This window comes from Nuphar pumila, chromosome 3 (genome assembly GCF_984573655.1).
Source record: "Nuphar pumila chromosome 3, dmNupPumi1.hap1.1, whole genome shotgun sequence".
NCBI classification, from domain to species: Eukaryota; Viridiplantae; Streptophyta; class Magnoliopsida; order Nymphaeales; family Nymphaeaceae; genus Nuphar; species Nuphar pumila.
This window is the reverse complement of record NC_143251.1, coordinates 9048788-9120876: the sequence shown is the minus strand read 5'-3', so window position 1 is coordinate 9120876 and position 72089 is coordinate 9048788. Positions and strand designations below refer to the sequence as shown.

Sequence of the window (72089 nt, the reverse complement as noted above, 5' to 3'; positions counted from 1 at the left end):
ATTCAGTAGGGGTAAATTCATTTTCCTGGTTTTGTATGTTGATGACATACTACTTGCCAGTAATGATATAAGCTTATTGCATGAAACAAAAAAAAATAACAAAAAATTTTGAAATGAAAGATCTTGGTGACACCTATTTTGTATTAGGAATTCAGATACATCGAGATCATTCTCGAGGTATTCTTGGATTATCGCAAAAGAGCTATATTGAAAGGATTCTTGACAGATTTGTCATGAAGGATTGCAAACCAGGTGACACCCATGTTGCTAAGGGAGATAAGTTTAGTCTTATTCAGTGTCCCAAATACCAGTTTGAAGTTAAGGATATGGAAAAGATTTTCTATGCATTTGCTATAGGGAGTCTTATGTATACTCAAGTGTGTACACGTCTGGATATAACATATATTGTTGGGATGCTAGGCAGATATCTTAGTAACCCATGCATAGATCATTAGAAAGCAGCCAAACGGGTTATGTGATACTTGCAAAGAACAAAGGATTACATACTCACACACAGGAAGTTGAATCGGTTAGAGATCATTGGGTATTCTGATTCTAACTTTGCTGGATGCCAAGACTATCACAAATTCATGTCAGGTTATGTTTATCTGTTGGTCGTGAGAGCTATCTCTTGGAGGAGTGCTAAGCAGGCACTCATTGCATCTTCCACCATGGCGGTAGAGTTTGTAGCCTGTTATGAGGCATCCAATCATGGAATATGGTTACGCAATTTTGTCATTGAGCTGCAAATTTTGAATAATATTTAAAGACCGTTAAAGTTGTTTTGTGATAATAATTCGGCAGTACTATATTCCAACAACAACAGGAGCTCCTCAAAGTCAAAGCATATAGACATCAAGTTTCTTGTTGTTAAAGAAAGAGTGCAGAATAATTTAACCAGACACTCGAAATCACTGATAATTAGGTCATGTCTTGCAATGTGGCTCTTACCTCATACTTGAATCCTATGAAAAAGATGAGGTTGATGGTGTGGGACACCACCAATGCTCAAAAAAGCACAAAACAAAAATATGAAATTAGAGACAAACAAATTATATATAATTTAAATAAAATAAATTTAAAATAAGAGGAAAGTGAACTATCCTTAGGCTTAGGTTGCCCTCCCAAAACATCGATTTCAATGAGTAACAAATTTGACAACACCTCAATAGTGCACGGGCTCAAGGAAGTTAGGATCCAGTGGAATGGATCCTAAGATAGGTGATCTAGACCTAGATTTTAGCAAGTAGATTTGATAGAGTAAAGATGTTCAAGTTGGATTAGGCTCTCAATGCGGTTGGGCTTTCTTATTCTACTTCTAAATTGATGGACTAGAGTGGTGGATCCCTATTTATATATTTTGAGATGGGTATGAATCATAATTCTATTAATTTGAGATACAAAGGTCCAGATTCAGGTATTGTGCACCAGCTTGAATATGATTGGATGAGAATGTTTGATGGCATAATCTAATTGGTTGATGTCTACAAGGCTAATTTTTATTGACTAAAGTTATTTTGCTTAAAGGCTAAGGTTTTTGCTATCAGGATGAGTTTTTGAGATTCTTGAAAGAAGTCGAGATTTATTAAATAGTTTTTAGAGGCTTCTTAGGATATAAATGACTTATCTCTATGAGAAGGAGAAACACTTCTAAGTAGTTTATACGGATTTTTAAGAAGATAAGGATCCAAGGTTGTAGATGAGGCTTCTAAAGGTTTATTGTAGATTGGATATTGGAATTTCAGATCTTGATATTTCAAATTGGGTCATACTTCGGATCTATTATGATAGGTTAAATTGTTTTGATCATAACTCTCTATTTCATTGCCAGATTGAGACACAATTTGATACGTTGGAAAGCTAACATCATTTACTTTAATTTATATTTTAAGTTCAAAATTAAATTATATAGTTTTTATGGTAAAAAGTCACTAAAAGTGGAGGCCTACCTAAACATAAATTTTTGGTCAGTCAGATCACCTTGTTTTGTCTTTAACAATTTACTCCAATATTTGATGGACCTTATTTTTGTCTCATTTGAAAGTTAAGGGCTTATTTTTTGTCAAAATCCTAAAAAATATATCTTAAAGGTCAAAAATATACTTGAACCTAATATTAACTTGAAATTGATAAAAAACTTGTTTTCAAATTTTTTTTTTCATAAAACTATTTAATCAAAATTGGGATGTCTACAACCCATACAAATCATAAGAAAGAATCACAATGTAAATTATGACTCACACAATGCAAAGTACTATTTAACTGAGTGGATGTCATGGCAAACAGCCAAGAAAATCTGAACTGAAATACTACTGAACAGGACCAAAATCTGTCAACGTAAAATCTAACATGTAATGTCTATAGCAGGACCACAAATCATAACATAATATGAAGGAGGCCTAACGAGATACCTAAGCAGGCCAGGATCAAGAGAAGGATATCAGAACTCAAGCTCTAATACCATCTCAAAATATAATATGAAAAACAACCACACAACAAGAGACAATGGTTCCGCATATGCATGCCTACATCCACGACCAAGTTACTCTCTTCCTCTCACCACACCAACACGAAGAAGAGGTGACTTTTATATTAAAGTTTTTAATTTTATTTTTACTCGAACAAACTGCCCCAGCGCGCAGAGACCGAGTCGTGCTGGCTCAGCCTGCCTTACTATGGTCTCTGTTCATGTCAGAGTAAAACTCCAAGGGCTTACCCCTGGACCCCAAGAAGTCGCCAAGCTTCGGCTTACGCAGGAGGTGACGCCCATGAGATTTGAACCTAGACTGCCCGCCCCCCATCCCACAAAGCCAAACCCCTTGGGTCGACTTTTATATTAAAGTTTATTACAAGACATTGAAACTCCTTTAGAAACCGTCCCCTTAGGAGTTTCCTTAGGATTCTTTTCAAATTTGTTAATAACCTCGCTCTCTTTAGAACCTTACTAACGTACAAGTCCTTTCTTTAGAATCCTTACAAACGTAGAACTCTTATGTTTTTTTATAGGCAAGCTGCCCCTACCAGATATCTCTTCAGCTCCATGCGGCAGAGGGACTCCAACCTAGGCCTTCAGCTTGGTACAGGATCCCGCGTACCACAGAGGATACCACCTGGTGGACTCTTTCTTAATTATATCATCTTTCCTATTTTCCAATATCTTAGATTGCTTGGACGCCAATCCATACTCTTCTAGCTGTTTGTCCTCATGTGGGTTTGGATCCACACCCTTTGAATCTGGACCACTTTCATAATCTCGTTCTCTAACATGAAAGTGGACTGGACCTAGATCCAATACCCGACTAACCAAGAACCTACTTCTCAAATTTGGTAAGCCCTTTTAGGATCCAATTACCCACCCAAGCTATAAGATGGTTTGAGTTTTCGTAATCACACCATTCTGTTTGGGAACTGCATTTGAGACAGAGATGGGGGTTCACCTGAATCCCACACCCCCCTACTGTTTGGTAGCATGGATTTGGGATATGAGAACGGAGAAGAGACTGAAGATTAGAGTGGCCTATCTTCCCATTTCGACTACATCCTCAACAGTACGTAGTTGACAAGTCCACTGCCATTACTCATTTCCTCCTCATCCCAAACAATTCCAAAAAAGCGCGGTTACCAGCAAGAATAGGAAAGTTAAAACCAACTAGCAACTAGGTTGCTCAAAGGGGGGTTGGCATAGTGGGATGGGGGCCTGCTAGACAAGCAGTCAAGGTTCGATTCTCATGAGCATTGCCCCTCTGCGCAAGTCAATGCCTAGCATAGGCTCGGAGGCAGGGTCTTAAGCCTCAGAGTTTTATGCTGCTGGCATGGCGACCGTGTAGGTATGGCAGGCTGAGCCAGCGCCATCAGGTGTAAGCACCCAGTGCGGTTTCTTCGAGTTATAAATTAAAAAAAAACTAACTAGGTTCAAGATCTGGTGAGGCCCTCCATGACGAGGGAGGGTCATGTGCAATCTTATTACACACTTCACCTGATCACCTTCCATGACCTCAATCGGAGTACTTTGTAAACAAATGTGTGCAGAGTGATAAACGAGCGTCACATAACCAAATATTGATGTTCATGCATGTGAGAGACACATGGGCCAAAAATCAGGTCGCTTTCATTGGCCAATGTCTGGCTCCACCTATGCCCGTACGTTTCAACATCAAACGCCAATGTCATTTTCAAACCTTTATTTAAAGTTATCGTTATATGCTTTCTTAGAGCAAGGACTGTACGAGCTTTAGAAATCGGTGGCTCCATAGTCATGTATAGTTAGGTCAGTACAAAAGCGTGTGAAAGTAATAAATAAATAAATGTATATATATGAAAACAAGGGCCCAACATAAGTATTCATGCACTTAGATCAAACTGGTCACAACAAATTTTCAATGTGGATGAAAATTGTGGATTCCTTGAAAAATGATTCAATCAATTAGTCTGCAAATTCAATCGACATCCCCCTCCCTCCCCTCCTTTCCCCTTTATCTTTTCTTTTTTAAAATGAGGACCATGTATTGCTAGAATCAGTGTCACAATTATTGTTTTCAGGAAAATCTTAGAGAGAAGAATCTCATGATATATAAATCAATTTTTTTTTGAAAAATTATTAAAAGAATTATTGGCTTATTTCATATATCCACCCTTGAAGTAAATCATCTTATCTACAATCCAAACCATAGATTTTTTTTAGTGCAATTTATCCTTTTCAAATGCAGCATACAACCCTCCGTGCAGCATACAACCCCCTGTGGTATTGTGCACTCCAAGTATGCTTGTTCCCCTTTTTTCCTTACCAATGAACACATGACCGTAGTTTGATTTAATCCAAGTTAGACCTACTAAAAATGATAGTATTGTCCTCCTCGGCCAATATATATATATATATATATATATATATATATATATATATATATATATATATATATATATATATATAGAGAGAGAGAGAGAGAGAGAGAGAGAGAGAGAGAAAGAGAGAGTAGTGTGCTTATTATACCCACCTTCTTTTACTGCCCCCTCAAAAATCATTATTTTTTGGCATTTTTTCTTACATCTAACACCATAGATGTGATCTATACGTTTTGTTTAGTGGGAACCAGCTTTTGGATCATCGGAATCTGACCAAATATCTTTAATTAGGGTTTTTTCTTTGATTAAGGCTTTGAATCAAATTTCTCATTTTTTTTAAATAAATATTTTTATAGTTAATTTAATTAAGGCTTTTCTTCTATTTGATTAGGGATGCTTTTCTTTGATTTTTTATTAGGGTTTCAATTAGGGCTTTTTATATTTTTATTATGGTTTATTTATGGTTTCTTTGATTTTATGACTTATTTATAGTTTATTTTTTTAGTACTTTAGGATTTTTTGGTTTATTTATGATTTTTTTTTTGTATTTTAGGGTTTTATAATTTATTTATGGTTTTTGTATTTTTATATAAAAAATTATAAATTCTCATTTTTTCTCAAATTACCTAAAATTCAAAAAAAAATCGTACGTGGATCCAATTTGAAACATTTATATATCAAAAAATATCAAATCTTATTTTTTATCAAATTATCAAAATTTTAACCATTTTTAGTTTTTAGATCCAATATGAGAACTATCGGAACTTAAAATTCATAATAAACATGTTAAAACACTCATATTGTTGGGCAGATCGTGTCATACGATCCAAAATGAAGTTATGTGATCCATTATCTATGTGTGTCCATGTTATCTGCACAACTTAAATCAAACAACGAACATAAGAAACACAACTTCCATGTATGATTGAAACAAACGTTGGATGGGGTTCAATTGTTATGTGTTTTATTTGTTTTGTTCTTCATTCCATCAAATCTATGACAAACCATCAAACATACACTATGGGTTCACTTTGTAACTGGCAGTGATCTGCCTAACCTCAACTTGTTGATAAAAAAAACCCACCAAGGTGGTACCACATATGGTAAGCAGGGTCTTGTGTCAAGCTGAATCTCTCTGCCACATGGGGGCCGTTGTTGTTCTGGAACGGGTCCGCCTCACCCCAACTTGCTTTTCAAGAAAAAAAAGTAAACAAAACTAAAGGGCTTTATAATTGTATTTGTCTTCCAATTTTGGTGGTGAAAAGCCAATTTTTTTTTTTCCTTTTCGATAAGGTGCTCTCTCTCTCTCTCTCTCTCTCTCTCTCTCTATATATATATATATATATATATAGAGAGAGAGAGAGAGAGAGAGAGAGAGAACTCAACATATTAGGTCGCATTTCCCCATAGTTTTGAAGTGTTTTATGATAGATGTGAACCATTATATGTGTTTAGCATACTCGATTTAGTAAGAATCGACTCTTGGTCGCCCCCCGGCCGCTGCCCAGGGGTGAGAGAGAGAGAGAGAGAGAGAGGGAAGCAGAGGGTCGAGGTTAGACCCCTAGGCCCTCCGGTTGATTTTTTTTTTTTTAAGTCGTTCTCCCATCCTATTATCAGCATAACAGAGATGAAACAATTGGATTAATAAAAAATGGATGCGGCCGACGGACTTCAGCACATCCTTTGTTTGATCCATCCCCTGTTCCCAGCAGCCTTGCCATTCGAAAACGGGCGTGGGACAGGGGATCAAACAACCCCATGATAACCCTAAAAACAGCCAGGATATCTGAAAACCGCTCAGGTGGTTTGTCTTTCCAGATCCTATTACATCTCAAAGTGCCCATCTTGGCTAATGATAAAGCAATCACAAGATTTATCAACCAGATTACATCTAAAATCGACCAAAGACAAACTGTCACCGTCCACGTTATCATTCCTGCACCTGCCATGAAGACTCTTAATGACTAATTATCAACAATATTAAAAATAGGGTCCACCAGAGCTAATTCTAATACCTGGTCCAGTTTACTTCCTTTCGTAGCTCCTCCATCTGCTCTATTGGTAGCAGACTTAGCCTTGCTCTGATGGTCAACAATGCGTTCATTATTCTCTGATAATCTGTCGCCATGATAATCTTTTTTTACTTGCATGCTGGTTTCTTCTGATTTTTTTACCCAAATCCATGCCAGTCTGTCCCACAACCCGTTTTTCAGCAGTAGCTTTACCATAAAATTTAGGAATATCAAGCTTTTAGTAGCACGCACCTACGTCCATCATTTCATGGATAAGAACCATCAATGGACAAGTCAGTAATTTACACGACAATGATCCAATTATTAAGCTTTTTGATACTTTTCTAGTAACACGGATTCCTTCATTTGAAATATGATGGGTTTCATCCTACATTCAATCCTAACCATTCAGTAGAACCATCTAGTCATTGATTAGATGGCTAAGATCGAACGTAGGATGAAACTCATCCTATTTCAAATAATGGATCTGTGTTCCTTTTCTAGTAGCAGAAACTAACAACTAAAGAGGTGTTGCTTTGTATGTGGTAACAGCTACGCCGGTAACTGGTAAAAGAAACTCTCTCTCTCTCTCGTCTGGTTAAAGAAAGTATCCACATGACGTTTGGGCGTTATCCAAACAATATTTTCTAACAGAACATTGATCCACATAAAGAAGATCACATAACCAAAAAGAAAGGAAAATGGAAGACTATCACGAAGGCATGCATTAAAGAAGATTTTCTTTGGATAATTCAAGGGAGAAATCTCCCATCACCGACTGCACAGTGGCTGGCTTACGAATGGTAAAACCCTTGAGGTCCTCACTGGGGAGCACACACACACAGCTTCGAAGTTCAGTTCCACTCATCCCCTATGTCATCCCCATCTTCATACCCCTCTTAAACCTTATGATGCAAGTTCTTTTGATCAAATCTGACCCTATAGATGGATTCATCTTGGTCCATTTAAAAAGAATCAACACTTGGATCCTATTTTCTCAATAAAAAAATATGATTGTTTAAATTACAAAATTTTGTATCTTGTCAACCGTTGATTTTGACTCCCCAAAAAATCTTTCACACAAGTCTGGTTTTGGCTATTTAAATTTTGATCTTAACTAAATGAACGATGTAGGTCACATCTGTGGAGGCCAATTTGATCAAAACAATTTGCATTAATGAAATAATGAGGGGTACGTATGAAGATATGGATGACATAGGGGATGAGTGAATCTAATTTGACTAGCTTCGTCCTTGGGGAAAGGGATGCCACCCGTGGCTCCCATGGGTTAAAGAAAACTTCAACCAAACCTTAAATCAGTTATTTCAATAAAAAAAGGGTAAATTATCAAGATCGTGTGTGTGTGTATATATATATATATAAGAGAGAGAGAGAGAGCATAGCAACCCTGCGCGTGTTTTTTCAAAATTCTGACAACATGATTGATTTACTAGAAATTGACACTTGATCATGCATTTTGGATTAAAAAATTGGTATTTAACGCCTCAATTTTTTTGAAAATTATAGATTGTTGATTTTTGAACATTATAAAAACCTATCCATGCATCATAATGGAGTGATCCAAGTGTCAATTTCTAGTAAATCAATCATGTTGAGCACATCTATAAGGTTAAAATTTTGGAAAAAACATGAAAATTAATGGTCTCATGCAATTGGGTACCATCTAGTGTATATATATATATATGAGAACTGAACATATATATAGAGTGAGAGATTGATTGATTGCCCACCAAATTCAGCGCGTGCATATATTCTTTCAACAAAAGATCCATATACATTGACGTACTCTTTGAAAGTGTTTTCACAAACCAAGATATCCAGCAACTAAACGGGAGTTAATTAACTACAAAATATGAACAATATACTCGTCTCTCTACACCAAATATACGCACCAACTCTACCAGCTCTACTCTCTACATTCGACGTGCCGTACGTCTAGGCACGTGCATCCTGCAGTTCCAACCACACCCACCAAACCGGACAGCACACGAGTGCTGACCTCCCTTGCTTGCATGCATGGGCCCGTGCAACACACTAGTGGTCGTCCACCCTCAAGGAGAGAAAGGCTCATCCATCCAGTGTGTGGTCACAGTAGCAGCCTGCTTGTGATCGAGCTCCCCGGAGAAAGGAAGAGGGAAGGAATTAAGGGCAGCTTGGACCTTGTTCACCAGCTTCTGGTGGCGAATACGCCGGAGGACAACGTGTTTATCAAGAGGTTGGTTCTTTTGAGAGGAAGAAGACGACCTCAGATAGACACAGGTTGAGACGGTTTTACACTTCTGCAGGTCTCCATCCTCTTGGAAGGAAGATGTATTGGTCGTCACAGAAGCCATCTTGGAGAATATGAAAGCCAGCATCTCTCTATGGGCCAGTATTTATAAAGTGGTGAGCGCAGCTGAAATTGAAACCAGGTGCAATGTGATTGCACACCTTTAACGTACTCATCAATTGATCACCCACCATCTGGTGTTGGGCTCCACAGCTGACAGGCTGTATCTCAAAGATCGATGGTTGGTCAAGTGCAGCAGGACACTAAAAGTATGCAATCCCATTTCTCTTGATCTTCTGTGGCGCAGCTGCTGGGTTTGGGGGTGTAGAAAACCATGAAGCCAAAACCATTAGCCAATATGGCTTTAGTGTGAGGTTACAAATATGCCCGTCTTTTATAGTGAGTCTGGTGATTGTGAAAAACTGTCTTTTGGGGTGATTTTGTTGATGGTTTTCTGCTCTCTTTTGGTGGTTTTCTATTGATAATAGAAGGGTGGGGGCCGGGGTAGGGTTGGTAGTGACTATTGAGATGATGTGTAAAGTGATGGTGCCCATGGTTTTTGTTTGGAGTGGTATCAAGTTGGTAAGAAAAGGGATCCGGGGAGAATGAGGCTCTCTGTTTTCATGGTGGTTTATTAAATGAGTGACGCTTATGCTAACGAAATATCATATTTTTATTACACCTTAGTTTGCCACACTTTCCGTGTTTCTTGTTTACGTTTGTTTTTGTTTAACGTCATTTATCGGTGCATGCAGCACTCTGAAACTGGTTGCTAGTTAATTATAGTTAATTAAATTTAGATCAGGGGAATTTTCATGTGGAGCCCTAACTTTTAAAGGGTATTCCAAACGAAGTAGAATGTTTCTAATAATTCCATAAGCTAGCTAGCCTAACTTTTCATGATTGACTCGAGGGTTTGGGGGCATCCACAGATAAGAAACAGATTCAGATTAAAGATGGACGATAGAGGAGTCATACTGCCCCCTCGGGGAACAGAGATCTCATATGGGCATCTTAGCCATCCAGCAGAACCATTAGTCACTGATTGGATGGTTAGGATTGAATGTTATTTCAAATGATGGGATCCGTTTTCCCATTTGGGGGCATTAACTATGTTGGCTTGATTAAAGGAGTAAAAAGGTTTGTGACCCTTAAAATTGAAAGTTAATTCATCTTTTTTTTTATAGGAAGGTGAATTACAAAAATTCTTCAAGTTTTTAACTTTTCGTGTCTTTGGGCTTAATGGGTAAGTCTGTTTTTGACATTTTTAATAAAAAACTATGCTATTTATGGAAATGCCAGAAACAAGGTACATAATTTGTTATTTCAGGGAAAAGATGGTTATCTTTACGTGAAAATTTTGCTTTTAGAGTTAGGTGAAAAGATCAGGTGCAATATGATTGCACAAATATTTGTGCATTAAGCACCAGATACAGGTAGGGATGGCAGTGGACCGGGGGAAAGCGGGGCCCCGCCCCGTTTGGACAGGGGATGAAGGGTATGAAACGGGGATGGAGGCAGGGACGAAGGTTAAAATCCATCCCCGTCCGGGGGTGGAGGCGGGGATGGACTTTTTTTAAAAAAAGGCAACCAGTGGTTGAACTTGTTTCATCTTATTATGGTCGTTGTCATTTCTTGTGTAGCTTTTTGTTCTTCACAAGGACCATGTCATTGTGTACATGTTGATAACATCATCATCACTAACGGTTGTACCATACATTTAGATCAAACCATTTCCAGATTGGGTGATGAATTCCACTTTGAGGACCCAGGCAACCTCCATTACTTCTCGAGGATTGAAGCGGTTGTTACCCCTTATGTTCTTTATTTGTCAAAACAAAAATATATGTTAAACTTGATTAATCAAACCAATATAATTGGGGCAAAACTTGTTACATGGCCACCTCTATCAAGTTATCTATTTTTGATGGGGAGCCACTATCCGATCCTACTCAGTATCGTCAAGTGGTTGGAGCCCTGCAGAATCTCACTCTAACCAGACCAGACTTAGCTTTAGTGGTCAAGAAGGTCTGCCAATACATGCACATGCCCACTAGAGTGCATTGGACAATTGTAAAGTAGATTCTCCGCTATATCAAACAGACTCTCACTTATGTTCTTCATATTCCCAAATCTAGTGACTTTCATGTCTCTGCCTTCTCAGATGCAAACTGGGCAAAGTAATGTTGATGACAGAAAATTCACACATGGGTTTACGTTTTTCATTGGCAAATCTCTCATTTTTTGGTCGACCCGCATACAGACTCCCGCTCCAGTACAGAGTCAGAATATCTCTCCTTGCACAACACAATTGCTGAGGTATTATGGCTCACTTATGTGTTGAAAGATCTTCATATATATCACGATGCTACCCTCTGGTGCGACAATATTGTCACCTCATATCTATCGACCAAACTCAGTTTTTCGCAATCACACCAAACACATAGACATTGATGTTCATTTTATTCAGGATCATATGGCAAAGAAAAATCTTCAAGTGAGGTACAGTTGACCTCATGGCAAAGCCTTTATCAACCACCAGATTTGCTGCGCTTGGGACCAAGCTCAACACCCTCACTAGGTTGTTGAGCTTGTGGGGTGCTGTTAAGGATGATAGATTGGATGCAGCTAAGGAGTGTTCAGATCCAACTAAAGAGTGACCAGCTATCCAAGATCCATAGAAGAACAAATGGAAGGTTGGTGACGTTCATATAGGGTCTCAAGATCAAGATAAGATCTGTAGCAATTTAGAAAATCTCAAGAAAAGGAAAGTTAGCAAAAATGTTGAAACTGCTCCTACATACGGAGAAGGAAACATTATATGGTGATTGTAATCCTTATCTACATAGCTTAAATGGAACCTCTCCTCTCTGTAGCACAACAAAGTGAAAAAGAGAAAATTTTCCTTGTGCTTATGAATGTAGACCCGCTTTACTATATGGTACGGAATGTTGGGCTGCCAAGAGACAGCATATTTAAAAAATGAGTGTAGCTGAGATGCGGATGCTTAGATGGATGTGTGGAAATACAATAAAAGATAAGATTCGGAACGAGGAGATACGTAAGAAGGTAGGTGTTGCACCCATTGAAAATAAGATGTGAGAGAATCGTTTACGGTGGTTTGGACATATTCGGCGAAGGCCTAATGATGCTCCAGTTAGAAAGTTGGAGAAATGGGAAAATATATTAGTTAAAAGACGTCGGGGTAGGCCTAGAAAGACTTGGATGGATATGATAGGAAAGGATATGAATGCTTTGAACCTCACCGAGGACATGGCATTGGATAGAAATGATTGGAGGAAAAGGATTCATGTGGAAGACCCAAAATGAATTTCGTTTTTGGTTCATATCGCTGACCCCAATTGTTTTGGGATGAAGGCGTAGTTGTTGTTGTTGTTGCTTATGAATGTAGACTCACCCTGGGTCGAACCACGTTAAACCTGATTTATTTGTGTTGTGTGTCATCTTGCTTTTATTGTGATACCTTTAGAGGGGGGTTACCAACGGGGCTCTGCTTGTCTGGTAAGAGCAGCTAGTGCATGTTACCTTGTGTTGGGAAGTTGCAGTTCAAAACCCAATGGTATAGTTGTATAACTGGTAAGGGTCTGCCTAACCCCAGCTTGCCTTTCCAAAAAAAAAAAAAACCTTTAAAGGTGGCTTAGCCAAATAGGACCATCTAGTCCAAGCAAACCTACTGCGAACCCCATCCAACCAAGAGAACCTGTAAGTGACAGGACCCACCTGAACACTTTGGCTGAGAGTAAAACAAAGATTCAGCCGAGTTCTTGAAAAAGTCGAGTTGGATGTGCCTTGTAAATGCAGCTGTTGATGAGCCAACTAATACACCAAAAGATGCTAGTGTGATTTAGGTGTGTAAAATCAACCCAACGGGGGCTCCGCTTGTTTGGTAGGAGCTGTTAGTCTACGTCACCATGTGTTTGGGGCGTTGCAAGTTCAAAACCGAATGGTATGTTGTTTAACTGGTGGGGGGTCTACCTAACCCTAGCTTGCCAAAAAAAATCAAACCATCAGGATCCTAACAACCACTGGAGTTCGACAGCAGATCAGGTGCAATCACACTGCACGTTTTAGTGTGCCTCTCTGCACCATTTTTGCCCTCCATCTTCTGTTGGGCCTCACAGCTGGTGCAGCCGCACATTCAAAGTGTGTAATGCGATTCCTAATCTGCCCTCCTGGAGTTAGGGCATGGCCTTATTGAGGGCTGTCAATGGGGGCTGAATCTGTGTTCGGTATCCAACTTGACTTAAATCTAAATGTCTAAATACGGGCATAAAAATAAAGACCCAAATAATATTCATACCAAATATTATTCAGGTTAAGTATGAGTTATAAGCTTTGTCGGATATACAATTCAAGCTGACCATACCCTACTGTTTGCATCTTCAAGTAAAATTACATATTTCTGATATTCATTAATTATCCAGGTTGGATTTGGACTCTCGCTCTCAACCCGAATACAGCTATATATTAGTGGGTCAGATTTGGTACACCCAAATGAGTTGGATATGCAACCCGTTGACAGCCCTATATTATCCAATCAAACCTGAATTCTCGGATAGGAACTCTCAGACAAAGATATAACTTGATTTAAGTTTCTTGATTCAGCCAAATTTGCCTGGTTTTAGATTGGATTAAATGTTTTTTTATGACCAGGAACCCTTGCCTAGAACCAGGTCACTTGACGGGCCTTCCTTCCTGCGAGGTAAACCCTTGATGGGGCCACTGACACCCAAGCACTTACGGAGCCCACCAGTTAAAGGCACCCCAAGATTGATTCAAAATTAGCCACATTCAACGCTACTTAACTCTAGAAACTTCCAGACTTTCCAGTCCATTGCAGGAACAGGGAGACTTGGTAACTGGCCACATAGTATTTTGTCATGATTTAGGAAAAGCAGCTTGCAATTCAAGACTTGAACTCGTAAATCTGTAACATTCATATCGTCAACCTCGGCGCAAGGATCTAAAGATTCAAGGATCTACTCGTCACTGCTTTGGAGAACAATCATAAACATCGTCATATCACATGCAGTGAGCACCCCCATATTATCTTGAAAATTTCAAAACCTCACATCAATGGCATCACAACCTCTCTCTTTCTCTAAGGGCACGTTTGAAAGAGAGAAAGATGTAGAAAAAGTGTGGCAAAATGGAAAATCCATATAGATTTTCTGACCCTTCCAAAGGAACGAGACTTTTATGCTGAGAGTTTTTTTAAAAAGTACATTTTTTTATAGGAAACGTTCCTCTACGGGAGGTGGCGGAGGAATGTTTCCTACGAAGAGAAAATTTAGTTTTACAGCCCTACCACTCATCTCACCACCACCCTCTCATTTTTTTGCATTTGTCCACTCTATTTTTCTCATGCTACACATGGAAAAACTTTCTTTTGGAGAACTCATCAAAAACTCTCATAGGCAAAACTTTGTTTTCCTATAAGAGTTTCTTTCTTCCAAATGTGCCCTAAATATATATTTGTTTATTTATTTTTAAACATTCATTTTATTTTTGTTACAAAGATTGCGTTTTATTTTTATTTTAGTTGTTAAACATTACATGCCCAATTTTTTTCCAAGATCTTAATCTCTCCTTAAAATGGTTTTAAAGGGAACCAACCCCCATACACGACCCTTTTTCAGCTCTTAAATTAGCTGCAAAGCCAAAGCTTTAAAGACTTGTTTCAGTTTACAATAAGACTTGTTTTTATCCAAATCCATCGTGAAATCTTAGTGATTCAAGCAAAATAAATCAAGATTACATGTGCGTGTGTCACATACACACTCTCTCTCTCTTCCACTTCCACAGACTGATAAGCAAAGGATGAGTCTCAATATGCAAACACAACAAAAAATAAGACCGCTTGAAGGATTCAGCAGTGACATGAAGATCCTAATCTAGTTGACTCCAACCAAAGCAAACCTGAACGACATTGCTATTTCAATGGAACCTCTGAATGTGTGGCGGAACCAGAACAAAAGTAGGGTCAAATTTCTGACCTGTCGGAAGAAATTAAAGAAAATGAAATGGTACCAATTGTCAATTTAAAGATCACAGGAAGACCAATCATAAGTAAAAGATACCGGAAAAAAACAAAAATAACAGGATAACAATACACACTAAAGCTATGCTAAAACATAACTGAGGTATTTTTATGAACAAAAATATGAAACAAAGACCAAGAACAGTTACTACCACATAAGCATTAGACACCAATATAAAATTTCATTAATTTACAGCACAAACTATACACTAGAATGATCTCGCAGCAATGTAGGTGAGATAGATACAAGGCAAGGCTTGTAACATATCCGCCCATCAACCAGGGAAAGTAAAAATGTCATTTACAGTTACCATGATGATCAAAGTGAGCAACAAGAATGACAAGAATCCTGCCATTTCTTGAAATAACAAGGCTGAATTATATGATTATATAACTTTACATTTTAATCTTGATCAACAAGGCGCCGGATTTTTGGGAGAAGAAATCACTCAAAGCATGTTCTCAGGGTGTCAATGATGCAATCTCTCTCACAACTTCAGCTTTGTCCTGATCGAATTGTTCATCCTCTGCCAAATCAGATATGAAAATACTTAATACAGCAATATACTCCAAGAAAAGTAAACAAAAAGGCAGTAAACTGCCCTTGTTTCGGTTAATAAACAGTGGCCCGGAAGACAAAGGCCCAGGGTTCTAAAACTACCATTAGTTTCAATGAAGGTATTTCCATTCTCCAAAGCTGCATCTATAGGCTACAGTAACATTGGTGGAGTGCCAGTGTCTTACCTTTGTCAGGCTTAAAGTTACTAAAGAACCGAAGCAACTTGTCTCTATTTGTCAGAAGGATATTAACAATGTCGGCTGGCTTGTTTTGATTAGCAACAAACACCTACAAATATGAAACTTCTTTAGAAGACGATATTCTTTGCCTTGTTCTTCAAAATCCTTGTATGGTGCAAATATACAGTCCAGAAATGAACTCCGATGTCAATCATCATAAGAAATCCATAAGTGTCAGAAGGTACAATGCACAAGTATCAAGTACATCTCATAATATATCTATAGTTGAAAAAAATATCAGACATTTAAAACTTCACCTTGAACACATGAAATGCTTCCAACTGAATATTCTTACTTGGTTCCTGCATACAGAAAAATGCCTCCGGTCAGCATCCGAACTCAAACATCAAGCCCATGTACTTGCTTTCTCTGTTTTAGGTTTTCAATAAATCAATGTCCAGTCAATGAAATGTTGGCTCTGTTTTGAAGCCTTGAAACGGTGTGTTACAGTTTCCCCCCAGTGTTCACATGCTCTTTGCTATTTGGGAGTAGCATTGCCAAAACACTGCATTGGGAATGGAGTTGGTAGCCCCAAACCCATTTTTCAACACCATTGACAAGATGATGTTTTTGGCAACTCGATCTTCAACACCAAGTTTAGGCAAAACCATACTTTGGCAACACATGGAAACTGTGTTTCCATCTCAATGCAAGGCTCCCAAATAGAGCCTTAATTGCAGTGTTAAGATGGCAAAAAGGGATGGCCTAAAAAATTTGGGTGTCACAACTATACCTACATTGGACTAGAATTTGATGCTGTCCTCAGCTCACTCCAGCCCCTCCATCTGTATTCTACCAGTTCTTACATGGGACAGAAGTTTTTATATAATATGTATTGTTTCTTAGATAAAGACAATTAAAACCTAGTAGTATAAAAACTATTGATACAATAACGATTATTATTATAATGATATCAAAAACAACTTCATCCTCTCCTCTTCATTTAAGCAGTGCAACATAGGCTTGTGGTTTAACAGCTTTAACGCCCATAAGGTGAACACTCTACGCAACTAAGTTTTTTTATGGCTTGCCAAAGATACTTCCAAAATATATGCAAGTTAAATATTACAAAAATAAGACCAGCATGAACACCAGCCATGTCACAGGGGCATGCTGTTCCAGACACCTGAACATGAGGATGACATACTATGACACATGTCTAGCACCATTTACATTTTTAATATTTTTTTGTATTTTAAGTTAATAATTATATTTTTATATACTAGAACTAATAAAAATATTTTTATATATTAAATATTAAAAACACTACATTGCTCATGCCCTTATTTTCATAAGAATCACATATTCATGTCTCAAATCGATATTTATCTGTCCCATATCTATGTGACAGAGAACACCAGAAGAAAAGCAACATTAAACCACATATACTCTCAACTATTTTTAAGCAGGAAAAAAGCCACTACAGAGTCCCTTTTTTATAAATCAAAGTCATTATAATATTGCATACCCTTAGAAGATTCATCAATATTCTCAAATTATCCTTGGAGTTCACATAACGCACCATGACCACAACATTCGCACGATCCAACAGAATATCTCCCAGAAGCTGCAAGAGAGGGACTTAAGCCTTTGAATATCAAATGTTAGATAATAATGCAATTGCATGCAGAGGAACAAATAAGCATTAGAAAGTAACAACAACAACTCCATCATAAGCACACATTTAAACAGACAACTCCAACTATTAATGCAGATGAATAAAACTCACATGAATTGCAGGATCAAAACAATATTTGCTAGTCTGATATATACCTTTATAGCCTGTCTTCTCGTGATATAATTGGGTGACTCTAACAGCTTTGAGTTATATTCAGCGAAAAACTGCAACATGAAGTGCATGTCACAGTATAAGTGTTAATTATCACTGAAATAACAAAACACTTTAAAAAATCCAAATAGTTAGGCACAAAAAGTAAAGAAGTAACAAAACATAAGATGAAGAAAATAGTACAGGAATAAAACTGAATGTGTGAACCAAACATGATGAAGAAAATAGTACAGGAATAAAAATGAATGTGTCGTGCATGTATGTTAGGTAGGCTTAGAATGCTTACAAATTGTAATAAAATAGGCAGAAGTGTAACCCAAGAATGCACAAGCATTCACAAAGTCCAATAATGGACAAGCATAATGGCATTCAAACAAGTAGTCTACAAAGGCACAATATGAAAGCCTAAAAAGCCTATACAAGCATAAAAAATAATGAAATATTTATTGGATGAAACCTTGAAAGGCATGACAAATACAAGGAGGATAACCCCATATTTATACACAAAAGAGAGCATATGAGAGGCCATTGGGAGCTCCCACATGGAGTCATTGGGGGCCCAACAACTTTATGTTGGGACCCCCAATGCATAATACAAAAAAAAAGAGAAAAAGAAAAAATACAAAAATAAAACAAAAAATAATCTACCTAATTTAAAATAGTTGTTTCTAGAAACAACTATATAAAAAGATTAAAATACCCTTCTCGAGTATATTGAAAAAATTACTCCTATCGGGTATATATATATATATATATATATATATATATATATATATATATATATATATATATATATTTTAACACCCTCCCTCAAACTTCACGGGAAAAAATATCCCGAAAGTTTGAAAATACAAAAAGAATCTTGGGAAGAAGTCCAAGTCTTCAAGAATCTTCAAGGGAAATCTCCATCTTTATGACATCTCAGAAAATTCTTGCAAATATAAGTCTTCAAAATGCCTTTATTGGTGATCATCCCCAAATACCTTCATTGGTTAATGTATCGAAGGTATTACATTCTTAAAGATCCTGTATAGAAAGAACAAACCAAAAAAAGACTCCAAGTACACAAGAAAAATATTTTAGCCCAAGAGTTGCAAATTTTTTAACAAGAATATATAGTAAAGCAGGAATAACATGGTTTAAACAAAATAGTAATAACTTTTTGAATCATTAGATACTAAGAAAGACAAGAGGAGCATCCCTCAAGGATGAAATTAAATCATAATCAACTTATTTTCAAGAAACCATAACATTGATTATAAGAAGATTTTATTATTTAAAGGGCATATGATTTATTAAGAAAATATGCACAATTATGCATAAAAATTACCTTAAATAAAATGATGGTCTTCCAAAAAGCATATGAATCTCTCAAAAGAATGTCTATTAAGAACACTTCAAACAAATCCCATAAAAGAGTATAAGTGAAAGAGCACAATAAAAATAAGTAAATCTTTATTTATGACAAAAATGCTTAAAAAGCATTGAATATGCATCATGTGAAAATGTCTTCATGACTAAAAGAACATCAAGTTAGAAAGATGACTTTAATGTGAAAATATCTTCAATAAGATCAAGTCCAAAGATGGTTTGATTAACCCACAAAAACCACAAAGAAGCTAAGTGCACAAAGGCACAATGAAGAACACTTGGAACAAGTGTGCACAAAGGCACAACAAATACAATAGATCACAAATGCACAAAGGCACAAAGGCATAATATAGAATCTTTATTTAGAGAACTCAAAATCTTTAGAAAGAACTAATGAACTTTATGCATGCAATTATGTGAATCACGCACATGAAACAACAAATGAAAAGATAACAACTTTTATCAAAGATGAGTTAATTAAATTTATGTATACCACAATGTGGACACAATAAACAATTTAAAAGCATAATTCACTCACCCATCCTAGAGTGATTTTAAGTATAGAGGACAAAATATATACATATATATATATAATGTTATCAATGAAATGCATGAATTTTATCGATAACTATTTTTCCATACAAGGAACAAGTAGTAAAGAATTTTAAAAGATTCATTAAAGAATTTAAAAGATTCTTCGTGACAAAGGGAATGATATAAGCAAGTCAAAACCAATTTGCGAAAGATGACAAATTTTTAAAAAAATCCCATAATATCAAGAAATGGTATTTTGCAAACTTTATTAATGCAATGCAAGATACATGAGATTATTTCAATCAATCATTTCTCATAAAAAAGATGAGTTTGCCAATTTTGAAAAAATTCTCAAACATTTGAATGAGTAAATTAGAGCATCAATTTAACCATCACAAGCAATCACCTCCTAGTCCTCTAAACCTCAAATATCAGGTGTATCAGCGACTAGACCAAGAGCATAAACAACATGTCACTAAAGGGCCAAAAACACACATAAAGGTGTGTAAAAACACTTCTTGTCTACATATAATGAAACTTGAGACGAGTGCATCAACGACTAGAACAAGAGCACAAAGCCAACAATGGGCTAAAAATCACACAAAAGTGTGAACAAATGTCTCTTGTCTACGTATAATGACACACAAAATCAAGTGTATCAGCTACTAGAGCAAGAGTACAAAGCCAACCATGGGCTACAAACCACACACGAAGGTGTGAAACATCTCTTGTCTACATATAATGACACTTAAAACAAGTGTATCAGCTACTAGAGCAAGAGTACAAAGCCAACAATGGGCTAAAAACCACACACGAATGTGGGATCAACATCTCTTGTCTACATATAATGACAGTTAGATAAGAGGCATAAAAATATAAAAAAAACTGAGGTAAGAAAGCTTGTAATGAAAACACTAATGCAATTAAGAAATCAATTTTTGACCATATTTCAAAACACCATGGTTTCAAAAATTAGATATTCATCACAGATACACATAATTAAAAGCATCCATAATTAAAAGCATCCATAATTAAAAACAATGGCCAAAAAACAAATGAGTGATCAATACACTCTCAATCAGAGATTACATAATTGTCAGTTAGAGTCAAACTATACGTTAACAATCTAAAATAACATAAAACAAGGTGCACACAACTCACCCCAACAAATATGTCCGATACAATAATAATAAGGCCAAGGAAATTGATGCATCATATAAAATTCTGTGATGGACAAAAACAATGCCACAAGAAGGCAATAAATACTCACGAAAATCATTTTTCAAATAGGTGAGTTCATAAAGGGAACTGATTTGAAAATTCAAATTAAAGATCCAATAATGGTAGATGATCCATCTTAGAGAAAGTGCAATCATATGCAACCTTTTCAATAAACATGAATCATGCTTAACATAATCAATTTCGATCAAGGAATAGATGCACTAGAACATGTTGTATACAAAAGATCTAATAATTTTAAAGAGAAGACAAGAACATATTGTCTTAAAAGGAAAAAATCTACTATGAGACAAACATGTAATATATTAAGGAAATAATACATATAAAGTTTTTAGAAGAACCTTTTACAATCTCAAAAATAGACATAATTACTATCAATCATGAATACTTGAGGCAATAAGATGATCTAATAACTCATAGCCACATAGGTTATGTAGAAGCTATGAAATTATACCAAACATGATTCATAATGCAATCTAATTTTGTGTGACTATGACACATTTTTTAGAAAAAAAATGAGTTAACAAAAATACATTCAAAGCATTTACTTTCTATATGAAAGTCAAATCACAAATATCGAAGATCATTCTCAAGCATAATCAATCAAAAATGTTTTTCAAGGAATTAGTTTTGCATAACGAGAAAAAAACATCTTATTGTAATGAGATATGCGGAAATACAAATTACAAGGGATAATACAAGAGGATTTCATAAAGAACCAATTATCACAAGCACATAAAGTGCAAAATACACAAAAACCCACTAAGGGTTAAATGCTAAAAAGCAAAAGAAGAATATTATTGAAGGAAAAATGAGAGAATCGTTGAAATCATGAGTATGTAAAGATATCCACGATATTAAAGTAAACATGATGACACAAGGTGTACTTCATACAAATTTCTAAAATTTTAAGAAAATCATAAAATTCATAATGATTACCAATAATTATTATGATAAAGCCAAATGCATATAACAAGAAAAGCATAATCTTGAAGATTAAAGTAAAACCATATATTCTTGTAAAATATAATTTCTATGACAATATGCATAATTAAAAAACAAATATTTTATGAAGATATGCTTACGCACAAGATTTAATAATTTCTTTAAATAACTACTCATTTTTAACATATTTAGCAAGAGGCTACTATATTTTAAATACATTTTCAAATGCATACCATAAATATTTAAAGTAGGAAATTCAAAGAAAATAGCAAAAGTATCCATATATATAATTATATATATATATATAATAATCAAGAAAGTAAGTGTTTTCTCATGCACAATGCATGAGATAAATACTACAAGTGACAACTTTTTTTCAAAAAAGTATGTGATACATACCGGGTAAATTCTTTCTTTGAATCCCAACTTTGAGTGGCACGCTTTTCAAGGTGACCACCGTAATGAAACAACACACGAGCTATTCTTCTAGAGACTAAGCTCTGATACCATGTAATAAAATAGGCAGAAGTGTAACCCAAAAATGCACAAGCATTCACAAAGTCCAATAATGAACAAGCACTATGACATTCAAACAAGAAGTCCACAAAGGGACAATATGAAACACTAAAAAGGCTATACAAGCATAAAAATAATGAAATATTTATTGGATGAAGCATTTAAAGGCATGACAAATACAAGGGGGATAACCCCATATTTATACACAAAAGAGAGCATATGAGAGGCCATTGGGGGATCCCACGTGGAGTCGTTGGGAGCCCCCAACGACTCTATGTTGGGACCCCCAATGCATAATACAAAAAAAAGGAAAAAAAGAAAAAATAAAATAAAAAATAATCTACCTAATTTAAAATAGTTGTTTCTAGAAACAACTATATAAAAGACTAAAATACCCCCTCTCGAGTATATTTACAAAACTACCCCTATTGGGTATATTGTATTAATATATATATATATATATATATATATTATATGTGTGTAAATACATATATTTTAACACAAATAACATACAAAATGCATACAAATGTTGGTGCCAACAGGTACAAAGTAACAACATATCCTCAAAAGATAAGGTCTAAAGATATCTAGATAAGTTGTTAAAGGAGATTTTATCTTCGGTGTCCAATGAAAATCCTGAAATTTTACCAGGTAAAAGAGAACAAGTTAAAGGAAAAGATAAAGACCTCCTTCCATGAAAAACAACCCTCCATGGCTCTAGGCTAAAGTATATTCGCTTCAAGCCTTCACCATCATAGATGAGCTTGTAATGAAACCAAATGTACAAGAATACAATTCCACCAAGGGCTACAAAGAGTGTACAAACACAAAAACCTCTAATGGGAAAAATACAATAAGCCGCAAGGGCTAGTACAATCAACTCACAAAGAGTATAAGAAAGAGAGAGAGAGAAGACCCAAAATATAAAAAATAATATCTATTGAAAATGCTTGAGACAACCATCCCACAAGGGGATTACTCCCCTTTATATAGAAAAGAGAGGCCATACAGAGCCCTTGAGAACAATCCCAAACAGCTATAAATATAGCTGTTGGGGATTCATAGCTGTTGGGAAGGTCCCAACAGCTATAATGGCTAAGGACCATTATTGTAATGAAACCAAATGCAGCCCCTAATAGGCAGAAACTATTACATGAAATAAAAAAGATTAAAATGCCCCTAAAAGACATTACCAATTACATCGTAATATATATAATATATACATATACATCAATGTGGCTAAAAACTTTCACCTTGAGGTACAAAAAAAGCGCAAATTGCCTGAGGTGTACGCCTCAAGGCAAGGCGTGCCCCTATTATTAACAGGTCAAAGCCCCCATTTGACCCAATTTTAGGGGAAAAACAAGGAAAGCTCGACCCTAATTAGGGTCGGGCATCCTCACTTTTCTCAGTCTCTCTCACTCTTTTCTCAATCTCCCTCTCGCTCGTCTCTCCCTCCGTCTCTCTCTTGCTAAGTCTCTCTCTCTCCCTCTCTTTATCGGTCTCTCTCTGCCAAGAAGAAGAAGAAGAAGAAGGTTGTTTTTGCCCTTTCCCTCTCTCTTTGCTGCTAGGTAGTCTCTATTTTTGTTCTTCTTTTTGTATTTTTTTATGTTAGTTATTTTTTTTAATAATAACCACTGGGTTTTTTATTTCTGCCAAGTGTCAACACAAGGAGTAAGAAGAAGATTTCTCTCTCTCTCTCTCTCTCTCTCTCTCTCTCTCTCTCTCTCTCTCTCTCTCTCTCTCTCAGCAGATAGGTATGTTTCTTCTCTTTTGGGATTCTGTTTTTATGTTAGTCATTATTTTTTTAATGTTAGCCTTTTTTTATTTCTGCCAAGTACCAACATTGATTTTATACTCTCTTTTGTTTTGAAAATAAATGCATTTTTCTATATCAATCATGAATAATAGCAGCATACAACACTTTCATATGTTTTTCCCATTATGAGAAACCCATCTTGTAAATGGAATTGTGAACTAGTGTAAGTTAATCATCTTTCAACATATGCACATGAATTCTTGTTTTTAATCCTTTATTATAAAACTGCAGATTTTACTTTTACTGGAGGTTTAGATTTCCTACTGCCTAAGATAAAATAATAATAATAATACAACCACCATATCAGCTAGAATTTTAAATGCAATGCCATGTTACATACTTATGGTATTTTCAAGCTCAAAGTGTTATACAAATATCACTTGTTTGTGTAATATATGGTGATTCTCATTGATTATGAATTTGGATTCATTGGATTATAATCATTATATAAAGCATTGGCTCAATTTTTTTTTATTTTAATTTATTTTTTGTTATCTACCTCCACATTTATGTTTTTATATATAATTGTAATTGATTTCTTGTTTTCATAACTCTTTATTTATGCTTTATATATAAATTGTAATTGATTTTTTGTTTGTAAAACTTTGAGTTTTTATAGTCTTGTATGGATTTTTGCAGTTGAACAATGGGAAGAGATGTAGGAAATGTAAAAAAAAGATTGCATGTGGCATTTCAAGGTTGAAACATCACTTAGCTGGGACAAGACATGGTGTAAGTGCATGCCAAGATGTTTCACCTGAAGTGAAAATGTCTTTTAATAATCATCTAAGAGATTATAAGGAAAAGAAACAAAAGGAACAAAGCAAGTTAGAAGTGAGGAGGACTGTTTATTTTGATTCAGCATCATCAGCGCCTGATAATGTGCATGCCAGTGGATCAAGCAATATGGCAAAAACAAGCATCGATGGTCCCATAGACCAATTTATAAATAAAAAAACATGATAGACAACAATTAATAATGCATTCAAAAGGGATGAGAGAAAATCCGTATGTCGTGTCATTGGGAGATTTTTTTATGCTAATGCCTTATCATTTAATCTTTGCAACAATCCATATTTTAGTCCAATGTTAGAAGTTGTTGCAAATTATGGATGAGAGTTCAAATCACCTTCTTAACACGAGACCGGGACATGGATTTTGAAGGAAGAGGTAGATTCTACTCATGAAATATTTAAAAAGCTTCAAGAAAGAATGGCTCAAAGTTGGTTTCAACATTATGACAAATGGTTGAACATATGAAAATGAAAGAAATTTAATTAATTTTTTTGTTAAGAGCTCATTAGGGACAATATTTTTAAAGTCGGTTGACATTAGTGAGATGGAAAAACTTGCTGAAAATTTGTGTAAGTTGTTTGAAGTTGTTAATAAAAATTGTGAAGATAATGTGGTGCAATTTATTATAGATAATGCATTAAATTATGTAACAGTTGATAATAAGTTAACAACAAGTAAAACATTTTTTGGCTACCATGTGCAATACATTGCTTGGATTTGATGTTAGAAGTTATTGAAAAAATATCAATTTTTAAAGAAACAATAGAAAAGTCAAAGAAAATTATAAAATATATTTAGTCATGCATGGAAAATAAATTTGATGAGAAAGTTCACAAAACAAAGATAATCTAAGCCTTCAATGTTATCGTCTGAAGAATCCATATAAACAGGTTTTGCTTCATCCTCATTCTCTATCTCTTCATCATCCGCACTTTCTTCTTCTATATCCTCAATCATTTTGTTTTCTTTTCATTTTTCTTAAAAAAATCATATATTAAATACTTATTGTATATAATTGAAAAAATACATTTATATTCATAGAAAAGTAAAAAGAATAGAGTTTTACCTAGAGCTTTTGATGACATGTCATGCCTAAAACCACTTTATGAACCATGATGTGAAGTGGCTTCTTCAATAGGCACATGCTCAATAGCGTTTATGTCGAAGTTCGGATCCAGCCATGAATCCTCCAACCAATTGTGATTGCTAGACAATATTGAATCTTCCTTCTCCACAATCCAGTCATCGTTTGAGTCCATATGATCAAGACATGTAAGGTCTTTGGTAATCTTCCTCTTCATATTTCTCTCTCTTAACTTCATATTGTACATTACAAAAACTAGTGCATTCATCTTCTCGTGTTCAAGTATATTTATCTGTTTTGAATGTGCCTATAATTTCAAATAATTGATAATCAATTATAAAATAATTAAACCTATAGAAATGTATTAAAAAAATAGAATACAAAGTAATATACCAATGAGAAAACACTCTAATTTCCCTCACACCCCGATGCACTACATGTCAAACTCAAAATTCGAATTGCAAAATTCATACCCCGATGCACTACATGTCAAACTCAAAACTCGAATTGCAAAATTCATCAATTCAGGATTTTTGTGCCAAAATGAACTCCACTAGTCAGTTGTATTCAAATAAAATAATAAAAAATAATTAAAACATTAAGAATCTCACAATTAACAAAAAATAGTATAATTGCAAACTTACCAGGACTTTTTAGTTTCCTTGTTGTAAGCATTATCTCTCTACCAAACAATTTTTTTCCTTTTCAAGTGCATCGATTTGTGTTGTAATTTTCAACCGAACATTTTCAATGGAAACCATTTTTTAACACAATCATAAAACCACTCATAACTTCTCCATCTAGGTTGAAGTTGTCAGTGTAATGAAATTGAGGATTTAAATAATAAGCAACCATATGCAAAGGCTTATAGAGTCGCAAGTCTCATCATCTATCAATAATATCTCAAATAAGTTTATATTTTCTTTCAACATTATCAAGATTCGAAGTAATCTCTTCCTTTACTCTATCCATTGCCTCATACAAAAATCTCATGACAGGTTCATCTGCATCCACTAAATGCAACACTTTCACAAAAGATAGTATAGTTTTAATTGCATATAATATGACAACCCAAAACTTACGATCATTAAGAATAACATGAGCAATGTCCTTAGCATCGAGCTTTTTGTAGTAATTAGATGATCTAAAATTTGAAAATAAAGAACATTGACTTCAACTCTTTCTTGTAACATCCGATATTATGAAGCATGAGAAATAATGTGGCAAAACAAGTTACTGCGGGACGTAGAAGTTCTCTCTTTTCTGGGAACTTTCCTATCAAATTTAGTATTCATGCATGACTATAGATATATCTTATAATTTTATTTTATTTTTTATTGTATTTTTAAAAATTGATATTTTTCCAATATCTTCTAAAATCAAAATTCAAGCAATGCGCTGCACATGATATCCAAAAAAATATTTTATCTCTGTTAACTTATTCTCAGCTACCACATAATTTGGTGCGTTATCTGTAATAAATTGCACTACATTCCTTTCACGAACTTAGTTAACAACTTCTTCAAACAACTTAGATAAATTTTCAACAATTTTTTCTATCTCACTGAGGTCAACCAACTTAAAAAATATTATCACTGACGAACTGTTCACAAAAAAATTAATTAAATTTCTTCCCTTTTCATTGTCTAACCATCTGCCATAATGCTACAATCAACTTTGGGTCATTCTTTCTTAAACTCTTTTAATAATTCATAAATAGAATCTATCGTGTCCTTTAAAATCCATGTCTTGATCTCGTGGTAAGAAGATGGTTTGAACCTTCACCCATAATTTGCAACAACTTCTAGCATTGGACCAAAATATGGATTGTTGCAAAGATTAAATTATAAGGCATTGGCATAAAAAAAATCTTTCAATGGCACGACATACGGATTTTCTCTCATTCCTTTTGAATGTTGTCGTGCTTCTTTGTTTATAAATACCATGGGACCAGTTGTGCTTGTTTTTGCCATACTGTTTGATTCACTGGAATGCACATTATCAGTCGTTGATGATGCTGAACCAAAATAAATAGTCCCCTCACTTCTAACTTGTTTTGTTCCTCCTCTTATTTATTTTCCTTATAATCTCTTAGATGATTCTGAAAAGACCTTTTCACTTCTGGTGAAACATCTTGGCATACACTTACATCATGTCTTGTCCCAACTAAGTGATTTTCAACCTTGAAATGCCACATACGATCTCTTTTTTATAGTAATTGCAAATTACATGTCCTATGAGTTTGGGATCTATAGTGGGATTTGAAACTTTACTTCCATGATCCCATCCTACATCTCTTCACATTTTTCAAATGCAAAAATCCATAAGACTATAAAAACTCAAAGTTTTACAAACAAAGAATCAATTACAATTTACATATAAAGCATAAATAAAGAGTTATGAAAACAAGAAATTAATTACAATTACATATAAAAATACAAATATGGAGGTAGATAACAAAAAAAATTAAAAAAATGCTTTATATAATGATTATAATCCAATGAATCCAAATTCATAATCAATGAGAATCACCATATATTACACAAACACGTGATCAGGTCAAATTTGTATAACACTTTGAACTTGAAAATACCATAAGCATTTAACATGGCATTGTATTTAAAATTCTAGCTGATAAAAAACAAACATTATAAACTTCACGGTCTCAATACTAAACAGAACCCATGAGAATCACCATATATTACACAAACACGTGATCAGGTCAAATTTGTATAACACTTTGAACTTGAAAATACCATAAGCATTTAACATGGCATTGCATTTAAAATTCTAGCTGATAAAAAACAAACATTTTAAACTTCACGGTCTCAATACTAAACAGAACCCACAACCTAAACCATGCCAGAAAAAGATTGGACAGAATATGAACATCTTTTTTGTATATTTTAAGTATTTGTTTTCAATTTTTATTTCTGATGGTTGTATTATTATTATTATTATTATTATTATTATTATTATGTCTTAGGTAGAAGCAAATCTCAAGATTCTCAACCTCTAATAAAAGTAAAATTTGTAGTTTTATGATAAAAGGATTAAAGACAGGAATTCAAGTGCATCTGCTGAAAGGTGATTAACTTACATTAGTTCACAATTCCATTTAAAAGATGGGTTTCTCATACGGGGAAAAACATACAAAAATGCTGCATGTTGCTATTATTCATGATTGATCTAAAAAATGCATTTTTTTCTAAACAAAAGAGAGTACAAAATCAGTGTTGGTACTTGGTAGAAATAGAAAAGGCTAACATTAAAAAAAAATAGCCTTTTGAGCCTCAAGGCGCGCTTTTAACAACACTGGTGCCTATGTTTTCTTTCCACAAGACCATTTTGTTGAAGAGTTTTGGAGCAAGATCTTTGGTGAATAATTTCATTTTGTTTAAAATAATTTTGAAATTTATTTGACATATATTCACCACCCGAATCAGATCTAAAAATAGATATACTAGTTTGGAATTTATTTTTTACAAGAACATGAAATTCTTTAAAGATTGAAAAAACATTGGATTTGAACCTAAGGAAGTACACCCAAGTGAACCTAGTATAGTCATCAACAAAAATAACATATTAGGAATAACCTCCCTTTGATATGACCGGTGCCGGTCTCCATTCATCTGAATGCACAAACTCAAAAAGTTTCTTTTTGAAACAAAGTTACTATTAAAAAAAGGAGAAGAATGTGTTTTGCCAAGAATACAATAATTGCAAGTAAATTCTTTTTCATTACAAATTTTTTCCAAGAATAGAAAGAGATACAAGACACATGGATAACCAAGTCTTTTGTGACAAGTGATAACATCCTTAGAATGAATATGATTACAAAAAGATTTGGAAGGTAAAGACAAAAAATCCATATAGTAAACATAAAATGAAAAAGACTAAAATGCATCTAGACGACATTACTAATTACATCATAATATATATACATATACATGTATATATATACATAAACAAGTATATACGTATATAAATATGTATATATTTTAACAGAGCTTTCAGACATGGACATATCTATGATTGAACAGAAGATTTCACCTCAAAGGCAGAGTCAATATCCTCAAAGTTCAGCTAATTATTCAAGGGCCAACTTTTCATATCAAGGATATCGTGGACTAAACTGAAACCCTTGTGGGGATATTTCTTTCTTTGAACTAATTTTTCCAGCCATCATAATACTAACTAATAGAAGAAGTTGATAGCAATGCAAAGACGAGCAATCTAACAAGAAATGGGTGACTGATCAGGGCCAAGTATGGGTACCGGGTACGGGTACACACACAAGTTTTTTATGCACTTTAAAATAGATGAGAACACATAATGATTCAGGTCTGGATTTGGTCCAATCCCAAACTGGTCTGACCCGTACCTAATGAAGTACCAGCACCAGTATCCATGTCGACAAGGGTATGGTACCCATCCAGAAGTACCCAATTTACATAGTAGATATACCAGATAGAGCATTTTATATCCATCAAGAATGAGCCAGGCCTTCAACCTATAAAATGGGAAACCAACAACCATAACAGGCATAAATAAATGATTGAGCCTAATTCTTGGATGAACTTAACTATTTTATGATCAATGAGAAGATGGCCACAGCATATGCCAAACTCGATGTTATAACATTGACAAAATAAAGTGCACTAAACAGAGTACATTCTTCTGATATTTTAAATAGATAATAGTCTCAGACTATGGTGAAATAGCTCTACCGACTTGTCCAACTCTTACTACAAGTCAACTTCACATTCAATAGAAAGAGGAGATTACTTGTTTGATAGAAAGAAATCATATAAATATAATATAAGCAAAGAAATGGAAAGGAATTTTCAAAGTGACTTTTGCTGTAAGGTACTAGCTATGACTATCAAGGTGAACAAAACAAAAGGGTTCACATACCCAATCAAAACTTTTGTTAAGAAATTCTGCAACTGTTGATTTATGCCGTGTAAGAAGTTCCTGCAATAAAAAAAATTGCAGCCATTATTCATACTTGTGAAATATTCTGACTATGCATGAAGAAACAAGTCCAACATACAGATCATCTAAGATACGATAAAACAACCATTTCTGAAAATTGAAGCCACATAATGAATAAAGTATAGTGTCAATATGGGCCATAAGTTTCAATTTCACAGCAACAATTTAGATGGTTAAATTACAATATATCACATCATAGTAAAAGGCCAAACTTTTTCCACAACCATAGAAATGATAAAATTGAATTGGTTATCTTGATCAGTGAGGGTGCTTATCTAACAAGGAAAAAAGAAAACATTTAATACTGCCTATGTAACTCCAAGAAACAGGCCCCAAAGGGGGGTTGGCATAGTGGGGTGGGGCCTTGGCTGCTAGGCGGGTAGTCAAGGTTCGATTAACATGGGTGTCGCCCCTCTCCGCAAGCCAACGTGTAGCATAGGCCCCCAGGGCAGGGGTGCCAGCACGACGACCATAGGTATGGCAGGTTGAACCAGCGCGACCAGGTCTTCATGCCGGGTGTGGTTTCTTCGGGTTATAAATCCAAAAAAAAACTCCAAGAAACAGAAGTCAGCAATCATCCAGGTCAGACAAGATAGATCCTTGATGTTGTTGACTAATGCAGAGGTCCAGACTTGTCCAGAGTGTGTCAGAAACACTCGATGAAAAGGGCACTTTTAGCAATCAGTTTTTGAAAAAAAAATTATGCAGTGTGATAGATCATAACTGACTTGCTATGTTTAGTTCACAAAAGAAAGGTAAGAAGCAAAGAACAATTAGAAAAACCAAACCATGAGAGGCATTAATCTTCTCCGTAAGTACTTGTTTTTCATGTAACTCATATGAAACAAATTGTTAAAGTATTTTTCCAGTCTACTCAACCTTAAATGTAGCTGAAGCGTCAGAAGCTATGTCAAAATTCGGGAGCTGTATATAACTGAAAAACTTCTTCATGTGTTCAGATTCCAAAACATACCTATAAAACAAGAAAAAGAATATCACATTAAAAGCATGGATTTTCAGAAACAATAATTTATACTACATTTAGGGAGAAAAAAACAGTGGAATAAAAGAAGTGCGCAGGAAAGATGACATCAAAACTATTTCCAATTCTACCAATTACTATAAGAAAATGGATGTTGATGTCAAAGAAATCAGATGTTCTAAGTAGGCAAGCACAGAAAAAAGGAGACAGTTTATACAGTTTGATCCACAAGTCTCATCCCCAGTGTTGTGAAAAGTGTGCTTCAAGGCGCAAAAAGTGCCCCTCGCCGCAAGGCGAGGACCCTTAAGCCTTGAGGCATGCTAAAAATGCGAAAAACCTATGAGGCGCACGCCTCATGGAGAGGTGTGCGCCTCAGCAAAGTTTGGGTCAAATGGGGGGCCTGACTGTTTAGGTCTCTCTCTCTCTCTCTCTCTCAAGGAAGAAGGGACAGGTACTCTCTCACATCTTTCTCTCGTCTCTCTCTCTCTTCTTATTTGTTGTTATGTAAATATCATTTCTTTATCTTTTTTAACTGTGAGGTTATAAAGCTACATGGCTAATGGTGAAAATGTTGAGGGATTTTATCTTTTTCCACTTGACAATACTTTATACTAAATTCATAACTGTTAGGACCATCTTTGCTTATTTCCTTGTTCAATCTAGTTATACATTGTAGTTGCATAGCATTTTTTCTTACACAATGGGAGTTGTCAGTACTTGCAAGCAAGGTTGTCAGTATTGTATCATTACTTGTATAGGTCAGGCAAAAATTAGCCTGTATCGTAGCGTAAATTTTAAATAAAATTTTCCAAAAATTACAAAAAAATAAAGAAAATCAGAAAAAATAGCAAAAATTCTAAAAAAAATCATAACATATGAAACAATGATGAATTATACAAAATACAACCATAAAATCACATATGAAGCTATGTCACAGGGACTCGGCTAGCAGGGTGCCGCACCCGCGTCGACGCGGGTGCGGTCAACCCGACCCTAGGTGCGTTGACCGCACCCAGGGTCATTTTGGTCGGGGGGGGGGGGGGGGGGGGGGGGGCTGCTGGACCCTCGCCCGCCGACCGCGCAGCGGGACCCGCGCCGGGGGGAACCCCCGGACCCCCTTATATATATATTACATTTTTGCCCCTGCCGCACCCCCGCACCCATGTGACATAGATATGAAGCATTTATTTCTATAAGCTACATAAGACTTTTGCAATTAAGAACGTGCCACAAGACTCATAATTTCATATTACAAAAACAAAAACAAAATATTATACAACACCTCAATAATCATCTTCTTCTTCTCCTCCTCCTCTTGCTAAAATTAATAACAAACCATGCAACTGATAACTGACAATATAAATAATAGACAACTACATAATTTAAATTTTAAACACAATTAAAGCCTTAACTAACAATACTAAATTCATATCCAAGTTATACTAAAATATCATAAGTCATAATTAAACTATTAAAAATTCATGATAACTAAAAACATTACATTTAACCAATGTCTTACATGCCAATCTTCATCTCTAAAGTTCTAAACTATAAAGATCCTAAAACTAAACTATCTTCTAGAGTCTATTTTTCAAACATTAGGACAGTAATTCCTCGATGTTGCATCCAACTGTTGCGCGATGATCTCTTTATCTTTGGCCATTTTTTTTGGCAAGTGGGTCATCGCCATCACCATAAGAATCTAGAACAATGGTTGGAAGTCCTTTGCATTTTTGCAAAATTCTACTTCTTTGAATTTCTTCTAGTTCAACAATAACATCAGTACAAAAAGTGGCAGGAATAAATGGATAATCACATGGACGTACATTTTGACAAAGGCCTCTAATATATTGCTTAAATCTCTGCAGTCCATCTCTAATAATAGCACCAAAAAATAGACATTTCAATGATAACCCTAGTTGTGGTACATCATCCATGCTTCAGCAATATTGTCATCTCTATAAGATGAACATGAAGATAACATCGAAAGATCGAAAATAAAGTATAACCAATTAACCACCAAATAAAAATATAGACATACAAATATTTGACAAGTTTACACACACATAACAAACTTAAGTCCTAGCAGTACGAATGTTGATATTCATCTGCTCGATGAAATGTACTCTTGAGAAAATCACAAAAGCCCTCTCCTTTGCGTACGGATCGGCCCCCAAATCGCCCTCACGGCTCCTAGGGTGCATGGGTTTCCCTCTAATGGCCTCTACACAAATGAGGGAGTCGGCCCTCAAGAGGTATTTAAAACTCAAAAAGTAAAAAAATAACTTTCAATTTTTTTAAACTGCGTTGAAGGTGTATCATACGATACGCCCTGTATCGTACAATACGGGTGTATATAGGGATGTATCGTAAAATACACCTGATACGGATATGATACACACTCATATTGTGATACGAGTGTATATCATATCGGTTTGTCGCAAAGTTACAATATGTATCGTACTGTATCGTATGATACTTCCAACACGGGTTGTAAGAGTTATCTATTCAAATAGAATGCAAATCTAGTTTCCTTATTTTAGCTTAAATGTGTGAATCTCTTTTTTGTCCCCATATATTTGCACTTAAAACAAAGTTTTTTTATTTTCATGGCAGAATCTAATTCCCCTTGAAAAGTAAACTTTGAAATTTCTTAGATTACACCATGACTGCAAAAAGGAACACAATTGTGAAAGGCTTAAGCCTTTTTTATAAAGGTTTAAACCCTATGTTACTGCGACACGGCACCTTGGGTGCCTTACCCGTGTTGACACGAGTATTGTTACCTAGACACGGCATTTGTCGTGTCCTATATTATATTTATATTATGTATTATATTTTTAATATATAATATATATTTTAGATATATAATATATATTTTCAATATATTTTAGATATATAATATATATTTTTCAGTGTATATTTAGCCGTATCCCCATATCCACATTTTTTGGAATTGTCGTGTTGTACCCTCTATACATGTACCTGCACCCACACCCACACTCGTACCCAAGTGACATGGCTTAAACCCCACATAGAGACTTAGGCCTCTTTACCTATCAAAGACACGTATGCCTCTAGGGCAGCTAGACCTATGTGGAGTTAAAGGTTATAAACCTTTAAAGCCCCAACTATAGCTTTTTTGCTCACCACATGGGAATTTCAAATCTGGAGGTAGCTTGCTCTTCATAAATGTATTAGAAATTGGAATTTGGTTTGTGAATGTTAAAAAAGTGTGAAACAACATAGGCCTTCTTTTCTTTTAAAGGAATTTTCAGATGCTTGTAAATACTTTAAAAGGAGTATGTGATCTGAAGAAGGTAGTTTTGTACGGATGTGATCTTATCACTAGCTTGTGTAATATATGTTAGTTCTTATTGAGTATAATATGAATTCATTGGATTATATAAAGCATTGACTCGAGTTTTGTTTTCATGTCATCTACTAAGAATGGCTTCTTGAGGATTTAGTAATTTATTGATTTATTTATCTACCTCCTTATTTGTGCTTTATCTACCTCCTTATTGAGTATAATCTGAATTCATTGGATTATATAAAGCATTGACTCAAGTTTTGTTTTCATGTCATCTACTAAGAATGGCTTCTTGAGGATTTAGTAATTTATTGATTTATTTATCTACCTCCTTATTTGTGCTTTATATGTAATTGTAATTAATTATTTTTATAACTCTTTGTTTATACATTATATGTAAATTGTAACTGATTTTTTATTTCTAGAACTATTTGAGTTTTTATATTCTTTTTTTATGAGTTATGATAATTTTCATTTGCATTTTTGCAATTGAACAATAAGAAGAGATGTCGGATGAAATCATGGAACTAAAGTTTCAAACCCCCCCTAAAGATAACAAACTCATAGGGCATGTAATATGCAACTACTATCAGAAAGCTATGTCACACGGACTCGGCTAGGGAGGCGTCGCACCCGAGTCGACACGCCCCGACACGGGTGCGGCTTCGGACACGGCCCGGACTCGGTCAATGCCGAGTTGGACTCGGTCAACGCGTCGAGGCCGAGTCCATCCTTTTTTGGACTCGGTCAACGTTGACTGAGTCCAAAAACTGTCCATTTTTAGGGTAAAAAACAAAAAAAATGATCTTTTATATATTTTTTTAAAATATATATATAGCATGAGTCTCAAATATAAGCCCTAGAAAAACACTCATGTTGGTGCCAAACTTTAGAAGACAATATCCACATATATGCACACAGGAAATATTATTATATATATATATATATATTTAAATATATATATATAGTCGAGTCCCCGTGTTCAAAATTTTTAAATTTGCACCGCACCCGCACCCATGTGACATAGTCAGAAAGAGACTACAAATGGCATTTCAAGATTGAAACATCATTTAGTTGGCACAAGCATGATGTGAAAAGGTTTTTCTAGAATTATCTAAGGGACTATAAGAAAGGAAAACAAGAGGGGAGAGTAAAGTTAGAAATTGGTAGGAGTGTTTATTTTGGTTCAATATCATCAACAACCGATAATATGAATGGTAGTGAATCAATTAGTATGGAAAAACAAGCGCAATTGGTCTCATGGACCAATTTGTGCACAAAGAAGCACGACAAACCACAATTGATAATGCATTCAAAAGAGATGAGAGAAAAGACGTAAATCGTGGCATTGAGAGGTTTTTTTTATACCAACGCTCCATCATTTAATCTTTGTAACGATCCATATTTTGGTCCAATGCTAAAAGTTATTGCAAATTATGGGTGAGAGTTCAAATCATCTTCTTACCACGATAATAGAACAGAGATGTTGAAGGATGAGGTAGAATCTAATTAAGAAATGTTCAAACAGTTCAAAAAAGAATGACCCAAAGTTAATTGCAATATTATGGCAGATTGTTGAACAAATGGCAAGGGAGAAAATTTAATTAATTTTCTTGTGAATAGAGTGACAGTATTTTTGAAGTTTATTTACATCAGTGATATAGAAAAAACTGCTGAAATTTTGTGTAAGTGTTTCGATAAAGTTGTTAAAGAAGTTCATGAAAAAAATATGGTGCAATTCATTACAAATAATACACCAAATTACGTGGCAGCTAGAAATATGTTAAAAACAAAAAAAACATTTTTTTCGACACCATGTGCGCCACATTACTTGGATTTCCACATTACTTGGATTTGATGTTAAAAGATATTGAAAAGATATTAATTTTTACAGATACAATAGAAAAGGCAAAAAAAATCACAAGATACATCTATAGTCATGCATAGATATTAAATTTAATGAGAAAGTTCACAAAGAATAGAGAACTTCTGCGTCCAGCCGTCACTCATTTTGCCACATCATATCTCACACTTCATAATATTGGATGCTACAAGAAAGATTGAAATCGATGTTCTTGTCTTCAAATTTTAAATCTAATTACTATAAGAAGCTCGATGCTAGAAACATTGCTCATATTGTTATTAATGATCATAATTTTTTAGTTATCATATCATATGCAATTAAAGTTATGTTGCCTCTCATGAAAATGTTGTGATTAGTAAGATGCAAATAAGCCTATTATAAGATTTTTGTACGAGGCAATGAATAGAGCAAAAGAGGAAATTGCTTCGAATCTTGGTAATATTGAAAGAAAATATAAACCTATTTGGGACATCATTGACAAATGATGCAGTTGCCTATTATTTAAATCATTAATTTCATTATGCTGCAAACTTCACGTGGAGAAGTTATGAGTGGTTTTTATAATTGTGTTGAAAAATAGTTTTTTATGCAAATGTTCGATTGAAAATTACAACACAAACCAGCGCATTGATAAAAGCAAAGGGGTTGTTTGGTAGAGAGACATTTGTTACAACAAGAAAACTAAAAAGTCCTGGTAAGTTTACAATTATAATTGTCATTTGTTAATAAACATAATATTATTTTTATATTTTAGTTTTTGCTAATTATGAGGTTCTTATTGTCTGTATCATTTTTTCATTGTTTTATTTGAATGCAATTGATTGGTGGAGTTCATTTGGCATGAACATTCTGAATTAATGAATTTTGCAATTCGAATTCTAAGTTTGACGTGTAGTGCACTTAGTTGTTAAAAGCGGCGCCTAGGCGAAGCCCCACCGCCTGGGTGACTAGGCTTGGACGATGGGGCCTAATTTAACGCCTAGGCAAGGCGGCGCCTAGGCTAAGACCGACTAGGCATAGCCTAAGTCGGTCCTTTTTTTTTGGTTGACTCATATGGATCATATAAAAGGGAAAAAGGGAGCCCTAATTGCCCCCTTTTCACACTCACTCCATTGTTAAAATGTAAACTCTAATATATATATATATATATATATATATATTTAATATTATTATATTTTCTTTTATTATTTTCTTTTTTTATTTTTCTTTATTTTCTTTTTTAGCATCTAGTTCAATAGAAACTAGATATTTGATCCAGTCAAGTTCCTGTTGGAACTTGACAGGAACTTGACTGTGCAAATAGTTGTTGGATTGTAGTCCAACAGCTAAAATAAATGTTGTTGGACTATAGTCCAACAGCTATAATAATAAATGTTGTTGGACTGTAGTCCAACAGCTATATTAAGAGACGTTGGAATCCAACGTCTCTTTTGGAGAGCTCAAAATGAGCTCTCCTCTCTCTTCCACTTTTTGTATATATAGGGGTGAACCCCTTCAATGTATATAACTGTGCTTCTTAAGCATTTTGTTCATGAATAAAGTATTATTTATTTTTCAAGTGTTCTTCCTTTTATACCCTTTCAAGGGTCATGCTTGTAGTGTCTACAATAGACACTTGTTTGTGAGTTATTTGTGCATTTGTTGAAGACCACCATTTCATTACATGGTATCAGAGCTACGAAATCTTTAGATCTTGAAGTGCTTTCGCCTCGATTTCCATGCCACATTTACAAAAGGTGTTTCATCACCTTGTTCTTGGCTCAAGAAGATTTGTTTGAAGAAAGGCAAACTTGTGCTACAAAAATTTTTGGTTTTGTATCCTCTCTTATTCCTTTGTCTACTTTTTTTCTTTTCTTTTTATTTTTCTCTCTCTCTCCTCCTATTTATTCCTCTCTTACCCTGGTAAAAGATGGATGACAATGATAAGATCACCATCATTCCTATGAAGCTAAATGATATTAACTATGTAATGTGGGCTTCGATTATGAAGCACCACATTTGGGGAAAAGGTTTATGGGGTATAGTGGATGGTTCTGATTTGGAACCTAAACTATCTCTTACCAAGAAAGAGGGTGATAAAGAGGTTCCTCTAACGGAAGAAGAAAAGAGTAAGGCGTTAGCCACTTATGAAAAGAAATGGAAAAAATGGAGGATAGGGCATGCAAAAATTATGCCATGGCTCATTAATAGCATAGACATTAAAAAATGCTCTAGTCTAGCTAAGTTTGAGCATGCCGATAAGGCTTGGGAATACCTCAAAAACATGTATTCCCTTAAAGATATTGCACATGTATGCAATTTACAAGATAAAGTTCGGACAATGACTCAAAAAGATATAACTATTCGAGAATGTTATAATGAGTTGTCCGAACTTTGGGAAGAGTTGGCTCTTCTTGAGCCCAAATGGCATTGTGCCGAAGACATCGAGCTTCGCCAAAAGCAACTCGATATGGAACATTTCTATCAATTTGTGAATGGTCTAAGGCCGGAGTTTGAATCCACCAAATCGGCCCTTTTACATCGTGGAAAAATTCCTTCTATTGTTGATACTCTAGAAGAGCTCACTATGGAGGAAAATAGACTTAGAAAAAGTACTCCAAAAGTTGATGATGACTCCGTTTTAGTTGTATCTAGACCGGGGAATCATACTCGTACTTACAAGCCACCTCATTTTGGAAGGCAAAACGGCGACTTTGATAAAAGAAAAGTTATTTGTCATCATTGTCATGAATCGGGCACTATAGGCCTCAATGTCCAAAGTTAAAAAGAAGAGAAGAAAAAAGAGTTGCATTTGTTGAATCTGAGTCAAAAGATCAAGATGCACATGTGTCTATGGCTCAACTGATGGAAATCCTTCAACCTCTTCTCAAAGGGGTATCCTCCTCAACCGAAGCCTCAACTGGAGCGGCAGTTGCATCTTTCTCCGGTCCAGATAACTTTCCTTGGCTTTTAGATTCTGGTGCTTCTTTTCATATGACTCCAAATGTTAATAGTCTATCTGAATGTCTTAAAAATAACTCAAGTGTGTCAAAGGTTTTTACAGCCGATGGCACATCTCTTGAAGTAAAAGGAATAGGATGTTTTGAAAATCTTCAAAAATCTAAAAGATTTTTTATCCCAGAAGTTAGATATATCCCTAAACTTAATTTGAATCTCTTATCTGTCTCACAAATATCTAATTATGGATGTAATATCTCCTTCTCTTCTCATGGTTGTTGGGTACAGGATCGCCAGTCAGGGAAGCTGATTGGGGAAGGTCATAGAGAATGAGGACTTTATTACATGGACTTTTTGGAATTACCCAAGAATGCATTTGGTTATAATATTCAGAAATTAGAATTGGATTTATGGCACAAAAGGCTTGGCCATCCTCATATGTCTAAAATTCAATATTTTCCAAGTTTGGAAAAATTTTGTAATTCTGAAAATTTTTCTTGTAAAGACTGCATTCTTGGCAAAATGAAAAGGTTACCATTTCTTAGTAGAACTTTTGTTTCCTCACGACCACTTGAGTTAATACATTCGGATGTTTGGGGGCCCGCACCAGTTATTTCCAAAGGTGGTTATACATATTATGTCATTTTTGTTGATGACTTTTCTAGACATACTTGGATTTATTTTCTTAAACATAAATCTGATGTCTTTGCTAACTTCCAAATATTTCATAAAATGGTTAAAAATAAGTTTCAAAATGATATTTCTGTTTTTAGCACTGATTCAGGGGGAGAATTTATGTCCAACGAATTCAAAGACTATCTCAATTTACATGGTATTACACATCAAAGATCATGTTCACATACTCCACAACAGAATGGCCTAGCCGAACGCAAACATCGGCACATTATGAAAACTACTAGGACATTGCTAATTGCAAATCAAGTTCCAAAAGGTTTTTGGGCTGAAGCGGTCCTAACTGCCACCTACCTCATTAATAGGATGCCATCTTCCTCATTAAAGAATACAAGTCCAATAGAAAAGCTTGTTAATTTAACTCCAGATTATTCTAGATTAAGAGTCTTTGGATGCAAATGTTTTGTTTTCACCAACAGAAATGACAAACTCTCTCCTCGTGCAATCCCATGTGCCTTTTTAGGATATGCTGATAATAAAAAAGGCTACAGGTGTTTCGATTTTCAAAATGACAAATTATATGTGTCAAGAAATGTATCTTTTTTGGAAAAAGAAAGCTTTTTTGAATTTGAAAAATCCAAGGATGTCACTGAATACTCGTTTTTAATTGATCCAACTTCAAAATCCAAAGAATGTGATGTTGGATGTGACCTTGACAATGATCAAGGTCCTATTGTTGTTGAAAATGATGATAATGAAGAGCAAATCCATAGGGATGTTAGTCTACAATATTCAAGACGTAGAGAGCAAAATCTTTCATGTGCATTACAAAAATACTCTGAAGTCTCACCTAGAAGAACGTCTAGAATCTCTAAACCTCCAGAAAAATTTGTGTCTTATGAATCTTTTTCACCCACGTATAGGGCCGCCGTTACATTAATACAATCATATGTTGAACCATCATCCTATTCTCAAGCAAAAAATCATATAGAAGGGATAAAAGCCATGAAAATAGAATTGGATGCACTAGAAAAGGCCAATACTTGGACGATACAAGATATCCCTCCGGGTAAGAAACCTATAGGTTGTAGGTGGGTATACAAAGTCAAAACCAAAAGTGATGGGACCTTGGAAAGATATAAAACCCGTTTAGTAGCAAAAAGATATGCCCAAGAGTATGGCATCGATTATGAAGAAACATTTGCTCTTGTGGCCCGTATGACCACTGTTAGAACTTTAATAGCCTTGGCCTCCATTAGAACATGGCCTATCTTTCAATTAGATGTCAAAAATGTTTTCCTGAATGGGAATCTCGTTGAAGAAGTATACATGGAAGCCCCACCTGGTATTAGTATCCCTAAGGGTAAAGCTCTTTGTCTAGAAAAAGCTCTTTATGGTCTTAAACAGGCTCCAAAAGCCTGGTATGACCGATTTAGACATGTTATGCTTGATATTGGTTTTCAACCTTGTTTAACTGACACTGCTTTGTTTGTTAAGAAATCTGATGCAGGCATCATTATTCTTCTTCTCTATGTGGACGATATGATCATCACCGGAGGCGACAAACAGGGAGTTGCAAATATCAAATCTCTTCTTAAAACTCACTTTGAAATGACTGACTTAGGTTTATTAAGATATTTTTTAGGCATTGAAGTTGCTTATTCCCCTCGGGGGTATTTGATATCTCAATCTAAATTTGCTCTTGATATCGCTTTCAAGTCTGGAATTACAGATGATAAGAAAGTAGACACTCCAGAAGTTGTCAATGTTAAAATGAAAATTGATGATGGAGAACTTCTTGATGATCCTACTCCTTATAGACAGCTTGTTGGAGCTCTTTCTTATCTTTCCATTACTAGGCCAGATATAACTCATGTGGTTCATACAGTCAGTCAGTTTCAGCATGCTCCCACCTCCGTGCACATGGGAGCGATTTTGCGTATTATTAGATACTTAAAATCCTCTCTTTCACGAGGACTCTTCTTGTCTGCTTCATCTTCATTAAATTTAATTGCATATACTGATGCTAACTGGGGAGGTGATCCCAATAATAGACACTCAACTACTGGTTTTTGTGTGTTCCTAGGTGAAACCTTAATTTCGTGGAGGTGCAAGAAGCAGCAGAAAGTCTCTCTTTCCTCCACCGAAGCTGAATACAGAGTCATGGCAACCACCACTATGGAGGTTGTTTGGCTCAGACGATTGCTAGCGGATATGGGAGCTAAAGCAACGCAAGCTTCAAAGATGTGTTGTGACAACAAAAGTGCGATCTACATTGCAAGCAACTGGACATTCCATGAGCGCACTAAACACATTGAGATGGACTGTCACTATGTCAGAGAGGAATACTTACATGGAACCATTGATCTGTCATATGTTACATCAGAATATCAATTAGCAGACTTCTTCACCAAGCCTCTCGCTGCTCCCAGATTTCACTTCCTCTTAGACAAACTTTCGCTCATTGTACCGTAAGTTTGAGGGGGAGTGTTAAAATGTAAACTGTAATATATATATATATATATATATATATATATATATATATATTATTTAATATTATTATATTTTCTTTTATTATTTTCTTTTTCTATTTTTCTTTATTTTCTTTTTTAGCATCTAGTTCAATAGAAACTAGATATTTGATCCTTGGAACTTGACTGTGCAAATAGCTGTTGGACTGTAGTCCAACAACTATAATAAATGTTGTTGGACTATAGTCCAACAGCTATAATAATAAATGTTGTTGGACTGTAGTCCAACAGCTATATTAAGAGACGTTGGAATCCAACGTCTCTTTTGGAGAGCTCAAAATGAGCTCTCCTCTCTCTTCCACTTTTTTGTATATATAGGGGTGAACCCCTTCAATGTATATAACTATGCTTCTTAAGCATTTTGTTCATGAATAAAGTATTATTTATTTTTCAAGTGTTCTTCCTTTTATACCCTTTCAAGGGTCATGCTTGTAGTGTCTCCAATAGACACTTGTTTGTGAGTTATTTGTGCATTTGTTGAAAACCACCATTTCATTACATCCATCTCTCCTCTCTCGATTGCCCCCTTTTCACATTCTCTCCCTCTCCTCGGTTTTTGCAAGAAGAAGAAGACCCAACCAAGGTATGCCCTCTCTCTCTCTCTCACATGAGGCCCATGCTAAATCTTGTTTGGGGTAAGGTCGGATCTGACGTGAGGCCCATGCTAAATCTGACTTTGATCTGCATGACCGCTGATCTCTGGGTGCATCTAACACACCCTCAAAATTCTGCATTTGTTCAAAGCAGGGTGTGTTCTGCATATTTTTATCATTATGGAAGTTTATTAACAACATTGTCTTCTGGGTGTGCATTCACATAATTGATTGGGTGGTGTGGAGAAATATGAAACATTTTATTCTCTGATGATGGGAACGTTACTGTTGTTTACCAGCAATTCATGGATCTGATGGAGAGGTATTGTTTGAACTCACTTTCTTTTTGGTTACTTTCATAAAAGGAGAAACAATGGGGCATGTCACCTCTCAGCTTTAATCATAAAAGGGTGCTACTGTGGATATGGTTCTTGTAGTGATGTAATATGAAATGCCATAATATCAGTTATGACTTTTTTTTCCTCCTAACAAGCTCTCCCAGCCCAAGCTCAAGCTCAGGCCTGAGCTCAGCTTGTTTAACCACATTTACTATACATTGAGGTTGAACTGAGTTTGATGCCTACTCGTACTTGACATACTGCCCTCTTATTTTGATGAGTTTAGACTTTAGAACAAGAAAAGAGTCTTTGTTGCTTATTTTATGTTATAGTTATTTATGTAGGTTTTTCATTTATATTATGCATACGGCTAACAGTTTAAATGTCTTTTTATTGGTTTTTTATGTATATATTACTAATATTATAATGAGACAAGGAGCCTTGTGGCTAATGTTCTCGTTGAATAGGGTGTCTCTTCACCATCATCTTCTTCTTGTCTCCAATTTGTCATGGTGTTCTGGCCATTCTAGTCCACTGTGAACCCGAGTAGTACTCTCAAGTGAATCACTATTATACTCCATGAACCATCGTGCTTGCTTGAAATCATAGGTGATGGATTCTTTACAGAACCATCGATATGACCGATCAATATCAAATGCCTTATATGAAGATCAGAACTCCCATGTGAAATAATTATCATCCTTTAATTCAATGTTGACTTTAAGAAAAGTTGGTTAATGATTCTTGGTCAACAAGACAAGATGAATGAATGCATTCGTTTTTGTCATTTACAATATGAAGTTAAGGAAGATAAATATGAGGAAGGCTACCAAAGACCCAATATATCTAGATCACATAGACTTGAATGATGAGTAGATTATTCAAAAGGAGGATCAAGTATTGTTTAGCGATCTTAATTGGTTGGAGGATTCATGGTTGGACCCGAACTTAGCCATTGAGCATGTGCCTATTGAAAAAGCCATTTCACATCATAGTTCACAAAGTAGTTTTAGGCAAGACAATATTGTAAGGTCATCAAGAGCCCTAGGTAAAGCTATATTCCTTTTACCTTGTTATGAATATAAATGTATTTTTTTTAATTATATGCAATAAGTATTTAATATGTGATTTTTTATTAAAGAAAAAAAAAAGTGATTGAGGATGTAGAGGAAGAAAGGGCAGACAATGAAGAGAAACACAATGAGGATGAAGAACTTATTTATATGAATTCCTCAAATGATGACATTGACGGCTTGGATGTTGATGATGACGAGATACAAAAAGAGTCTAGGCCATAATTCATATCATAGGACTATGAACATTTAATTGTTTTTTGAGTTCTTCATTTGCACATGTAAATGTTGTACACTCTCATTTTGGAGAGTTTTAGACAAATACATTTTGGTTGTTAATGCTAATGTGTTATATGATGATGATGTTGAGAAATTTGATTGTTAATGATTTTGTTAATTTTTTATTGAAGGTTATTTTATTTGTTAGATACTTACATAGATCAAGTTGTTGCATTAATGTTACTTTTACATGTTAATCTCATATTTTTCGATATTTATTTGAGATTTTCTATTTCTTATTGGTTGTTGCTTCATCAATAAAACATTTATTTATTTGTATTTTTAAATATTTTTCTAAAGTTTTTTTAAGTTTTCAAAAATATTTTTTTGAGCCTTATGTTTTACGCCTCGCTCCATTTTTGGTGGAGTGCTTCGCTATGCCCCAACGCTTTTCACAACATTGTTCATCCCATATTTCAGATTTCCTACTATATTCTATTAAGAGCTCTGGTCTTCTTCATGAAAAGGAATAAGATCTAATTTTACCTCATATGATGGAAAGACAAGTAAAAATTATAAACTTAACATACCAAATGATCTGACCCCACAACAACAAGAGGAAACAGATGATAACTTCTTTTCTAACTCTACGCAACAACCAGAATTCAGAAATTAAACTGATGCCAGTGCTTGAGTTGTGCATGGGAAGGGGGGTGGAAGGGAGGAGGCTTGAATGGAGCAAAGACATGTAGGAGGATAAAAGACGAGGCCCAAATGGAAGAAAGACACCAGACATATCATGACTCTTCATGGACAACGTGAAACTTGACAGGGTCAACATTGTGCCCCTAACTTCATTATATCTTTTTACGTTCTAGGTTGTTTCTTAACAAACTTAAGTGTTTTTCATTCTAAAATTTGCCATTAGTTACATTACATTTCAAGTTTTAACTGGAATTTTATATTTAATGCTTATAATCACAAGGATTTAGATTGTTGTTCAAGAATTTGCACTTAAGATAGCATTCATGCTTTGCTGTTTTAGATTAAGAATTTGAAATGTACATGATATCGGATGTGTGTGTGATGTATGGTTGTCCCTATGTCCTGATTCACGTTGTACTTGTACCAGTTCAAGTTCATGTGATATAGGCCCAAACCAATGCAGAAAAGCTTTTAGGTTCATTCCTGAAGATCAGATTTGGAGGAAAGAACACTCTAGTTAGAATCCTCATACAGTTCATAACAGCATATGTGAAAGGCAGCCATAAAGATTTACAAAGTTCAATAGGAGATAATGTCAAATTTAAACATGCTTACAGGAGTAAACATCCAGCCACAAGATGTATCAAACAAATAACTACTTATTTGCACAATTGTGACAGTTAATGAAAATGAACATCTGTTAGTGACTAGGCAAGCAAAGCCCTACAACTAGTCCTGTCTTGCAACAAACGTTGATATCTCACCCCACAATGACACACCCTCTCTCTTCCCCCCCAACCACACACACACAAAAAATTGACAGGAAGAGTTTGCACATTCTCATGTGTCCAGACTCCAACCATTATCCAGAAACAACAGAAGGGACACGCAGTCATTTCAGAGTTCACCCTCACCCACAATTTCAGGCACTGAAACTTGTTTCTGCATACAAATTCTGAACTATCAGCACTAAGGTAATGGAAGTCCAAACAGCCCTTAAATCTATTTCGGAGTTCACCCTCACCTACAATTTCAGGCACTGAAACTTGTATCTGCCTACAAATTCTATCAGCAATAAGGTAATGGAAGTCCAAACAGCCCTTAAAAGTTAAAATCAAATAGGTAAAGAACTATTCTCAAATCCATCTGTCTTTTCAAGTTTGCAAACTGGTCAACCAATCACAATATTTAAAGCTAGCAAGATCAAAGTTACCCTTTCACATTTATGACCCTCTCATCCAGTCCTTTTTTCTGTAACATTTTGCATGGTGATCTGTGATCTTACAGTTTAATTGGATTGATCAAGTAAAAGAAAAATCCAAAATAGTCAAAATCACTTTGTAAAAGCACAGCCAAGCTATAGCATGTTGCCCCTAAATGCTGCAGCTCCTTGCTCATTGGTCTAGACATAATACACCATTCAGTAAAACAGATCCTCACTTCCCTAGGATACTGATAATATAGAATATTTTTTACTTTCCATCACAATTAGAAATGCTGATGTTGCCCGAGCAGTTTTGAGGGGGTATTTGTTTCAACCCAAAACGTGGGAAAAAGGGCCTCTCCCAAGGATGGCCAAATGAATGCCTCCAAGCCATTCTAGCAGTGATGCCCATCTTCATACAAAATGGTTGTGTTTTCATATGAAAACAGTGTCGCGCCCCCACCCCATCCCCTTCATGGAGAAGCAGTTACCTGAATGGGCATGCCTTGCATGAAAGCAGGATCCTGTGGCATGGTGTGTAACAAACACTCTAAGAGAATCTAAGGCAGTATTATTTCTTGGAAAATGAGAAAAAAATGGAGAAAAGGTGCTATATTTAAACAAAATAAAATAAAATTACAAAATGATCATGATATATCAGAATAAAATGAGGAAAAACAAAAACTGGAATATATTTGCCTAATGCCTACCATATACACTACACTTATCATGCACAAGCTAACCTCAACCCATATGATGATCAACAACGTAAAGAATGTCATTTCACTAGGATGCCACAAATTTCAATTTCCGTACAATGGTAGTCAGTCGAGCAATATAACATGATGACTTATTTACTAGTGCATACCTTGCAATACTCTGATGACGTATGCACTCCCTCAACATTGCACCATAATGTAAAGCAATATCCATGTTCTCATATCTATGCAGAGGGAAGAAAAAGCAGAAATGTCACACTAAAAGGCCGCAAAGAAAAAAAGAAAGAAAAGGAGAAAAAGCAAATGTCATAACAAAAATATATGTATGGAGCTGTTTCCCCATCACTGAGGGATACAATGGCAAAGTGAGAAAAGCTCACGACTAGGATCCTTCACAATGCACAAAGAAGAATAAAATGCAACTACCATACTCAAATGACCAAAACCAAATGTTACATCATCAAATAACATCACTCTGATGAAGCAGCTGTAATACCACAAAGTTGAAGGTTGATCAAATGCACAAGCAAAATACAGCACACTTTCCCTTTATACTTTGAGTTCACCAGGCAGTTTGATGGAAGTATTCAGCCACCTTATGCAATAACTCACATTAATCAATGCAGTGTCAAAATGATTAGTATGTGAATACACCAATGATGTAGGAAGTCCAGAAGTACATTTAGATGCAATCTATTATTCCTTGTAGAGCTAGTGGATCATCCAATGGACATCATATAAATACAGGATATTAGCTTAAAGGTCTCTCTTATAAGGTTATGATAAGTACATCATCAATGAGAATTTTATTATCCATCAAAATTTAGCTATCCATTTATGAGACTCCAACCAAATACAGAACGAATGAATAATTGATGGTTAAAGGGGAGGAATCCCCTTGAACATACAGAACGCATATGCCACTTTCTCTTGCCCTCCAGTGTGCATTAGCAGAAAAAAATAAAATCCAAAGAAAACACTATTTATCAATGGAAATGCAATCTCAACATCAACCCTCAAACAGTCAAACCATATGAAACCATTTAATGTACAAGAAGCCACATTAAGATTGGAAGACCCCACCAAATAATCTTAGGGAATATATTCTCAAATTTTCAAGTATCTTAATAAAATGTAGATAAAATATTCACACTTTTGTTTCACTAGACTAGAGTCAAAAGGATGCTTCCATCCGGTAAAATCAGTTAAGTTATTGAAGTATTGAAACAACAAGAAAAATCTGTTTAACAGGAAATACAAGAGGCAGATCTAGAAGTGGGCTGCCAGGTTTCCAATTACAGATTATCACATGAGAAAAACTATTGAATTTATCATGTCGATCTCACAGAATAACAGAACTTCTACTCACATGTAAGGAATTCTAGATTCCCAATTACAGATCATCACATCAGAAGATCTGGAAACATGATGTTAACAATAATCAACTCCTACACTGCCTGCATGATTTTTCTTATTTTTTTCTTTTTGCTATTATGGAATAAGTAATTTGTTCAAATGATTCCAAGATAACTGAAAACACATGGAAAAGATGGTTTGTATATTCACATTTCCCAACCCGTCTTGCAGGTTGAAGAACTACTTCCTCCAATTTTGGATAAAAAAAATTAAACTACAAACATTTGGGAGGAAATTTGAGGGAAAACTAAAGCGTCAAATAAGCTTTCTGATGCTTACTCTAAGATAATGAGAAACTCAAAAGTAGATTCTACATATTGACAAAAAGAGCTCACCCTGATATGAGAATATCCATAAGATCTTTATTTGCTTCCAAGTAATCACAAGCAACCAACCTTGAATGAACTTGTTGTCTTTGCAAATTTGCAACTATTTGAGTTGCATCCTTACGAGCCTGAAGAGACCTCAAACCCAGTTATGACTATGCCAACAAACTAACAAGCAATAAATGAATAGATTTACTACTTGAAAAAAGTTTGTCCAACTATTTAAGAGGAAATTCCATTAGGGAAGCAGTTGTAATGGTTAACTCACCCAGCAGGCCAGAACAAACATCTATAAAAACATAATTTTTCTTCAATGGCATAATAAACTGCTTACCTCCAAATTGAGTTTTGGAAGGCAAACAATTAGCAGACGCAGAGTATTATCTTTGAAGAACTCTTGAGTCAGTTGAGCACAAGCTTCTGGGACTGGCTCTGCTTCACTATTACCATATAAAATGCACTTCAGTTCCCTGATGTGCTTACCTAACTCTGCCATCTGTAAAGTGAATATGAAAACGTCAATTAAAAGAAATTTTTCTGCATGCACCTGAATGCATTGCAAACTAACAGCACTTAAACAAGTATGCCTTTTCTACATAGTTACCAATATCAGTCTTACATAATATTGGTAAGGGCCTTCCTATACAAAATTTAAAAATACATGGTTTTCTTGGGAAACTCAATGATTATTTAACAAATAATGTTAACTAAAACTAAAAAATTTAAAATGACTAAATGATTAAATTTATAAAAAAAAATCATGACTTTCAATTCAATGCATTATCTTGAAGATTTTATTGTTTTCTTGAAAATTAAAAACACAGTAATGTTAAAATATCACAGTATTTGGTGACAAAGTATGAAAAGGTGTAAGGAGCTTGTATATAGCTATTCTTGATCAATAACAAATTCTTAACAAACCCACTTCTATCATCACCAGTATATGATGCAGTTTAAGCTAACAGCTACTATTAAGAGTTAGGACTCCACCAAGCCACAGAAGTAGTAGTGAAAAAGTAATATCACAAGGATATAATTTTCACATCAGAGTCAGAAGGCCTATGATATAGAAATGACATACAGGTTGATCATCAGAACATTTTAACACTTTATTTTGGTTACTTGCCCTCATAGGGGCTTGCCTAGTGCATACCTTTCACCTAAGGGCCACAACTACAAGCTGGGATATGCACTGGGCCAGCACCAAGGTCCCCTAAAGAAACTGTGACCTTTCACCTGTATAGCTTGGTTTCCCTTCCATTCTGAACCTTTAAGTAGATTTTTTTGTTTTTGGTTTGAAAAGATGCCCTCGCTTCAGGAATATTTGATCGTTTGCTCCTCATAGCTATTGGGATGGTTATAGCATCACAATTACGTAGACTATGCAACTGCCAAAGGACAAATGTTTGATAATTTGCAACGTTACATTTTCACCAAACATATCTACCACATACCATCTTCACCGCAGGAAAGATGGTAGGCATCTTTCCACACTACCTCGATTACAGGAAAGGAAAAGCAATTTCCAATTGGGCACATCATATACGCACTTCAAACAGTTCAGGAGCAATCCTGTGGTGAATCCCAAGGCAGCATAATCCCCAACTTTCCAATCAATGCACGTATGTTAGTTGGTATACGACTAAGCTTCGATGAAGAATGAGTAATATGAGTAGGAATTCGGTTATTGCGATATCTACATTCCCAAATCCGGTATGCTATAATCTACTATTTACCACACAACAAAAAAGCCTGAAATCTCGACGTCAAACTACCCAAAGACAATATTGAAACAAAAAATCACTAATAAACAATGGAATTCCGCATTCCTGAATCTGAATTAACACAAGAAAATCACAAGAACCCAAAACTACAGATTAGGGCACAAAAACGATCCAATCATCCGAAATTCTCATGCACTAGGGTTTAGGCACCGATCACATAACGATCACCTCTAATTCTCATCCCAGAGAACCAGCAAAAAAATAAGGAATCCGAAACAAAGGAAGATAAAATCTGGTACCTTCTCTTCCTTCTTGGCCTCCCTCGACTCCCAGTGGAGATCGGCATATATGAGGAGGTCGCGCGTCTGCCGAACGATCTCTGCCGGAGTTCGCGGCTTCGACTTGAAAAGCCCCTTCATCTTCCTCTCCCTCTCCCTATCCCTCTATGGATCTATTCTACTGCACCAGAGGCGACTCTGTAGAGCAGAGGGAGAGAGGAGCGCCAAAGCATAAGCGAGCAAGGAAGAGAGAAGAAACCTAGGAGTTTCCTTCGCCTTTCTTCTTCTTCTTCCTCCTGAGATAATAAACCGATAAGGATTGGGTTAGGGGGAATTGGGGCAGAAGATGCGGGAGATTTCTATCGAGAAGTGTACTTTTATTTTGCGATGGAACTAAGATGTAGTTCACGTCATGCAACATTAAAAAGATGGAAGATTGGTGAGGTCTGGCTGAGATAATTTGGCCCGGGCTTGTCCGTCTCGGATATGCTTGGCCTAGACCGGGTTTGGCTCTCTGCTTGGTCTTATTTCCAATTCAAGTTGTTAATGGGACTGAACCCTCACTGTCTAGAGGGATGAAAATGGGCCTAATCCAGGATGGGGTTTAGCAAATTTTAACGGTTTCGGATCTGAATTTGATCTGAATCCCCATGTATTTAGCTGTTCCGGATCTTTGCATATCTACTATAGCCAAATTTCAGTGTGAAGTCTGGTTGGCTCCATGGTCACCACAATTGATGATACTTTAAAAATTACATGGTCTAATTGGTATATCAAAAATGATAAAACCATAATAGACCATCATATTTTCAAAATGTTCTTATCACAAGAGTAACATTTTTTTCATTTATATTTTTTTGTATTTTAGTTATGCTTTTTGCATTTGTCTACATTTTTTACAATTACTATATGCTAGTATTTCTGATGCAAATCAAAGGATGATACCACTTTGATGCAAATAGAAGGACTCAATTTACATCAAAATTTTACACGATTACTTAGAAAAATCAAGAAATAATTAGGAAAATAATTGAATTTCATATTCCAACTCAACTTGATTTGACTATCCATCTACACAGATCCCCCATCTATAAATAGATGAGATTTTTCTTAATTCTAAACCAAGTAAACTAATTACCCTTATAACTTTTTAAAAGATAAAACTTAGCTTAATCTAATAAAATATGGGTTTAAATATAATACATAAATCCAATATCGGTTACCAATGAACCAAAATATAAAATGATCCAAATACAAAACATTCGAATGACAAAAATCTTAAATATGAATAGGATCCAAAAGAACTCAGGTCTTTTGCTCCGCTCCCGCATCAATTTCTCCATATTTTTGCAAGTGTCACAAAGTTGTCAAGATGTCACCCGTTTGAAACTAGCAAAAGGTGTTCCTTGCCATAAGGTTGAATTAGTGTATACTGGTCAATAGGTAAGGAGACTTCAAGGGTTTTACCAACCAAAAATCTGCAATGTGCGGTCAGTGATAGAGTTCTCCCTCAGCTTAGCAAAAAAAAACAAGAAACTTTCTTATCCGTAAAATCCCCATATTTGTGGCATTGGCTGGTTCATTAAAAGGAGCTCTCTCTCTCTCTCTCTCTCTCTCTCTCTCTCTCTCTCTCTCTCTCAAGTAACTCTGATCATTTCCAGCCCCCACATGAACTGGGTCAAGTCGTTTGTATGTGCAATAATTTCCATGAATGATTGTGCCTTTCATGTCATGTCTTTCATTGAATTGTTTGGTATCTTTCATAAATTAGTCAAGTCAATGTTCTTTCTGGCACAGAACTAAGATGGCTAGATTCACTAAAAGTCAGATAAGGCCAACTCAGTTTGTATTGTTCTCCCTAGGGCTGTCAACGGATCAGGTTTTTGTACTGGGTATCTGACTTGAACCCGAATTCTTGGGTATGGGCATGCAAAATGCTGACCCAAATAATATTTGGGTTGACCTGGATTCAACCTAAGCAATATGTGGGCTGGGTTTGGATCATGACTTTTGTCGAGTACCCGACCCGACCGAGTATTTTATATGTATCTTATAGGGACCTTTGATGTGATTCTTTAAAAAAAAAAACTTCTCTTTCCTTCATTTCCTTCTTGCTATTGTTATTGTTTTCTTTAATTAATTGAATTTTGTGTTTCATTGCATGATTATAGTATATATAGTTTCGTGAATCCGGCAACGGATTTGCATCGCATCACATCCCATGCCATAAGGTTGAAACTCTGTGTACTCTTCATGGGCTTCAAGATTTACAAGCCATATGCAAACTTGAATAAACTTGAGTGGGTTGTAATCAAACCACAATGCACACACATGATTGAAATAGATTTTTAAACAAATCATTCATTAATTTAACATGTTCAATCATAATTAAATTAAAGTCTTAACACATTAAAATACCCAAAAGTCAAAACATAAGCCAATTATTCGAGAATAGAGCTATGACATCTCTTCTGGTACCACCATAAGCATGTTGTATCGCTAGCTTACTCATTGCCTAAAAATAGTAAAAGTAAGGGATCAAACTATGACCAAGTAGATAACACTCTACCATATAAATAGGAAAATAAATTTCAAATACACAAAGCACGCAATGCATATATCAATCAAGCATATATCACTGATCCATATTATATGCAAACACATTTGAACCTACAAGTATATAAACAACACTAACTTACTCTTTGATTCGATACCTATATTCAAACTCATCAATAAGCAAGATCATGCACCATTGCATACATTCATTTTATACATCTTAATATAAAACATGTGAATCATGTGAACCAAGTGAACACCATCTCTAATGCATTGTTTCTCTTTTCTCGCTCTATAAGGGTGCACTTTCAGAGACTTAACTTTGATCTAACCAATTCAAAGGGGGGTTGGTTATGCCATGTATTTTATTGACTCAGAAAGATTTACAAACACCCACTGAATTGGCCCACAACCGAAAGACACTCCAATGGTTCAGATAATTGATTCCTACTCTGCAGAGTCGTGGAGCTACCGACTTAGGTCTTATCAGATATTCTTGGTTTCCTACGGTGTGGATGGAGAACTAGGGAGATGCCTCGCTCTAAAAAAAAATTATTTCTTTCTTCGATCGTGTGTACCATCTACCGTCTCTAAGGTAGACAATTGGTTTGAACGAGCTACTTAGAGTTAATTAATTAGATTCACCAATGAACTCAAGTGTCTTAGCACCAAGGGCCTCTAGCCCGAGCCTCCCTTAGGATAATCTCACAACAACACAAGAAAAATATCAACTCATTCAAACTAAGCCCTCGGTATATCTCCGTTCTGGGATACCCTTGAGCCAGACTCGGGATAACATACTTTCCTTGAAAGTACCCTTGAGCCAAACATCTCTTGAGGTTTAAGAGTGTATATGCATGTATTATAATTATTCATTACCGAGTATACACAAACACTGTAATGGTTCTACCAAACCCAAACTCACTCTCGAGCCATGTGCTCGTAGGGTCTCTCATGACCTATATCCCATCCCATATGCTTTCTATACATCTTTCAACATAATGCATGATGTGCATACCTATACATAAACTATTAATGCATTAATCATGCAATTTGTTATCATACATTGTCTATATTATTATGATTCATTGCATCAAGTAACATGACATTCAATATAATTATTATGCATATACTTATCATGCTATCACATATCAATTTTATACATTTCATATATTATACATAGATTCATACAATAACTATATGCATGTGAGTCTAATAGGCATTGAGTCACATAGGTCCACAAGCATTATTTAAGAACAGTAATTAACAAAAATTATATTGTTACAGGCTTTGCCACAACTCATACAGAGCTCTTAAAATCAAACAAAAATTCTGAGTAACACCTACAAGTATCTGCTAACATCTTTAATTTACAGATCCAAAAAAATTCTTATGTTTTTATTGTAGTAATCTCCGCATTGAAATTGGTTTTCTGTCAATAGACAGAGGTGCGGAATTTTATTTCTTAAAGAAATGATAATTTAATACCCTATCCAATGGCCTATAATTTTCTCAAATTTTTTTGTAATAACCTTGTCTGTTACCTTTTAACCAATTCTATTCCTTTTGCAAAACTTTTTGCCAATATTTTTAAATTTGTTCTGGACCAAACCCTAACAGGGAATTACATGGATCCTGATTTTCTACAAGTAACATATTTTCAGTAACTTAGATGAAGTTCTGGTGCTTGTTGGCAAGAGTTATAAAATTTCTATATTTTTCATGGATTTCAGAGATTGTCTTACAACACGTATCCAAAAACCAGTAAAAACCATAAAACATATTTAATAGAATTTTTTTGGTAACATCTACTAAATTTGTCTCTTTATATAGGCTAGATTTCTTAATTCATGCCATAGAAATAATAACCCTCAAACAATAGACTTTTTGGCCAAGCCCTATCTACTGAGACTTTGTGTACATGCCTACATGACCCATATAAAATAATTTCGTTAGAATCTAATTTGTTTGAGTGTTATGATTTTCTTATCGACGTTGTTTAATTAGAAAAATACAAACAACATATAATTATTTTTTTAATTTAACAATCTACATGAAAACACATATAAAAACATCTAATCATAGATTTTTAAACATGGTACACACAATCAAGTCATCATGATGTTGTAACATAGAATAGAAATCAATCCATGTATTAACACAACCAAAATCATGTTTTTACCAAGATCTAAAGCACATTTTTGGAAAAACAATATTTTTATAATCCATCATGGTATTTAATAAAACCAAATTTATTAGAGATCTATTAAATCATCATACACATCAATTTCAACATCAATATTCATCTAATCATATATATATATATAAATTAGTAAACATGTATGATCAAGACCGATTTGCATCTAATCTATAATAATGCACATTTTTTTTCAAAAATTATTTTTGGTAAAACCATGAATCAGATATTATTTTTAAAAAAGTCGATATTTTTTAAACATATCAGCATGAAGTATGTCAGGTTTATACATTTAAAACCTTTCTAATGCAAGATCTATGGTTGATCCATCATGGATCATCATTAATCTTGATTTTGTATTTTTTACGTACCCGAAATCCACTTTCGAGCTTATATGATAGAGGTACCTACCTCGAATGCGAAATCTAATGAATTAAATGTCTCATTTACTCTAAGAATCCTTCAATTACAGTTAAAATGTCTGTTGAAACCTCCTTCAAGATTAGAGAAGAAGAGAAGAGAAGAGAGAAAAGAAAAAGAAATAGAAAGAGAGAGAGATAGGGTGTGACACCCCCCTTGGATCCCCCCTTTTTTAATGGAATTTGGGACTTGCTAAGGCAAGACCTTGAGCTTGCCTTAGCAGCCCAAAAAGCTAAAGAACGAGGGCTGGTCGACCCTCCCCCCTTCCTTGCCTATTTCTTCTTTCTAAAAACCTCAAACAAGCTATTACAAAACTTGTTTTTTGTATACTTTTTTTTCTTCTCCTTCCTTCTTTTTTCTTTCTTTCTTTCTTTGATTTTTGGAAACTAAGGTCCAGCTAAGAGGGTGTGGGCCCACTTAAGGGGTGTCCCACCCTTCTTGGTAGTTTACTAAATTAATTTTAATTATATTTATTTATTTAATTATAGAAAAACCCAATATTTTCAAAATGGATCTTGGATCCATATTAAGCCAAGGATTTCATACCAAATCCAAATTCAAGTTAAATTTCAATTTACATGATTTTAACTTCAGGGTTAAATTCAAATTTCATTTTAACTTTTGATAAAATTTTAATTCACCTAAAATTTCATTTTTAATCAATGTACCACATAAATTATAATTCACAAGCATATTTAAATAAATAAAAGTCAGATAATAAATCATCTTTATTTATTTAAATAATTGCCAAAATTTCTGCGAGTATTATAAAGTGGACCTCAAGCATTTAACCAACTGAAGACCAACCAATGTGTAGTTGGTGATGAGATTTTTTTTCCTTGGACTAAAAAAAAATCTTGGGAGACTAAGTCTAAACAACCCTAGTTATTAGTGGAGAGAGGATCTTGTAAAATGTTGCGTTTACAACCAGAAAATCCACCCCACTTGTTATGAGCTACAATATAATGGGGTGGGTTTTGTGGTTGTAAACACTGAGTGAGATTTTATAACCCAAAAAATGGTGATTTTTTTTAAATGCTTTTAAAAATCTTTAACAAATAGCAGCGAAAAAACTCATAGGGTCTATAAGTTAGCATGCTACTTTTCGAATTCATGCATAATCATACGATTGTGGGAATTTAAAATAAATAGATCTTGTCATGCATAAAATGAATCAAGGTCCACAATCATTCAAAATATTATTTAAATTGTTCATTGCCATAAAAATCAAATAATAAATCAGAGTCTGAAAAACTTGTAAATGCTAAGGAAAGGTAGACTCGGTTTTCGTCGCAATTTCTCGCATTCTCATGTAAGCTACTTCTCATTACCTGAAAAATATTAAAACATATAAGGTCAGATAACACATGTCTCAGTAGAGTGAGATATGCTAATCTTGTAAGACAAATATAAAGCATAAATTTTAATAGAAATTTTATAGCTTAGCATTTAAAATTAACTGAAACAATTACACTAGTCATGCTTATTCAATCAACCAAATTAAACAAGAGAGCATAAATTCATACATTTCAAGAAGTTAAAATGCATGAGTAGTTAGTATGCATGACTTACCATATGTTGAAACCCTTCAATGTGTGCACAAATTCTTATCTTTAATTAAATTTTTTTCTTAAATAATGCATATGATGCTTGACTAATGCACATACATCTTAATTTATCACTTCTTAGCCTTGTTGTTACAACACAAGCTTAGATTCTCAGATCAAAACCATAGCTCAGGCAGTGTTTTACATACAGAGGTGGTTTTAGCCTGCCCAGACCCATTCACCAGGACGAGGTGAGGGATGTTAATACGAGAGAGATTCTCAACACATTTCAACTCGATGCATCAGTTTTTCTCATGATTACCTTGCCCTCTGCGCTGCAGTCTAATGCAGAGGTTTTCCCATAAAATCATGGGAGGGGAGGAGCAACCTTTCATACTCAAATCATATTTGCTCCATGAAGTTTTGTACCACCTGCCACTCTTCTAATAAGTATCTTGGGTTTTAATGTCACATGATTACTTGATTACATACATATTTTTTTTTCATGCAACATCAAAATTCGAGTCACTTTATGGGCAATTGATGCATTCTTATAAATTATTAGAATATCCACTTAATCATACTTGTAACATAAACTTGAGCATATGCGTAAATAAAAATCTTATTCATTTTCATACTTCAGCTAACACATATGCATGTACATGGCCAATGCAATAAAGAATAATGAATATGAGCATTCATCTCAGTGAAACATTCATATCATCATCATAACATGAGTATACTTGCAACCAACACATATTCAGAATTTAAAACATAAACTTGCATTCATTGGACCCTTTGATCATTGATCTTAATGTGTAGGCTTTATTAATTCTTCAGGTCATAGGCATATTCATATAACCTTTTGCATAGGATCAAACCTACATACTTATTCACATATTGTATGCTATTCAAAACAAAAAAATTTACTCAAAAATATGTGAACTATGCATAGGTCGACCATCGATCTAAAGATCGGTCTTGATTTACGAAACCAATAACTCTGTTAGACTGTTACAGAGCCCACAAAATTTTTTTTTTGATAAACAGAACTGAAATTTCGATAATATAAAGAAAATTTTGTTAGCTTTTCGTAGCAACAAACAATTCATGAAAATTCCTACATATGAGGGAGTTATGAACGTTTTACTGCAGACATGCCATATTATGTTCTGACTGTCACAGGGTCGTGCTCAGTGCATGAACAAAACCTAAAATTTTACAGTAGATGCAAAATTTTAGCTTTCCAACGCAATAAGTCGTTCATCGAAATTCCTCCGAATGAGGGAGATACAAATATTTTATTGGTAGAAGGTTAGGCCAGAAAACTGAAATTTCGGATCTAAGCATTCGGGTTGGATCAAACCGAGTCACCCGAATCCGTACATCCGTGATTTTTCTTGTATATTTTAAATAAAAACTAAAATAAAATATATAGTTAAATTTGATATATTTTATTTGAGATAGATCATATTTTTTTTCAGCCTTTTTGGCCCGAAAAATATGCCTGATACGCATATGTTTTATTTTCTCAAGAATTAATTCGGAAGAATGCGAAATAAATCAACTAAATATATAATATTTTTGAAATAAAATTCAGAAAAATCCAAAAAAATCACAAAATATCTAAAAAATTATAATCTATCAGAAACCATCAAATCTTGCATGAATCCAACCACAAAATATCAACTTTATTTTTAAATTTATCGATTTCTTTTTTGAGAAACTCGATATTGCTAAAATCACAATATCTTAAGATTTCAATCATAGAAATTCTTAATTTTTTTACAGAAGGTCTACAATAATATATTATACCAATACAAATCGATACTTGCAAGAAAATCATGGCATAAATTGAATATTTACAAATATTTCAGATTTCTTTTCTGAGAAACTGTTTTTTGTGAAAAACCCAAGTTCAAAAAGGGTTTTCCTTTAGGGAAAATATTCTTTTTCCATGGATCTTTAGATCTGAGTCAAACCCATAGTTAGGAGGGTATGATCATGATCTAAACTCATGAAACGCATTAAAATCCATGCCAAGAACTTCGTTCTTGCAAGAAAAGCATAAATCACCTACCTCGTGTTAGAAAAATATTTTTTGTAAGATCCGATGGTTCATTTTGCACGATCTAACCAATTAATCCCTTCTACCAGCTAGAGAAGAGTCTTAGACACCCTCTGAAATCATGTGAAGGCCTTTTTTGAACCCAATAAAGAAGAAGAAAATCCCTGAGGGGCGTGGGAAAGAGAGGAAGAAAGAAGGAAAAACTAACCTTATTAATCCTCTTCATGAGGGCCTCTATATATAGATGAGCTTAGACAAGAGTTTCATCTCTAATATAAGAAGTTAATATTTATTAATTTATTTTATTGATAAAATAAAATAATAAATTATAAGACCTAATTCAATAAATTTCGAAATTACTTAAGCTATAAAAGAAAAGTAGAGACTTTTTACCCTGTCTTGGGCTCTATTGACAAGGTAACCTTCTGAGAGGCCTACAGACTCAAAGACTCATCGGAATTGGATGTTTAAATAGTCGATTTGATAGCCTTCAAAATTTAAACCATCGTGATAGTCTTAGATTCAATGCAAGAAAATTTAGTTGATGTCAAAAAATATTAAATTTTGACCTATAATTAGGCATAAACTTAGATCGATGATAAAATGCTCAAATCGACACTAATTTGGGCATGTAAATAGTCAATTTCAATGCCCTCAAAATGAGGAACGTCAAGGTCAGCTCTGATGTAATAAATGAGTCACTGATCGACCAAAAATTCTATCAAAACAATAATAATATTTTTTTTAGCGTCCAACTATGTGAGTCAAAATCCAATAAGATTAGATCCAAATCCAAAATTCATAATCTAAAAATATATAAATAATTTACCTTATTTTTTATTTAAATATTTTAGCTATTTAAATTATTCTTGAAATATCTTCATAACTTGAGACAAAGGTTCATAATTAAACAAAATCATGAATATCAAGAAAATCAAGAATATCAAAAAAATCAAGAATTTCAAAAAAATCAAGAATATCAAGAAAATCAAGAAAATCAAGAATTCATGATTATAGTCATGAATACACCAATAATTCATCATTTATTTATTTTAATTATCATAAAAAAATCTCAAGTTCTACACCCAACATTTTACAAGATCAACTCTCTTGGGAGGCTAACCATATCCCGATGAGATGTCTCTAGCAAAAGCATGTAATGAGAAGGAATTGGCAAAAAAATCTTTTTCCATACATAACATTTTCATTGATGCAGACCTGATTGATCAGCGGTTCATTATGTTTTGACAAATAAGCCTTGTGAATCATGAAGCGTGTAGTCCGACTGCCATCTTTTTGAGTAAATATTGTATATGTTCAACTTAATCCAATAGTGAGGAGGAGGAAGTCAAGGAAGCCAACAACCTGTATTTTGCCATCCCTAAGCTATTGGATGGTCCAGCCCCAAAGGAATTCTAGTTTCCATACAACCAAAAAGCAAGCACACTATATGACATTGACAGAGTGGGTGGTTGTCAAAATTTTTGAGAATTGCGTAGGGACTGGAGTTTCCCAAATTACCATTTGCAAAGAGACCACCCATGCCCTGGGGGGCAAGGGGCGACCTCAGAGTTTTACGTTGCTAGGATGGTGACCATAAGTACACCAAGGTAGAGCCAACACGACTAAGTCTCTAATCCTGGGGTAGTTTCTTTGTGAAAAAGGAAGACCACCCATGCTCGATATAGCAGTATGTAATTAGTGTGATGTCCCCATTTAAACAAAGCTTCCTCTACTGATTGGTAGAGAATTTGCCCATGTCCAAACCAATGTTATCAATATTGGTGTGTATCTGATACACATTGTATCGATAGAAAATTGATATGCTTTGTTAGATTTTGGCTCAAAACTGTCCCTAAGTTTTCCTCTATATTATTTTCTTAAGTTTTTGAATGTAGGTTTCTCTACAAAAGTTTAGTCTCACATTGAAGGATTTTGAGAAACTGCTTGTCCTTATATAAATGGTTGGTGCCTTAAAGAGCACTACCCTCAAGGGCATTAGATCTTGGACTTGTGCATCACTTTATTCTTGGACTTTGAATCTTGGATCTTGATTTTGAACCTTGTCCAATGGTTTTGCATGGGCATTAAAGGTTCAAAATGGTCCATAGCCACCTCTTATCCTCAGACTGGTTTGACCGTTGATCTTTTGACTTGATCAAGGTTGTTCTTAAACCTTCTAGGGTCATTTTGGACCCTTTTTTATGTGCCTCTATGTATAACGGCTTAGGCCTTTATGGCTGTCCGTTTTGGCCAGCCATAGCCCAATGTTTCAGACTCATTATGGCCTTAATAGGTGGCCTGAGACTGTGGCCTATATAAACCCCAACCCTTTCTCATTTCTCTCATTACATTCTCTCTTGTCCTATCCGCTCTTCTCTCATGAGTGCTCTCTCCTCTCCACAAGCTCTGCTCTCTTTCTCTCTCCCCCATAAGCTTTGCTCCCTCTCTTTTGGGTTTTCAAAATTTTGACTCAGATCCCTATTGAAGATCTAGATCTGATTATTGTTTGAATCCTTATCCAAGATCTAGATCTGGTTATAGTTCAAATCCCTATCCATGATCGAGATCTAGATATAGTTCAGATCTCTATCTAGGATCCAGATTTGATTGTACTTTGGATCCTTATCTAGCATCCATATCTGATTGTTGATCAAACCCATATCCAATTGTTGTTCAAATCTTGACCCAATTACTATTAAAATCTAGATCCATACCCATACAGTCAAAAGGTTGTTCAAGGTGGTCCGTGTCGAGGTTGTTGGGTTCACCCAATACAGGGCGTGATCTGATCATTCATGAGAAGGAGAAAACTCAGTTGTATTCTGAGAACATAGTTGCATGAGTACCCATTGTACCAAGGACTTGATATTAAGTGGGTCAACTATCGTTTGACAGATAGTGCGTGTATACATGTGCCTTTGAGCATATCTGGTTCAAGCTTAGTTGCTTGTCCCACTAAGTTAAATAAAAGTTTTAACAATTTTCAAATGATAGTTCTGCAAAATGGCAACTATGAAGGTTAGAAGCCAAAAGCTGCTCAAGTTATCTCAGTTCAATGGCACAAATTCCAAACGATGGCAACACAAGGTGCTCATCTTCCTCACGATTCCAAAAGTAGTGTGCGTGCTCACCGAGGACTACCCAAAAGAATGGGAAGACATAACTATTGTTGAAAATCATAGGAGACTAGAGTGGAAGTAGGATGACTTTGTGTATCGTGGACACATACTGAATGCACTCTTTGACACCATGTTCAACCTTTACTCAGAAGTCAGCACTACAAAGAAGGTGTGGAAATCCCTTAAAAGCAAGTACAAAATAGATAATGTAGGAAATTGAAAGTTTTCAGTTAACAAATATATGAATTATTCAATGATAAGTCATTGCTACCTCAAGTTTATGAGATACATATCTTGGCTAATTATATCAGGTATGAGGGTATGGACCTTAATAAATCATTCCAGGTGGCTACAATCATTGGTATATTGCCCCCATCTTGAAAAGATTATCGAAATGAGTTAAAACGTAAGAATCAAGAGTTTACCTTAGAACAACTTTTTCAATATCTTAGAATCGAGGAGGAAGCTCAATCCTTGATTAAGAAAGATGGAATAAAAGAAGTTTGTGCTAAGGTAAACATGGTTGAAAACAAACAAAGGTTTAAACCCAGACTTTAGAGCAAGAACAAGAAATCCAAATTCGATACTAAAAAGAAAAGATTGTTTTCTGCTATACTTATGAAAAACCATGTCACTATGCAAGAGCATGTCGACACGGGAAAAAATTTCAAGGTAATAATGCTAGTAAACCTGATGACGACCTAGTAGATATAGTTAGTGAGGTATTTATGATTAATTCAGAAAAAAATGTGGTATATAAATTTTTGATCAACAATTCACTCATGCAATGATAAAAGTATGTTCAAAATATACAAAATCATGGGAGAAGACCATGCGATTTATATGAGTGATAGGCATGAAGCTAGGGTTCATGGAAAAGAGAGTATGCAACTTTATTTTACCTCCGAAAAATATTTTTCTAAAATATGTATCACATACTTACCATCATGAAACATCTTGTATCTGTCTATTTGCTTGCAACTCATGGTTTCAAAGTTGTATTCAAATCTGATAGTATTATACTATCGAAGAACCACAAGTTTGTAGGCAAAGACTACACCACGGATGAGTTGTTCAAATTCAATATAAATAATAAAGTTGATTCTTCTTCTGTTTATATGCATGATTCATATGATTTATGGCATGCTAGATTATGACAAATAAATTATAAGACTATGAGAAACATGAGTAACTTATGACTTATTCGTAAATGCAAAATTTAACATCTTAGAAAATATGATGTTTGTATTCAAGCAAAGTTTGTGAAAAAGCATTTTAGAGTGTTGAAAGAACTTATAAATTATTAGAATTAATACACAGTGATGTATGTGATTTAAAAAATACTCCAACTCATGGGAGTAACAATTATTTTATAACTTTTATTAATGATTTTACAAAATATCTTTATGTCTATCTCATGAAAACAAAAGATAAATCATTTGAAAATTTTAAGATTTTCAAAGTAGAGGTTGAAAACTTTCGTAATTGCAAAATAAAGTCTTAGATCTGATAGAGGCGATGAATATATTTCAAATAAGTTCATTGAATTTTGTGAGTTTTATGAAATACATAAACAAAATATTGGTCCATATACTTCTCAATATAATGGTGTAGCTGAATGTAAAAATAAGACTCTAATTAACATGTTTAATTCAATGCTTATTAGTTCTGGTATATATTATAATCGATGGGGTGATGCATTGATTAGTTCATGTCATATTCTAAATGGAGTTTCATATTCTAAGTCAAACACTACACCTTATGAACTTTGAAAATATAGAAAACTAAATTTAAATTATTTAAAAGTTTGGGGTTGTATTGCTTATGTGAAGCTTACTGAACCAAAATTAATCAAACTAAGTAAAAAACAAGACATGTGTCTTCATTGAATATTCTTAAAATAGTAAGACATATAAATTTATAGATATTGAAACCAAAGTGATTTTAGAATCTATCCAATCCGAATTTAGAGAAGATTTAGCTTTAAAATTACTTAAAGTTTCAAAAGTTATTGAAAATAATCCAAGGAAAAGAACTTATGAACTTGAAAATCGTGAAATTCAAAAAAGTAAAAGTTCAAGAAAACTAAAAGATTTTAGTTCTAATTTTTATCTTAAGATGATAGATAGAAACCCCATTTCTTTTTCAGAAGTTATGACCCCTTCTGGTGCTCCTTCTTGGAAAAGACTATAAAAAGTGAATTAAAATCTATCTTAAAAAACAAAACCCGATTTTTTTGTTGATTTATGCCCTGGTTTTTAACCCTTAGAATGCAAATGAATTTTCAAAAAGAAATGTCAAACTGATGGCTCTATTTAAAAATTCAAAGCTAGACTTGTAGCTAAAACTTTTAAACAAAAACTCTAACTTGATTATTTTGGCACCTATGCTCCTGTAAGTAGAATTACATATATTAGAACTATGGTTGCTCTGACATTGATTTACAACTTTGGAATTCATTAAATGTATGTCAAAACTGCTTTTTGAATGGTGTCTTACAAGAATAAATTTACATAGAATAACCGAAAGGTTACATAACACCAGATCAAGAAAAGAAAGTTTGTAAACTATTGAGGTCATTGTATGGTTTAAAATAATTAACTAAACAATGGCATGAGAATTTGATGAAGTAATAATTTCATATGGTTTTAAAATTCATGACTTTGATAAATTCATATATAGCAAAAGTAGAAGATAGTCATGTTATAATCATATGTCTTTATGTGGATGATATTTAATCATAAATAATAATGTAAAATGCATAAATAATACCAAAAGTTTTCTTTCATCTAAATTTAACATGAAAGATACAAGTTTAGTTGATGTCATACTTGATATTAAATTGATTAGACATGAGAATGATTATGTATTAACTCAATCTCACTACATTGAGATAATATTGAGAAAATGTAATCATTATAATTGTAAGCTTGTTGCTACTCTGATTGATCCTAGTGTTAAGCTATAAATTAACACTAAAAGAAGCACATTTCAATTGAAGTATGCAAGTATTATTGGTAGTCTCATATATGCTATGAATGAAATTAGACAAAACATAGCTTTCAACATAAGCAAGTTGAGCCGATATACTAGTAATTCAGAAGAAGAGCATTGAGATGCAATATATCGAGTCCTGAAGTACTTGATAGGAATTATAGAATATAGAATATTATATGAAAGTGAACATGTTGTACTTGAAGGGTACAATGATGCAAACTCAAATTCTGATTCCAATAAATTATTATCCATAAGTGGTTAGATATTTACCCTTGGACCAGGAGCAATTGCTTGGGGGTCCTAGAAACAAACTATGATAACCCATTATACAATGGAAGCAGAGTTGATAGCACTAGCATCAACTAGTATAGAAGTTGAGTGGTTAAAGAATCTCTTAATAAGGATACCATTAGAAGATAAATTTATACCCCCGATAGCTATATGTTGCAATAGTTAAGCAGGTATACAAAGCGCGAAGTAATATTTATGATGAAAAATCTAGACATAACAGTCTAAAGCATAATTATATGAATAGTTTACTCAAGCAAGTAGTAATCTCAATTAAATATGTAAAATCTTGTCAAAACTTAGCAGATCCGTTGACAAACAAACTTTCTCAAGATATTGTCTTTAAGACATTTAGGAGAATGGGGTTAAAGTCTATAAAAATAATCATCATTGACAGAAGCCCAATCACTTAATAAGAGTCAAACCATGTTGAGTGGTTCAATGTAAAAAACAAGTCTCTAAGTGATTATATAAAACACTTAATAATTATTTCATTCTTGATGTCAAGTGCTTGAAACTTATGCACAGAGATTGAGTTTGAATTGGACTCTTAATAAGATCTATAAGCCTTATCAAACAGGTTTACACCCTTGATGAACTTACCTATCTAAGTGTAAAGGTGAGGGTCACCTTTTATGAAACTTAGACTTTGTCTCTATAACACTCATGAAATTGGGATACAACACAAGACCCTTAATGTGCAACTTTTATATATTAGTAGACACACTATAGCTACTTGAAGTAAAAGTTTGTGTTACAGTGTCTAGAAGGTTAATTAGGATTCTCAATTCAAAGCTAACATTATTGAGATCTCAGACTGACTAAGACTAAGTAACACTAACGTGAGGGTTTAAACCCAAAAGGTACCTTCACTTATGAACTGAATCTTCATAAACCGTCTCTATAGTCCTTTTCTATAATTTTAATCCACGTGGAAGATTGTTGGATTTCAGCTAAAAAATATTCTTATGTTTTTCTCTATCTTTATTATTTATCTATGTTTTTGAGTGTAGGGTTTTGTACAAAGGTTTAGTCCTATATTCAAGGATTTTGAGAAACCTCTTATCCTTATATAGAGGGGTGGTGCCTTAGAGGGTAAGGCCCTCAAGGACATTAAATCTTGGGCTTGTGCATCACTTGGTACATGTATAATTTGTATTTAGATTAATGAACACAAGCTTAGAATTTTTTACAAAAGTTTAGTCTCAAAGTTTTATCCAAACATGTTTGGATTTGAATTGGATCAAGTTGGTACATGTAGTTTCTTATATACCTGGTTGGATTCAATAAAATATTTTAGATTTGGTTGAACCTACATGAATCTGAATAGATTCAATTGAATATTTTTTTTATCCAAAAAACATCAATGAACATGCCTGCTCCAAATAGCCAAAAAATATGTTGGGCTCATAAATTACGAGAAACCCAAAATGTATAAATTAAAAATTATTGATGAGAAATAAAATCCATTAAATGGGTAGGGAAATGGCTACCCAAAGGAGGAATATAAATCCCCCTTACCCTAGGTACAATAGAGATATAATCCAACGAGGATGACCCCCCTTGATAGCAGGCCATTTCCCACGGGTTTTTTCATCTCCCTCTTCTTTTCTCTATTCTCTCCTCCTTCACTCTGCGCACACCCTGATCCGAATTCTAACATAATGGAGGTGCCTAAGCATATGAAGATTTCAAGTTTGCTCGTGTCTTTGTATAAAAACCCCTTTCATAGCAATCACCTTCTATGTCATTGTGTTCTTGGTGACATAACTAGACGCCCACATATATGGCTATTATTTTAATAATTTTAATAACATGATGTTTTTTAACAAAATGTACATTTTTACTATTAAAATATCAAAAAATAGTTTTTTATTAATTGCAATTAAAAATTCCTTGTCCATTGTCTTATTTTCTGACAAATTTTCAAACTTGTGAGTTGCACTCACGTTATGCATCCTTGTATCCACGAATCTTTGAGACATAAACCACCTCCTGTCCTAAAGCATTTTCTAATGAAAAATCATGGGCCCTATTATCAAAAAACAAGAAAAAAAATACATGTTGCTTATGCAGGCCAATGCATTTCATATGAAAGGCATTGCGTATGTGGTCAAAGAAACAAATAGGACTTAGGAGTAGGGATGTCAAGGGATAAGGGGCGGAGCTACATACTGACCAGGGTAGGCAAGTGCCCACCTTGACCTGGAAATCCCCACTAAGAGGGTTTAGGTAAGAGTGGGTAGTGCCCTCCTTGACCTGAATGTTGTGACCTGCCCTCCCCCAACCCACCCACTCCCACCTCTCTCTCTCTCTCTCTCTCTCTCTCTCTCTATATATATATATATATATATATATATATATATATATATATATGAAAAGCCCCTAATAGTGGACACATAAAGTGTCCATTGTTATCGGACTGATCTCCGCCACTGATCTCGCGCGGATCAGCAACAACAAATTTTTTTGCCTTACAAAGACAATTAGTGGTGGTCATGACTGCCACTAATTATTTTTTTTCGCCTAGCACTTTAGCGGCAGTTGTGATTGCCGCTAATGCGTTGTTTTTGCACAAATCAGACACACCTTGCACATTTGATGCCAGTTCGATGAGAAGCCTATCCACAGTTACATTCTTCTCATATATATGTGTGTGTGTGCCCACCCTAACTTGGATTTCTGGCTCCAAGAGATCTAATATATTTGATATCTGGTCCGTTTTAGAATTCGATTAGTTGGATATGGTTAAGAAAATTGAATTCGATAGTAATCAAATTTGGATTCGGTTTAGGATTTCATGACCGAATTCGACCCATATCAAAATTCAGTTACATGTATTTTTTTGGATTGGACATTGTTTTTTTTTTCATCCTAGTCTCAGTCCAGATCTGAGTCCAATTAGCTAATAGCTGATTAGGAGGATTTGGTACTTGGCTACATCTAATCTGCACTGGTTGCACCTATCCCTAATTTTCTTTTGGATGATGAAGAAGCCTCGCCGAAGCAAGAAAAACTCTGAGTGAAGCCCCCATGCCTTACGTGGCCCACCTCTGAAAGGACAAGTTATCCTACTAGAGATAATGTGTTCCGGCATTGGTGGTTGCACTTCCTTCATCAAATGCGGGATGTGGGAGTCCCCAAAAAGTGGGACACATTCATTGATGGCGTCTTGCTTTGCAATACACAATTAATCCACCCTAAGGGGTGAACAATTTTGTCCTGACCACACGCTCATTTGAAGGAGAACAAACAAAGCCATGTTCTCTTTTGTCTTTTTTGTTCATTTCATCCAATCCTAGACAAACTATCAAACATACCCTAATGTTTCAAGTGTTGCACAATTTTATATGGCATAAGTAAACATGTTCCTCCCTGTTCTTATCTATAATGAGTTAACCATAACACTGATATTTGTTCTTATCTATGTTGCATATTTTTTTATTTTCTTGATAGACATGCTGCTGGATTGCCCCCATGGGATTAGAACCTGAGAAGCTCAGTTATGATAGTGTATCTAACCAATCAACCAACCCAAGAAGAACTACCATTTGTTAGATAGTAGGAAATTTTTTTCATGCACAAACAAACAAGCAAAAAATTCTCTTTCGTTTTCAACCCGCTTTTCTCATGCTATACAAACAAGCAAAAAAATTTCTTTTGAAAAACTTATCATATCAAAACTTCTCATAGGAATATTTTTCTTTTCCTATGAGAGTTTTTCTCGCTTCTAAATATGCCCTAAGAAATGAGTCCAGGACTGTGGATGGGATTTAGTCTCTGTTTGGGAAATGAAATTTGGAGGGAATTTGTGGATTTGAAGAAGTGAAAGCCATCAATTCTTGGAACTGACTGCTACAACCTTTAAGAGGCAGTTTTGCCTCCTTTTTCATCTCCATAAACTGACTTCTCAATGTCATTCTTCCAAACAACTCCCAACCGTTATATTTTGCCCAAATTTAAACTTACGTCTTCCTCTCCAATCTCAGCTGTCAGCTCTCCAAGAGAGACTCAACCATTTAGGCTCTATTTGGAATCCTATATTTAACGTTGAGATGCCAAATCCAAGATTTTCAAGTACAGGATTTGAAAGCTACCGAACTTATCAAATCCATCATATCTTTTGAGACAATTTTAGGGCACGTTTGGAAGTGAGAAAGATGTAGAAAAAGTGATGCAAAATGGAAAATCCGTTCAGATTTTTCAACCCTTCTAAACAAGAGAGTTTTTCTAAAAAGTACACTTTTTGATAGAAAACATTGTTTCATGGGGAAGGGTGGAAGAATGTTTCCTACCAGTAGAAAATTTATTTTTACACTCCCCACCACCCATCTCACCACCACAACCACCACCTACCATCTCACTACCACCCACAAGCATCACCACCATCCTCCTCCTCTCTCTCATTTTTTCACATTTTCCACCCTAATTTTCTCATGCTAGACAAACAAGTGAAGAACTTTTAGAAACCTTGTCATATAAAAAACTCGCGTAGGCAAAACTTTCTTTTCCTATGAGAGTTTTTTACTCTTCCAAACATGCCCTTAGGATTTTGACTACATTGGATATATTCTTCCCAAATACAGCTGACTGCCACATAAAAGCACCAAGAAAGAAGAACCAAATATTTAATTGTGAGTGGACCTTAGGAGATGGGAATACCAAATATTTAATGTTTGAGCCACCGAATTTGGCAACCACATCCTCTCCACGGTGTAGCCACAGCCAGATTTGGGAGATGAGAGGATCAACTCCCATCCCATATCCCACATTTGGCAAATACAAGTGCACTCAAATGGTGGATGGTGATGGCAACTCCGTGAACACCACCATCCACAGGTTTCCAAACAGAGCCTTAGTCTTTCTGACGGCAACAATTCGTCTAAGCCTTTCAGGTGCTAGCACTGTACACACAGTGGTGCAAATGGATGAGACTTAGTTGGACCTAT

General features: G+C 34.8%; 1 protein-coding gene across 2 annotated transcripts; it reads right to left on the bottom strand.

Moving 5' to 3' along the window:
- Nucleotides 1-14840: 14840 nt before the first annotated feature.
- On the bottom strand, nucleotides 14841-52339 carry LOC149841870 (putative MO25-like protein At5g47540). Of its 2 annotated transcripts, XR_016430737.1 has the most exons (12): nucleotides 51967-52322; nucleotides 50278-50439; nucleotides 49953-50071; nucleotides 48351-48425; nucleotides 31970-32063; nucleotides 31010-31069; nucleotides 17774-17842; nucleotides 17469-17567; nucleotides 16258-16302; nucleotides 15947-16049; nucleotides 15603-15729; nucleotides 14841-15158 (listed from the first exon to the last, which is right to left on the bottom strand). XR_016430737.1 is itself a non-coding variant. In XM_089998745.1 (11 exons), exons 1-11 carry the CDS (start codon nucleotides 52084-52086, stop codon nucleotides 15665-15667), a joined length of 1011 nt encoding a protein of 336 aa, XP_089854871.1. In that variant the 5' UTR covers nucleotides 52087-52339; the 3' UTR covers nucleotides 15365-15664. The 2 variants fall into 2 exon arrangements, 1 of the variants encoding a protein (XP_089854871.1); XM_089998745.1 differs by lacking the exon at nucleotides 14841-15158 and having other exon boundaries at nucleotides 15365-15729; nucleotides 51967-52339.
- Between the last annotated feature and the right edge of the window lie 19750 nt (nucleotides 52340-72089).

Bases quoted from the DNA above. Each gene is read 5' to 3' on its own strand.
- LOC149841870 (XM_089998745.1), bottom strand. From the start codon at position 52,086: ATGAAGGGGCTTTTCAAGTCGAAGCCGCGAACTCCGGCAGAGATCGTT. The intron at 48,426-49,952 runs GTGAGCTCTTTT...CCCTCTGCATAG, and splicing joins ATGGATATTCTCATATCAGG to ATATGAGAACATGGATATTG. The intron at 32,064-48,350 runs GTATGCACTAGT...CTTGTTTTATAG, and splicing joins CGTCATCAGAGTATTGCAAG to GTATGTTTTGGAATCTGAAC.